The sequence below is a fragment of the Solanum dulcamara genome, chromosome 12 (genome assembly GCF_947179165.1).
Source record: "Solanum dulcamara chromosome 12, daSolDulc1.2, whole genome shotgun sequence".
In the NCBI taxonomy this organism is placed as follows: domain Eukaryota; kingdom Viridiplantae; phylum Streptophyta; class Magnoliopsida; order Solanales; family Solanaceae; genus Solanum; species Solanum dulcamara.
The window spans coordinates 9430623-9502711 of record NC_077248.1 but is presented as its reverse complement, the minus strand read 5'-3'; the positions used below and the strand labels follow the sequence as shown (position 1 = coordinate 9502711).

At 31.5% G+C, this 72089-nt stretch overlaps 4 protein-coding genes across 6 annotated transcripts; 1 reads left to right on the top strand and 3 right to left on the bottom strand.

Annotated features, from left to right (window-relative positions):
- Positions 1 to 8703: 8703 nt before the first annotated feature.
- On the bottom strand, positions 8704 to 14529 carry LOC129875993 (uncharacterized). The gene is made up of 3 exons (XM_055951269.1): positions 14004 to 14529; positions 11765 to 11809; positions 8704 to 8936 (listed from the first exon to the last, which is right to left on the bottom strand). The coding sequence occupies exons 1-3, from the start codon at positions 14477 to 14479 to the stop codon at positions 8879 to 8881; spliced, it is 579 nt and encodes a 192-aa protein (XP_055807244.1). The 5' UTR covers positions 14480 to 14529; the 3' UTR covers positions 8704 to 8878.
- A 2481-nt stretch (positions 14530 to 17010) lies between these two features.
- On the bottom strand, positions 17011 to 20100 carry LOC129875989 (actin-75). Of its 3 annotated transcripts, none has more exons than XM_055951263.1 (5): positions 20017 to 20100; positions 19041 to 19109; positions 18558 to 18951; positions 17418 to 18031; positions 17011 to 17331 (listed from the first exon to the last, which is right to left on the bottom strand). In XM_055951263.1, exons 2-5 carry the CDS (start codon positions 19098 to 19100, stop codon positions 17266 to 17268), a joined length of 1134 nt encoding a protein of 377 aa, XP_055807238.1. In that variant the 5' UTR covers positions 19101 to 19109; positions 20017 to 20100; the 3' UTR covers positions 17011 to 17265. The 3 variants fall into 3 exon arrangements, with proteins under 3 accessions (XP_055807238.1, XP_055807240.1, XP_055807241.1); XM_055951265.1 differs by lacking the exon at positions 20017 to 20100 and adding an exon at positions 19803 to 19859; XM_055951266.1 differs by lacking the exon at positions 20017 to 20100 and adding an exon at positions 19211 to 19401.
- An 8054-nt stretch (positions 20101 to 28154) lies between these two features.
- LOC129875994 (uncharacterized) lies at positions 28155 to 29085 on the bottom strand. Its single transcript, XM_055951270.1, has one exon. It carries the CDS (start codon positions 28757 to 28759, stop codon positions 28235 to 28237), a length of 525 nt encoding a protein of 174 aa, XP_055807245.1. The 5' UTR covers positions 28760 to 29085; the 3' UTR covers positions 28155 to 28234.
- Positions 29086 to 52717: 23632 nt separating this feature from the next.
- On the top strand, positions 52718 to 54415 carry LOC129875991 (dof zinc finger protein DOF2.4-like). Its single transcript, XM_055951267.1, has 2 exons — positions 52718 to 52890; positions 53052 to 54415. The coding sequence occupies exons 1-2, from the start codon at positions 52840 to 52842 to the stop codon at positions 54114 to 54116; spliced, it is 1116 nt and encodes a 371-aa protein (XP_055807242.1). The 5' UTR covers positions 52718 to 52839; the 3' UTR covers positions 54117 to 54415.
- The last annotated feature ends 17674 nt before the right edge of the window (positions 54416 to 72089 follow it).

Sequence of the window (72089 nt, the reverse complement as noted above, 5' to 3'; positions counted from 1 at the left end):
GAATTTCAACATCTTGCCTTAGGATTTGCAAGTAAGAATACTACCTTCTTGCGGATTCTAATAGATTATGTATTTTTATTTCTAATTAAGTGGTGTTTTGATTAGTTTCACCATTACATCTTTTAATTGTTTGAATTTAATTATGTCTATTTCTCTTTAATCTATCTTTCAATTTCTATTTTATTTTTTCATCTTCTTGTTTCACATCAAATTGGTATCAGAGCAAGGCTAAAGAATTGTTTCTACAATTCTTAATCCTTGAATTATTTACTTTTTGAAATATGGAAAAAAAATCTGCAAAAAATTTAAAAATTAGAATCTAGTTGATGTGATTTGAGAGTTGTTTAATATTATTCTTTGAATTACATATTATTGTTTCCTAACTGAAAATTAAAGAATAAATGGGTTAAGAAAAATCAAGAAGCCATTGTTATGATTTAAAGCTTTGAAAAAGAAACTTGAAAATGGGTGTTGTTGATTTGGTGTTTGTTTGAAGAAATTGATAGTCAAAACTTGTTGATATAGTTGTGGAGAAATAATATCTCAATTTTGAGTTCATTTAATTGAGTATTGAAGTAGATTGGTTTAAAATAAAAATAAAAAATTGAGCCTCTTCTTGGAGAAGAAGATGAATTTGAAAATTTCAAAAATAGTCAAAATCTGCTAAATTGGCCACTTTTCTCAACAATCATTTCTTCTCTATTTAAAATGTAACATTCCAATTTATTTCCTCTACTTTTGTTGTTAACTCTAGCTAGTTTACTTTGAGTATTAGTTCATGCTTAATGTTAAACTAGTTCTTGTTCGTATCAAATTATTTTCTTTTTTTTATTTCGTCGTATGATTGTTTGTTTCCTTGTCCTTTAGTTTTACTTGATTTACATAAACTCCATTCCATCCTGAAGGAGTAGTACCACTTGTGAATTATTTGGCAAAGTTGATTCTCAACCTTGTGTTATTCAAGAGTAGTAAAAGGCAAGAATGAAATGAATTCATTTGAGAGTGACCTTAAAAGCCTTTAGCCTTGGAGTGATACATGAGTGTGAGTGACAAAGAAAGGAATACATTAACTGAGGGAGTGGTGAGAAACTTTTTCTACTAACTCTTTGTTCATTTTCTTTTTGTAGGTACAATGACTCAATTGGACGGAGAACCCTCTAGCAAAATGAAAATGATGCTTGAACAACTATTGAAAGAAATGAGAGATATAAAAAGAAAATTGGAAGATGTGGATAAAAGGGTGAGAACTCAAGAAATAGCAAAAGAACCACTTTAGATTTTCAATCCTATTGATCAACATGATGAGGGATCAAGTAAGACCTTGATGCAACTTCATCACACTTAATTGTGCAAGATACTTCATCTCCTAATATGACATTACCAACTAAGGCTCGCAATCAAGCGATACTTTCAAAAGGAGGAGATCAACAAACAAATCTTCTACCACAAGCCATTAGACCTCAAATGAGACCTCAACATAATCTTGGAGAGCATGATTCTTTTGATGGTGATAATTATGGCTATGGAGTAGAGGATTAAGCTCAACAAGAAAGGTTAGGTGGAAATGGGAGAGGAAGAAGAGGAGGAAATGGAGGTTTGTACCCAGTTGATGGTAGAGAATATAATAGAAGGAATGATGATGAAGATCGAGTATTCAACAACATCAAGGTTACACTTTCATTTTTCAAAGGAAATAGTGACCCAAATGAATACCTTGATTGGATAGTGAAGCTCGAAAGGCAATATAATCTCAACAATGTGAGTGATGTTAAGAAAATAAATTATGCTATCAGTCACCTTGAGGGATTTGCTTCTACATAGTGGGAGAAAATTGAAAGAGATGCTTTGGTGAATAAAGATTTTGTTACAAGTTGGAATGAAATGAAAAGGCATATGAGAGAAAGGTTTGTGGGTCAAAATTATGAACAAGATACACTCAAGAAGTATTACAATCTTCAACAAAAAGCAAGAGCGTGGAAGAGTATTATGAGGAGATAGAACATACTAGGCTTCGAGCTAATGTCAATGATGGAGAGGTGAGTCTTGTAGCAAGTTTTGTCTCAGACTTAAATAAAGAGATAAGACAACCATTAGATTTGCATCATCTTCCTACTTTATATGAATCTTATCAAATGGCACTCAAGGTAGAGAGACATCAAAAAGAAAACAAATCAAGAATGCAATCATCTTCTTATTCTTCTTCACTGGCTAAAAATAAAGAAGTTTGAAAATCATCTTCTACTTGGGACAAATCCAAAGGTGCAAGACAAGACTCCAAATTCAATTTTGAAGAAGACAAACCAAAAGTGGACTACAAGAATTTAGTTAACAAGGCTAAACTTGAAACTCCATCTAAAATCAAATGTTTCAAATGTCAAGAATATGGACATAAAGCAAATGAATGTCCTAATAGAAGAACTATCATGGCGTTGAATGATGGTGGTTATCAAACGGAAGATGAATCTAAAGATGACCACCGAGAGGATGATAATAGTGATGAGTTTATGGGAAAAGGGGATGGAGAAGAAATTAATGATGATGGAAAACTTGTTCTTGTTGTAAGGAGAAGTATGAATGCTCTAGCAAAGGAAGATATTGATCAAAGGGAGAACTTGTTTCATAATTGGTATAGGGTTCAAAAACAATTATGTTTCTTTATCATTTATAGTGAAAGTTGTGCAAATATTGCTAATGTATCTATGGTGGAAAAATTGAAACTTCCAACAAGAAGGCATCCAAAACCTTATAGATTATAATGGCTCAATGAATGTGGTGAACTCAAGGTGACCAAGCAAGTGTTGATAAAATTCAAGATTGAAAGTTACCATGATGAAGTGCTTTGTGATGTTGTACCTATGCAAGCTTGTCATCTATTGTTGGGAAGGCCATGAGAATATGATGTAGGGGCTAAACATGATGGAAGGTCCAATAAATATGCATTTATTAAGAATGGTAAAAGGCACATTCTTAATCCTCTCTCTCCTTTCAAGAGGGAGAGGAATATAGAAAAATAGGAGAGTTGAAAAAAAATTGAGAGAGAAAAGAAAGAGGAGAGTAAGAGAGTGAAAAATGATAAATCAAGAGAGGAAAAAGGAGAGATTGAGAGCTCAAGTGAGAATGAATTATCATAAAAAAGAGAGGTGTGTAAGAAAAATAAAAGATCAAAGAAAGAGGAAAGGTGTGCATGATTTTGCAAAATCAAGAGAGCATAGAAGAGTTAAAAATTGAGGATGATACTCAAGTCATACTTATTAAACCAAAAGGTTATTCTTTGCTTTCTAATAATGACCTAACATCTTTATCTTTGCCAAGTGTTGTTTTTTTTGTTGTTGCAAGGTTATGGAGATTTATTTTCGAAAGAAATGCCTAGTGGATTGCCTCCTTTGAGAGGAATAGAGCATTAAATTGACTTTGTGCCGGGTTCTCAACTACCCAACAAAGCGTTTTATAGGAGCAATCCTCAAGATACGAAAAAATTGCAAAGACAGTTGAGGAACTTTTGAAAAAAAATTTGATAAGAGAAAGCTTAAGTTTATGTGCGGTGCCCGTAATTCTAGTGCCCAAGAAGGATGGGACATGGAGGATGTGTGTAGATTGTCGTGCCATCAATAGAATTACGGTAAAATATTGACATCCCATTTCTAGACTTGATGATATGCTAGATAAATTGTGTGGTTCTATTTTATTTTCTAAAATAGATTTGAGAAGCGAGTACCATCAAATTCGAATGAAATTCGAAATTGAATGGAAAACCATTTTCAAAACTAAATTTGAATTATATGAGTGGATGATGATGCCTTTTGAGCTAACCAATGCACCAAGCACTTTTATGCAATTAATGAATCATGTACTTAAATCATTTATTAATGATTTTTTTATGATTTATTTTGATGATATTTTGATTTATAGCAAGTGCTTGGATGATCATGTGCAACATTTGAGGTTGATTTTTGATGTGTTGAGAAATGAAAAATTGTATGTGAATTTTAAAAAGTATTTTTTTTTGTGTGTGGATCATGTTATTTTCCTTGGCTTTGTTGTAAGTTTAAGGGGAGTTGAGGTGGATGATGAGAGGGTAGAGGCTATTAGGAGTTGGCCAACCCCTAAGCCCATTAGTGATGTTAGAAGGTTTCATGCGTTGGCAAGTTTTTATAGGGGGCTTGTGATGAGTTTTAGTTCTCTAGCCACTCCTTTAACCAAAATCATCAAGAAAGATAAGCCATTCATTTGGGGTATAAAACAAGAGGAAGCCTTTAGGATCCTAAAGGAGAAACTTAGTTCCACTCCTTTACTTCAACTTTTCAACTTTGAGAAGATGTTTGAAATTGAGTATGATGCTAGTGGAGTAGGTATTGGTACGGTCTTGATGCAAGAAGGAAAACCCATAGCTTACTTTAGTGAGAAGTTAGAAGGAGATCCATTGCAATATTCTATCTATGATAAGGAACTCTATGCCCTAGTGAGAGCATTAGCAAATTGACAATTTTATTTGTGGCATAAGAAATTTGTGATTAGGACCGATCATGAGGCTTTAAAGCATATTATGGGTCAAAATAAACTTAATAAAAGACATGCCAAATGGATATAATTTATTGAGTCTTTTTTTATGTGATTAATTATAAGTAAGGCAAAGAAAATATTGTGGCGGATGCTTTATCTAAAAGATATGCATTGATGAATACCTTGACTTCTAGACTGATGGGTTTTGAGAGTTTGAAGGAGTTATATTCTAATGATGATGATTTTGGGAAAGTCTTTGGGGAGTGTCAAGTGAGCTTGAATAGGTGTGTACAAGTTGTTAAGAAGGGTAATGAAGCTAGAATTCCTAGATTTGAGTTGAAGGATGTCTATTTGTTTAGGAATGAAAAGCTTTGTGTAACTATATCTTCATGGAGAGAGTTGTTGGTGAAAGAGGCACACAATAGAGGCTTAATGGGTCATTTTGGAGTGTCAAAAACCTTAGCTATTCCTAGTGAACATTTCGTTTGGCCTAAGATGATAAGAGATGTGGAAAGAACTTGCGCTAGGTGTTTGAATTTTAAGCATGCTAAATTTTGTACCCAACCCCATGATTTGTATACCCCTTTGCCTAGTCCTAGCGGCTCTTGGCTAAATATTTTCATGGACTTTGTTATTGGTCTCCCTAGAACTAGAAATGATAAGGATAACATCTTTGTTGTTGTGGATAGATTTTCTAAAATGGCTCACTTTATTGCTTGTCATAAAAGTGATGATGCATCTCATGTTGCTATTTTATTTGTTCATAATGTGATGAAGTTGCATGGTGTTCCCCAAATAATTGTTAGTGATAGAGATTCAAAGTTTCTTAGCCATTTTTGGAGGTGTTTGTGGAGAAATTTGGGAACTAAGTTGCTATTTTCTACTTCTTGTCATCCTCAAACGGATGGTCAAACCGAGGTTGTCAATAGAACCTTAGATAACATGTTTAGGGATATGGTTAAAGGGAAGTTAACTTCTTGGGAGAATCAATTGCCATTAATTGAGTTTGCATATAATAGAACTATTCATAGATCTATTGGTATAACCATTTTTGAGTGTGTTTATGGCTTTAATCCCTTGACTCCATTAGATTTAACTCCTTTACCCAAAAATATTATTGTGAGTATAGATGCAAAAGCCAAAGCAAAAACTATGAAGAGCATTCATTAAAAAGTAAGAATGCGAATTGAAAAGGCCAAAAAAAATGCAACCAAAGCCAATAAAGAACGAAAAAGAGTCACTTTCGCACCCGATGATTTGGTATGGGTTCATTTTATGAAGGAAAGATTTGCAAGCAAAAGGAAAAACAAGCTTATGCCTAGAGGAGATGGACTTTTTCAAGTACTTGAGAAGATTGGAGATAATGTTTACAAAGTGGACTTACCAAGTGAGTGTTTGATCCATAATGTTTTCAATCTTAGTGACTTATCTCTTTTTGATGTAGGTGTGGCGAATTCTAGGACGAATTCTTTTGAAGAAGGAGAGACTGATGTAGATCAAAGTAACACTACTTCAAGGAGGCCTTTTACAAGGAGTCAGGTTAAGGACCTTAAAGCATTCCAAGCTTTATGGATGAAGATGGAACCTTTAGAAGGCTCCAACATGGAAGACTTGAAGATATTTAATATATTAAAGGAACTATTATTTTAATTACCTTGTAATTTTAGTGAGGGGCAATTGGGTATTTCTTCCCTATTTTAGTCTTTAGTATAAATTAGTATAGTACTCGCGCGATGCGCGGACTATTAATCTGAGATCAATTATGTAGTACTTAGTACAAATGAAATGCAACATGATAAGTAATACATTTTGATAATGTGTAAAAAAAAGTTCTCACTCAACATGATTAGAAAATCACATTTGATATGATAAGAAAAACACATTTACAAAATATAGAGAAAGTACCTTTTAAACATGATAAGAAATATAATTCAGATAAAAATATAAAGAAAGTACGTATTCCATATGATAAGAAAATCACTTTACAAATTGTAAACAAAGTATCTTTCAACATGATAAGAAAAATAATGTTACAAAATGTAAAGACAACATTTATTAAACGTGATAAGAAATCACTTTTAAAAAAATTAAAGAAAGTACTCTTTCAAAATGATAAGAAGAAGACTTTTATAAAATCTAAAAAAAATAATTTTAGACAACATGATAAGAAATAAAGTTTTACAAATTTTAAGAAAGTACTATTCAACAATATGCTAAGAAAAATATTTTTACAAAAATGTAAAGAAAGTAACATTTAAACATGATAAGAATAACACTGTACAAATAGTAGATATTAGAGTTTCATAATGAATTTTTTGGAGATAAGAAAAATTGTGTCTCTTGTGAGAGCTTGAAAATCCTTTGTTGAATTTCAACATCTTGCCCTAGGATTTGCAAGTGAGGTTATTACCTTCTCGAGGATTCTAATAGATTAGGTGCTTTTATTTCTCAATTAAGTGGTGCTTTAATTAGTTTCACCATTACATCTTTTAATTTTTTGAATTTAATTGTGTCTATCTCTCTTTAATCTATCTTCCAATTTCTATTTTATTGCTTCATCAACTTGTTTCACATTAAATGGGGACATCGACGATAATGTCACATATCGCATTGGAGCGGCATGGATGAAATGGAAGCTTATCTTTAGAGTCTTGTGTGATAAGAAGGAACCATTTAAACTTAAAGCTAAGTTGTACAAAGTGGCGGTTAGACCGTCCTTGTTGTATGGAGTGAAGTATGGTCAGTCAAGAACTCACATGTTCAGAAGATGCATGTTGTAGATATAAGGGTGTTGAGATGGATGTGTGAACATACTAGGAATGACAAGATTAGGAATGAGGTTACTCGAGAGAAGATGTGAGTGGAATCTATGGCGGACAAGATGAGGAAAGCAAAACTGATATGGTTTGTACATGTGCAGAGGAGGCGCGTCGACGCCCCAGTGAGGACGTGTGGAAGGCTGGCTATAAGGGGTGCACGAAGGGGTAAAGGTAGGCCGAAAAAGTATTGAAGAGAGGTGATTAGACAGTACATGGCGCAACTTCATATCACCGAGGACATGACTTTAAATAGGAAGGAGTGAAGGCTGCATATTAGGGTAGAAGGTTAGTAGGGGTAGAGTGTTGTCTTGCCTTTGTAGGTTTAAGCTTGTTAGTGTCTGTCTAGTACTAGTCGTACCCTTGTAGTTCTTGTCATAGGTTGTTTATTTTATTTCGATTATTACACTATTTTATTGTTGTTATTGGTTCTTTCTTGTAGACTTTACACTAATTTTCTTATTAACTGCTAGACTTTCTTCATTATTTTCTTGTTCTTTTACTGGGGTTTGATGTACTTGAGTCGAGGGCCTTTCGAAAATAGTCTATCTACCTCCACGAGGTAGTGATAAGGTCTGCATACACTCTATCTTCCCCGAACCCCACTTAGTGGGATTTCACTGGGTATGTTGTTGTTGTTGTTGTTGTTACTTTTAACATATCAAGAGATAAAATATATTTTTCCCCCTCATGTTTTACCCTTAACATTAATTACTTATTGTCTAAATTATTTCCCAAGACCTAAGATTAAATATCAAGTAATATGAACATTGTGATAACATATTCATGTCAATTATTTTTAAGGGGCCTGCAAAATGTAAATCGAATAAGTAAAAGTGAAAGGAGAGTATTAAATTGAGGTAAAAAAATAAGTAATATTTAGTCAAATTACCATTTTTGTTAATGTTTTCTCGGACCGGACACCGGAGGGAGTACTAGTATTACAAATATTTAACATCAGTTTGTAAACAAATAAAATAGTTAATACAACCACCTGTAAAAGCTCTCTTAGTAAAATCATCAACAAAAGAGCATAGCTATTTAGCAAAGAAAAAAGAAACAAATTTTAGGGGGGAAAAGATAATCAGACAAAAGAAACTCATTTGCCTAGGAAAAAAAGGATCATTTTCTTCCCTACTTTCACTAAAGCAAATAAGAGAAAGGGAACCCCTTTGCTTTCAAATAATTCATCATTTTGATACCCTTCCTTTTTTTAGTTAAACTGTCCATCTCTTAGACTAAGAACATGGACATAATAATATTAATATGAAAGTACCAAAGTGTTACCTGATAATAGAACCTCAAATAATGGTGTGATAGTATTTTAATTTCCAATTCCCATTTCTCACTTCAGAATACAAGATATCCTAAAGAATATTGACGCCTCTGTCGCAAGGAAGGTGGAAGAAAAATAGGTATATATACTAAAATCCTGTCAAATTTCTGCATAGACAATATACAAGTTACAACCCTATCAAAGCTTTAATGAAATGAAAGAGCGCCTGTAAATTTTGTAGGCTCAAATAAAGAATTTAACCTAAAAATAAGATTGAATGTACAGCCTATGGTCCATCTTCACCATCTTTTATCAAATTACATATATCAGAGCATTCCACCAAACTGCAAGAAAAAACAATTAAAAAGAAACAAAAAAAAAGAGTCATCAGTCGATTTTCATTAGCAAATATATCAGTCATTCAGAAAACATTATATAGCCATGTTCCTCACTAGATGTAGGCAGTGAAAGTGTCAAACTGAAAAATTAAGTGATTTCCAATTGATATTAAATGGTGAACATCCTAGCTTGCAGTGATTGTTGCAGCTTTCATCATACTGTTTGCTCCTCGTATTGAAAAATTTCAGAATTCTTTTGTTTAGGATGAGTATTTCAACTTTCTCCAAACCTTCATCATATTGTTTGCTCTTACTGTTCAAATATTTCATTCTGACCCAAGGTTCATTCAACTGTCCTAAGCGTCAATTCAACTTTCTCCAAATCTTTTGTCCAATAGAGAAATGGGTTTCAGTAAAATTTGCACTTCAGTTACTATTCAAGAATTGCACATTTTAAAGGTAACTTTTGGAGAACGAAAGCACGGAATAATAAGAAATACCAAAGATTTAGTGGAAAGTTTTGGCCTAGTTCCTTTGGCTTTAGGTTCTTTACACGCTAATCATCAATGTGTTTATCATTGTCAAATTCATCTTTCCAATATATGCAGTTCGATAACACAGTTCCAAGGAGAACCAAAATCAGCATAACTAAAGTACTGGTTGAAGGACATAGGTAAAAGAATAGATTGGTGAGCTATCATTTACATGCTACAACAGTTCAAATTTCTATTATGCTTCTATAGCAAAAGAAGTGTCACATGCAAAATGCGTCACTAAGCCATTGATTTTTTGGTTAAAGGTTTGTATAATACCATAATCACACTCCTCATGTTCTAAATGGTAGCTCAATTTCAACATTTATAAAAAAATTAGGCCGCAATGGCAATATCGAGCATTTCTTTTGTTGAAATGTGTGACCAATCTTATCTAAAAATTTAGGCGGTTATAGAGAACACACTTTTAATTACATATTACATAGTTATGTTAGTCCCAACGCACCTCCTCACGTGTGGGTTTGATTCATTCTCATGCCCAAACATGTGGACATATGTTTTGTTTTTTCGGGTGGCGGTGGTATTTGAACCCATGACCTCTTGCATGCTCAAATATTATTTTGAAGTGTGTGACCATCTTATCTAAAAACTTAAGCGGTTAGAAAAAGTATATTTTAATTACTTAGTTATATTATGTCTTAACAAGGAAAAAATGAAACTAATTTTAATTTTTTTACAAACAATATGACGCCTCGTAATCTTTTGATTAGCAAGATCAAAAGATAGAAAAAGTAAAGTTGGTCTTAAAAGTTGAAGAGGCAAGAAAAAAGATAGATAGACATCATTTTCTCTTTTTCTCTCCTTGGTTTCACTTTTCTTCTTTCTTCAAATTGTATACTCATCCCTAACTGAACAACTTCTTTAGATAGTTACCATGGTTACTGATTATACCTTCCAATGTAGTAAGGATGTAGAAGATATATGATTTTCAATAGGTGTTGGAAATAAGATGGATGGATGAAAGATAAGTCCATTCACCTTTTAGTAAGTACGATAGGAGAAATAAAGGTGGAAGCGCTTTTAGCTGTCCAGGCAAAACTCATCTGAATATTGTTTATGTAAAATTGTAGGTTTAACAACACTAAAGACCAGCATTTTACAAAGAGCACAATTAATTTTAAAATTTTCCACCTTCCATGGAAACAACAACATGCTGCCTCCTTTACTTTTTCTTTAGGTAGGTTGATGGATAGAAAAGTAGGCTTGGTCTTAAAAGCAGAAGCCATACTGCCATAAGAAGGAAAAGGATGGATCCTTTCTTTTCGTTTATGAATCTACTTTGATTAATCAATGTGTGACTCTGAATCCTCATTACTGATGGCATCCAAATGATCTCTTGATTGATCAAAAGATCCTTTCAGTAATTCAGTTCGATCTAGTCATTAGGCCCTCCTAAAACGATCTATTAAATTCGTCAAGTTGTTCCAAAGATCAATATGGCCAGTTATTAATGGAATTACTTGTTGGCTCTTTTTAAAATACTCATTTGGCCGAGGGCTTCCAGATACATCATAAGCTAAACCGATGCTGACAAATAACCAACCCACAATGAATAGGAAACGCATAGTAATGCTATGAATGACCCAGTATCGGATACTGTAATAATATCAACAAATGAACGTTTTTCTGTGCTTCCAGACATTTTGACCGTCACATATTCGTGTACAATCAAAGAAGATCAATTCCGTAAAAGATGAGATCAGTAAATGAAAATTCACTGAAATTTCATCTTTGTGAGGTCGTCAATATTGTTCAATCTCTTCTGTTTATGTTTCCTTGTTTAACTTTTCTTTTTTCTTGAGTTTGAATCAGGAACTTCCTCTTTATTTTCCTAACTTGGCTACTTATTCTACTTCCGATGGAATAAGGATGCTGAAGATGTATTATTTATGGTAGATGTTGGAACTGTACACAGATATTTATTCATCTGTTGGTAAGTAAGACAGGAGAAAGAAAGATTGAAGTAGTTGCATGAAGAGGAAAAAGACCTGGTCAATGCTTGAACAGTTCTTCCTATAAACTAGGCAGAACATTATGTTATATATTTCTTATTCTACAGACCAAGCTAAGAATACTAAAAGTTGTAATATGGTGCACATCCAAACTTGCAAGTTGCGACATACGGTCACTTGTTCAGTATTCCATATTTTAACAAGAATTTGGCAAGTGATGAGTTGCACAACTATGAGTAGAACTTAGAAAAACAAACATAATGTACTAAACGGAGGCTCAAGGAAAATGAAATATAAAGACCAATGAATTTAAAGGGAAAAAAATTACCAGTATTGGCGACTGCGAAATCCTTGCTTAAACACCACCAGAGGCCTGTAGAAAAAAGAAGTAAAAGCAAGCCTTTCAAAATGACTTTATGAACAGTGTCTCTTTGTCAATATATCTTACATCCTATCCACGTCAATTAATTATACAAAAAGGAATCGCTTAAGTAATGCTCGTTTTCCTTTCTTTTCTTTTTTCAAAAATTTTGATAGAATAGGGGGGCAGGTTGGAGGAAGAAGAAATATGGAGTTTTTAATAAGGTTATCATCTATCAATTAAGTAAACTAGAAATAGTATACCATGAAAGTAGGCATTTAATAAGTTTTTCATTTACTTGCTTATGTTTTCCTGCAAGCATTTTCAATCATTATCAAGGAGGGACGAAAGAAAAAGGAACTGCAGAAGATTAAATAATCGACTACATATTATTTATCAAACTGCACCTACCATATAAACTTCAGTTCCAATTTTAAAGCTGCAACATATCCGTCCAGATATGAGTACTTGATATCTTTTTATCCTTCTATAGAAGACATGCTTCACCAATAGTCAACAAAGACATTAGTAAACTAGGAGAGCTGTATGGTATCTAAGCGAAATAATGTCAAACATGAAAGAAATGCTAGAAATAGCTCCATATCCTTGCCCTTTTCAAACCACGAGTAGCTCATGGTTTCTATCTAGTTTTATCAGAGTATCAGTCTCACAATTTCCTGCAGCTAAGTTTAAAATGTATCTAATGTACGTTTTCCTCACCAAGTTTTTGTAATGTAATGGCTGTGTACATTCTTCTATCTAACAAGCTCATGTCTTGCTTGTTTGAAGCTTTTAACTTAACACTTTTCTACATTCAGATCTACCAGTAAATAAATGATTTCTAAAGACCATTAAGATTGAAGTATAACTGATTTTCTCCCTCTCTCTCTCCCTCCCTTTATTACCTTCCTTACCCACATTATGTCTTAGTTTCTGTCAACCTGACTGGCAACTATGGAGCTAAATTTTAGCTGTTCTAGCAGGCTTTATGCTACAACCCTCCCTATGGTCAACTACGAACACTTGCAAATAGATTTTGTAAGAAATGGTGTTCAGAATTGAGGTTAGAACTCTATATTTAGAAGGTTGCAACTACGAAATGCCACATTAATAAAATATTAGAAGGTTGTTCATTTGATTTTCAATATTCTGATTCTATTTTTCCATCCTTCCAAGCCCAAAAGAAAACAATTGTGATTGATGCCAACGTGCATTTCTGGCTAATAGTGAAACATATGATCTATACAGTCCAACTCCAAGGGGATTGGAGAAATATATCTAGGCTAATAAGATAGCTACCTAGTTAATGTAACCTAAATTTGGTAGCTTATTTTGGAATGGTATCTCATAAACAATAGGAGCAGGAAATGTACTAAATGAGTCGGCATTCTACCTAATGTACCTATAAATATATAAGGGCCAAGTGGAATTGGTCTCACCCATTCACAAACTTTTAGTTTTCGCTCTAACATACTGCTTTACACCATCATTGAACAACTCTTTGGTGGAATAAAAATCTTCCTACTTTGGTCAGAATTGCTAGGTTTATCTTGAATGTGGAATTAAGAAAATAACAACAGCAAAGAAAAGTTCCAATCCTGCATAGTGTTTATCCATCATTGCTATTCATCCTCTTATAAAAACTTCTACTTCTTGGATTTCCTAACCTAAAAGAGATTCATCATTCATGTCAATAGGAGAATAAGTCTACCTTCTTTCAGACTAGGGAGTTTGACATGAATCTCTTTCAGGTTAGAGAATTCAAGGAGGAGAAGAGATTTCTGACTAAAGTTGTATATAGTTAGATTAGCTAAGCTAATAGATTAGTTGTTCTAACTAATTTAATATGTGGTTAGCTTTTTGTATATAAGGGGCATTGCTCAAGTGTATTCTTGAAATGGAGATAATTTTACATTTCCAATTTTCTGGACAGAACTCTGGTCCTCTTTTTCTGACTCCCTTTATCTCTTAGCTAGTCTTTCTCAGCTGAATCAAGTTCATCTTCCAACAAATACAAAGGGAAAAGTCTTATCACCTCCGAAAATTAGACAGATATACAGAGAACAGTTTGTGGTCGGGGAGTCTTAATAGATAATTTGGTTGGCTATCTGAACTTTCACATTGTTGGTGAGGGTTCGATTCTTCACCTTATAAGGAATCAAAAGGAACAGTCCCTTTAGTGGAATTAATTAGATGCAAATCATACCTTCTAACGTTAAGAGGACCTTCACCAGGAGATCCACTACCACCACGAATACAAGTATTGACACATTTGACAGTGCAAGTCTCTGCTTGCCTTGACTTAGGTCGTTGAATCCTCGCTTTCTTGCAATCCTTCTGACCATCAACACAATCGCCAGACAGCGTTTGCGGCACATTCGAAAAAGTCTCTCCAAGTATTTCCTGTTGTGTTTCAATCTGCGCCGCCTCCGCCACCGCCTCCGCCCCATTCACCACCACTATCACCGCACATGCTGCAGCTGCCGCCAGTATCACCGCAGTTATTGGCTTCCGCGCCTTCGTAACAGAAACGCATTTCCGTCTTTCCTGAGAAACATCGTCACTGACAGTAGTTGTGGCAGCTGCTTGTAGTCGTTTGGGTCCATTGCCATGGCTGACCAACCACTCTGGATAATCTACTGGAAATCTACAGAGAGTTGAACACAAGCAAGAAATTCCCATTTGTCAAATTACAGAAATAACTCCGATTTTTGCAATTCGAATTGCATTTGTGGAAAGATCTCTACTTAGAATTTGGGAACTTTGCCACCTTAAGTTCAATTATATACACTTTAGTCCGCTCTTCCGATAGTGTTGACACTTCGGTCTCAATAGTTTCACACTAAAACTTTACCCTTTGTGTCAGTTTAGTGATAAAACTATTTTTCATTTCAACGAAAACGGTTCAAGGATGCCCTAAAGTTTGTGATTTGTTTATATATAGTGATATATATTTAGCTAATCCATTAGGTCATAGAAGCTCCCTCATGGTAATCTTTCATTTTAAATATTTCTCTGTCATGAACGTTTCTTTTAATTATTGGAAGTCACATAAAAGTATATTCATACTTTTTCAATTATTTAGGGATATGCTTCAAATAATTGTCACTAAATTTTTTGTTACATCTACACTTTAGAATCAATTTGTGTTTTATTTTTATTTTTTGAATTATTTTAAGTTTGTTTTATTTGATTTCGAAATACTTGTTTCAGAGAGATAATTATTTTACTGAAAAACGACCAGCTATAAAATTAATTAAAAGACAACAAAACTTACCAACACATGCTCATCTCTTTTCTTTTAAACTAATTTTCCGATCATATTGTTTTTATTTGTTGTGACAACTTAATTAAATTCATTTAGCCTATGATTTTACGCTAAATCCTACTACTTTAATCTCATTGGAACATAATTTTGTTTAGAGAAACATGATATACCAACATTATTCCCCGTTAGCCGATACTTTTTTATACTATTATTTAATGCCTTAGGTCAAATGGATAAATCATACTACCCATTGCCATATTAAATGAGTATCTTACTAAAAATGTTTGTCACATATTACTTGATCACTTACTAAATTAAGATAAAATTAATTAAAAAAAAAATTAATTTATACCTACAATTAATATGCTTTTGAATATTGAATTCATAACAATGTATAATATTGAATTCTAATTGTAATACATTTTGAATTCAATATATTATACATATTATAGAGATGTTTCAATGCACGTTGTGAATATATATAACTAAAATATTTTGAATACAATAATATATTCCGTTAATAAGAGAAAAAATAAAAAATAATTATAATAGATTTTGAATTCAATATATTATAGGCATGTTTCAATGCAGGTGGTGAATATGTAACTAAAATATTTTTAATACGATAATGTATTTCGTTAATAGGAGAAAAAATAAAAAAATAATTATAATAGATTTTGAATTTAATATATTATAGGCATGTTTCAATGCACGTGGTGAATATATAACTAAAATATTTATAATACAATAATATATTTTAGCACAATTAATAAGAGAAAAAATAAACAATAATTATAATACATTTTGAAATCAATTTATGATACATATTATATGCATCTTTCAATAAATGTGGTGAATATATAATTAAAATATTTTTAATACAAATATATTATAAGTATTATATGTGAATTTCAAACATTTTGGTACTATTTAAATTAGTTTTAAATTAGGATAATCAATTATTATTTTAAAAAAAGGGAGAAAGAGAAAGAGAAAGATAAAAAATAGATAGAAAAAAAAGCACACATAACGAGGGGGGGGGAGAGAGAAAGAGAGGGGTAATAGAGTGATTTTAGTTATTAATTAAGATAAATATGTTATAAACCATAAAAAAAAATCCTAAAAAGGGGTAATTATTAATCTAAAAGAGTTCATTTATATAAAAATGGAAAAATTACCAAATTACATACCTTATATTCTTATATTTTCAATTATTCCCTATAATTTGTAAAAATTTCAAAAATCCCACTTCTGATACATATGAATGATGTTGATACACCGCGATTTGATACATAAGACATTTTCATGATACATCACTAGTTGATACAAAACAAACACAAATTGTATCAGTAAAACATAAGTTTTACTGCTATTTTTGTTGTGTTCATGATATATTAGGTGTTATAAGCTGATTCATAAGTTTTATTTATATTACAATGTTTGATTTGTATCAACTAGCGATGTATCATGAAAATGACTTATGTATCAAATCGCGATTTATCAGCGTCATTCGTATATATCAGAAATCTGGAAAAAAGAGGGAATTCAGGTAATCGCGATTTAAATAAATTCTGAAGATCCAAAAACTTTTTTTTTCAAGAGGCTAATTAATATGAACAAAGAGCAAAATAGTAAAGTTAAATAATTTCTTAATTATCGTGTAAAATATAAAGTGTCTATCTAATATGAGACGGATGTAGTACATATTTAGTAGAAATTAAATGATTCATCGCATGCTCTTAACCCCTGCCCCCAAATATTCCCCTATTTGAGCTACAATGTAACGAATGTCATATATAAAATGAATCACAAACGTTAAAGATACGTAATAAGAGCAATTTAAAACGTAATATTGATTTCTCCAAGCAAAGAAGCCTAGGAATTCCCAGGCAAAGATTATAAAAAAGATGAAATACAACAAAACTTGCTTGATCAATGCATATAATGAAAAGCACACTTCGAGTGAGTTGAACAACTTATTACATTAGTCCTCCTGGACTTAAAAAAAAAAAATTAAGAGAAAAATGAATGAGGACATGGAAATTTGACAACATCATCGTTGACAATCAAATGAAACTAGAAACTTGAAATTAGTTCAACAGGCAATAGTAACTATCCAAAATCTGCTATCAAGAAACATAAAACAAAAAGAACATAGTCATATACGCGATATCAAAGAGACAAATTATCTTTGCTTTGATCAGAAGCACTTCCTATGCACAATTGATGGGCCAGACTCATCAAACTCTGCCTTAGCAATCCACATCTACATTTCAAACAAGACAAATATTTTAAGCATCGATCATCGACTGACTAACGAGTATATTAATTGAAAAACTAATGCTTAGTTACCTGCTGGAAGGTACTGAGGGATGCCAAGATGGAACCTCCTATCCAGACACTGTACTTCCTTTCAGGGGGCGCGACAACCTTAATCTTCATGCTGCTAGGGGCTAACGCGGTGATCTCCTTGCTCATTCTGTCAGCAATACCAGGAAACATAGTGGATCCACCACTAAGTACAATGTTCCCGTACAGATCCTTCCTTATATCAACATCGCACTTCATTATAGAGTTGTATGTTGTCTCATGGATACCAGCAGCTTCCATTCCGATTGTGGAAGGCTGGAATAGCACTTCTGGGCATCGGAAACGTTCAGCTCCAATGGTAATCACTTGACCATCTGGGAGTTCAAAGTTCTTCTCGACAGAGCTGCTTGACTTAACCATATCCAACTCCTGCTCAAAGTCAAGAGCAATGTATGCCAGCTTCTCTTTCATGTCTCTCACAATTTCCTTCTCAGCACTGGTGGTGAATGAGTATCCACGCTCGGTGAGGATCTTTGCCAAATGCTCTGTCAGGTCACGGCCAGCAAGGTCAAGACGAAGGATCGCATGAGGAAGTGCATAACCTTCATAGATAGGAACTGTGTGGCTAACACCATCTCCGGAATCCAAAACAATACCTGCAAGGAACCACACAGAATTCAGGCAGAGAAGAATCATATACTTCATCTTAACCATCGACAATCCCACAAGTGAGGTCTGGGAAGGGTAATGTGTGCGCAGACCTTATCCCTATCTTGGAAGGTAGAGAGTCTGTTTCTGATAGACCCTTAGCTCAAGAAAAGCATATCAAAGAATTTCAAAATCCACCCCAAGTCGTTTCTTCTTTAACTCTCTACCGAGATTAATTGATTTATGTTCATTCATTTATCATGCTTTTAGCTCAATAACCTAGATCGATTAATTCTTCACTTGCCACCAAGTTAGTAAAATCATTCCATAAATTTCCTCATCTTTTCTAACACTTCTCCATCCATATAATCACCAACAAAAGGGTCACTATAAGTCATATAACTCCCCTGGTTTATACGTTAAAGTACTAATATCCATGAGATCGGTTCCTAGTAAGAATGGATCTTTAATTATAAAAAATTGGAACATGAACAACATCAAAAAAAGGAAGAGCAGAATGTGAATGTGTCTTACCAGTAGTACGACCACTAGCATATAAAGACAGAACAGCTTGAATTGCAACATACATTGCAGGGCAATTGAAGGTTTCGAACATTATTTGAGTCATTTTCTCACGATTAGCCTTTGGATTGAGAGGTGCCTCAGTGAGCAGAACCGGATGCTCTTCTGGAGCAACTCGAAGTTCATTGTAGAATGTGTGATGCCAAATCTTCTCCATGTCATCCCAGTTATTCACGATACCATGTTCGATAGGATACTTCAATGTGAGAATACCACGTTTCGATTGTGCTTCGTCTCCAACATAGGCATCCTTCTGCCCCATCCCAACCATAACTCCAGTGTGACGAGGACGCCCAACAATGCTAGGAAAAACTGCCCTCGGGGCATCATCTCCAGCAAAACCAGCCTATATATGAAACATATATTACAGCTGAGAACAGAATTTTTCGAATTTCTTCGATCAAAATGGTAAAAGATGATTGTTCAATTCATTACCTTGACCATGCCAGTTCCATTGTCACAAACAAGAGGTTGAATGTCATCAACATCTGCCATTTTTTACAACTGTTGAAGTACAAATAAGTTAGCAATAAATAATATCTCAGATACAAAAATATCCTTAGACTATACGAAATAAGAGTTCTCAAGAAACATTTGATACATACATACAAATAAAAAACACTATGCAGCTCCAATCCAAGTTCTTTGTAGTTTTCCATACATGTATAGGTGGAAGGGGGAAGTGAGTATACTTATTTTCCTTCAACATTCCAAGAAATGCTCATGACTCAACTAAAATACTGTTGATTTACACAAATGTTTCTTTTCTAGGCCACTATTTAGATTTCATTCTTATTTTTTAAAAGTTGTGCAAATATAACCCTTGGAATTGACAAAATATTAAACTATGATTTAACATTTATAAAATTTTATAAGGTGGTGTGACACTATCTCATAACATTTTCAGTTTGCTTGAAAAGAATCTCTAAATCGTAATCCAAAAGGTCCATGAATTACAAGAGGAAAAAAGCCATTTACTAAATGGCCGCCCCAAGAAGGAAACTTGGAGGGGGGGGGGGGGGGGCGGAGCACAACCCAAAAAGAAAAGAGTTCTTGATCAATGCACATATATCAAATAGAATATGAAGAAAAAAAAATCAATCTCATTAACCAATCAATTAAAAATCAAGAGAAGTTAAACACACAAATTAAAAATAATGACGGAAATGGACAAACAAATATATTGTAACAGACTACCTAATGGGAAAACCAATGCATAACAAAGGACCAATAAAATTATACTCCCTTTGTCCCAATTTATTAATTGATGATTTAAATATAATATGTATGAAAAACAAAAAAAATCATTTTATTGTAGAAATTCAAAAAAGTGCAGCATAAATTGAGACGTAGCAGAATTTGAGCTCCAATTTATTGAAGAAGATATATGATTGATTATTGATATTCTCACCTTTTATTTGGTGGTAGAATTATGAAGAAAAAGAGAGAAAGTGGATTAGTGCTTTGTTAGAAAGAGGAAGAAAATGAAGAAAAAGAAGAAGGGAAACGTCAAATTCGGATCTGATGATGAAGCGTTACCTTATACGTTAAAGGGTTGAGAAAAATTAGAAACGGCCACACACAAGTGTGTATTCATTAATCCATTGATTTTCCTATTATTTCTACAATATATTATTTCCAACTCTAATAAATACTAGTATAAATATATTAATTGTTGTCTTTTTTTTTTTCATTTGAATAAATCATTTTTTGTGTGTATGGTTAATAATCAAATTAAATCAAATCAAATTGAAATCGATAACAATCAAATCGATAAATGCATATTATATTTGGTTTGATTTGATTATAATAATTTGAAAACTGATTAAATTGATTTGGTTTTGACTTTAATCAATAACCGATCCATGAACACCCAAAGACACCCAAAAAATATTACATATTTACTAGAGGGGTAAAATCAAATTCAACTCATTCAAGTTTGAATGAGTTATTGATTCGTCCATTTATTGGTTTAATCTATTAAAAAAAGAGGTTGATATGTCAAATTGACTTATGAAAAAATTTATTATTTTTTTAATTTGATATGTTATATTTAATCATAATAAAAAGTAGTAACTTTATTAAGTACTAAATATTTATATATGAACAAATAAAGTAACTAAAACTTGGTAAAAATTAGAGGGGTTGAGGTTAAGACCTGCATTTTATTCTATTTCAACCCAAGTAATTTTTGGGGTGGTTTATTAATAAGCAAACAACACAAATTTCACTAGTTTAGAGCCTAATTACGTGACTTCATTATAGTTTTTGAAATTACCTTCTGTGCCACATTCACTTCGCCAGATACATGTATTTGGCACACTTCGATACATGCAGGTCAAATTAGGTATAATTTATTTCAGATACAGTGTATCCAATTGTAGTTAGCATATATCTGGGATATACTAACTATCATGTATCTAGAATATACTAACTCTCTCGCTCGCCTGTATCTCTCTACGTATCTGTATTTCAGATTGTATCTTATATCAAAGATATATGTAGCTAGTGTGATCATACGCATGTATTTGGGATACTCTTCTCTCGCTCACCTCTCTTCCTATGTCTATGTGTTTCAGAATGTATGATCTGGTATAAAAAATACATGTATCTAGTATCAAAGTTACATGTATCCGACTTGAAATATGAAGGAGTAGTGTATCTGATTTGAAATGTGGTACGAAATTATTAATCAGTGAGACAATATGCAATTTTTCCAAACTATAGAGTGGATTAGTATTTATGATGAGAATATTTGTATAATTAATCAGTGAGACAATATGCAATTTTTCCAAACTATAGAGTGGATTAGTATTTATGATGAGAATATTTGTATAATTAGATAAAAAAAAATTATTAACTCACTCTAATTTGATCCGTCTAAATTCTGCTCAATCCATCAATTTGATACCTTTAATATTTGTCATATCATATAACTATAACTATTATTAGTAGAATGTTACAAATTTTATGTCGTCTTTTTTTATTTTTTTGAATTTTACTGGTTCTCTAAATGATCGAGTAAATTAAAAATGCACCGTTTTCTTCCATTATTAATTTATAGTTACCTTCACTTTCGATTTTGACTTTTCTTTCGGTGCGTAGTTTGTTCCTTATGCTGAATATATGAATATTTTACTTTTTAACTTCAACTCATTTTTTCTAAATTGCTTATTTCTTTATATTCTGTTTGATTGATTTGTGGATAAAATTTAAAGACATAATATAGAAATGTGTTCTTTAATTTCGCATTAATTGATATTTATATCCCTTAATTTAGGTGTACATAAATAGATATTTTTAAATTATCATAAAGTTGAACTAGTAGATATACACATCCAATATGACAAATCACGTGAGTTTTGTCATATATGACACATGTGTCTGCTTGTTCAACTTTATGATAGTTTAATTGTTCATACCAAAGTGACTACTTACTTTTGTACACCTAAAATTAAAGTGAATAAATATCAGTTGTATTTGAGTTAAGAGCAAGTTTATGTATTCTCAATTTAAAAATATGACCAAACACAATTTTAACTTTAATAATTTCAATAAAATAAAAATGATTTAATTTTTCAAACCAAACACCTACTAAAATAATTATATCCACATTCTAAATGAAGTTTCATTTGATGATTGATCTTCCTACCTACGCTTTTGATTGACTTACTACGTACGCTTTTGATTAGCATTGTTTTACACTGTAAAGTGACAAACTAAAGACTCAATCGTATCACGTACGTTTGTGATTGATTACTTATTATTCCTTCTATCTCAATTTTATGATATTTTTTACTTGACAAGATATTTAACAAAAAAAGAAGAAGATTTTTACAATTTATGGTTAAAATAATACTTAGATATTTATATAGATGGAAATCATTTTGTTAAGGATAAAAAAAATTAAAATTAAATTATTTTTAGTTATAGTAAAATAATATTTTTTTTTAAAATGAATTAAAAAAGAATGTCACAAAATAAAATGGGACGGAAAGAGTACACGAGGTCAAAAGAATCATTCAAGGCAGAAATGATTTTCTCTCATTTGCTCCAGCCACTTGTTGTTTTTTTTTGTTTTTTTTTTTTTTTGGGGGGGGGGGGGGGGGGGAAGACCCTACACGAGGCTCCCACCTCTCGTGCACAGCCAGGGGTTGAGCCGCACACCCCCAAGCCTTATTATTCATAAAGCATAACAATACAAGGAGGGGGGGCATAAACCTTACCTCCGATTTTAATTGGTTCATAAGTCGGACAACCTACTAAGGTCGGCTAACTCATCCCCTGATACTATACAGTGCTTCCTAACTAACTAGAAAAGCGTTAAACCTACGAGAGGACTCCTCTCGATACAATGCAACTACGAAAAACGTAAATGAGGGAGACTCTCCCCTTCCATGTGAATACAAGAAAGAAACCTACGCTAGTCCTATCTAAATAAGCTACATTTCATAGCTAAATTGAAGAAGAGCAAGTATACGAATCTTCCAATTTCCATGGATCGAGATCGTTCATTACATCTGTGTCTTTCTTAGTCTTGTCATACCGAGTTTGTCCAGGATGTAAAAGTATGAAGTCCCTTTTTGGTTGTTGGAGATTTAGGCGTTGTATCTTGTTTACAGACACGCCATATCAAGTTTATGCAAGTTGTAATGATCCTTTTCAGTCACTGGGAACTGCAGTTTCGCAAGTAGTTGTGAGGTGTTCGATGTTGCTGATGTTGTTCTTGGATGCTGCATCTGTGTAGTGTACCTACAACACTAATGCAGAAGTGTTGCAAATCTGCACAAATGGTTCCTGTTAAGGCTTGTTGCTGAATCTGGTGGTTGTTGTATGTTGTTGTGTACATTTCAATGTGGTTATTGCAGTTATAGTTGTTGTAGCTTGTTGCTTGATGGATGTTGTTGTAGATGTATGTTGCAGTTCTGTAGTGTGCAAAGAGTTGTAGCTTTGCACCAAGAGAGACAATGCAAGAAGCATACACTTCAATCCCTTTCAGTATTTGTTGGTGTGACTGCTGAAACTCCAAAGCAGCTCCAAAATTGAGACAGATGTGGTAGTCTTTTATCGTACCTGCATCAAGGAAACAGATTGCAGCATACATAAGGAGAATTCATGGTGGTTCTTTGATTTGCTTGAGCTTTCTTCTTCTGAATGCAGCCATCTCCAGCTTGTCTAATTTGACATATCATCTGGTTGTATGTGGAAGATGTTGGTAAGTGTAGAACTGGTGAATGATATCAATTTCATGGCTATATTTGGACAAAGTGTCAGCTGGAAAGTTGGCTTCCCTGTATACATGGTTGCATTGGAACTGATCCAGTAATCTAACAAGATCTTGGAGCTCTGTAATGTGCTGGATCATTCTCCATGGTGGTCTAAGTCTGTGCTTCAACCATCCCACTAATAGTTCTGAATCAGTCTCCAACATTACCCTGCTATATCCATATTGGACACACTATTTAATTCTCATTACTGCAGCTTGAACCTCTGCCTGGTTATTAGATCCCTCTCCTAGTGGAGTTGCATATGCATATATCAGCTCCCCTTTATGATCTCTGAGTATACCACCTGCTCCTATCTTTCCAGGGTTGTTGATGGCACTTCCATCAGTTTTAAGCTTCACAAAGTTAGGAGGGGGTTTGTTCCATTTGACTTGGATCACACTTGTATCATGTTTGCTGTGTTCCACCATGTCCACAAATTCTTTCCATTTACAAGGCATCTTCTTATTAGGGAAAGAATTAATGGCCAGCATATATAAGTCTTTGACAATGGAGCATATAACTCTAGAAGAGCTAGATTTCTTGCCTCCATACTTGGAAGCACATCTATTTTTTCAAAGGTTCCAACACACAAAGATAGGGGTAGCTTGTATAAGCAACTTATGCATGTCATTGTTAGTCTTGATCAACCACCACCTCATTAAAAGATTCTTTAGAGGGGTGTTGCTGTGTTGCAGGCCCCAGAACCCTGAGAAATGCTTCCAAATATGTTGTGCAAAATGTCCAGAGACAAAAATATGGTCTATGTCATCCATACCTTTCCTATGGCAGCAAGAGCATGCAGCAGGTTCATATCCAAATGCTACAATTCTGTCATTTGTAGGCAACTTGAATCTGAAAGCTCTCCATAGTAGAAAGGAGACTTTGAAGGGTATATTGTTGTGCCAGATGTTACTGCTAGTGAGAGTTCTGTTCTTCTTCCTCACCAAGTTCCATGCAGATGCACATGTGAACTCTCCCTGAGAGTTGGGTTTCCAATCGGCCTGGTCCTTCATGTTAGGATTGTATTTGACAGGGGTGCTTAGAATTTGATTTATACTTTGTGGAGGGGCATGTTGTCTCACTTTGGCTTCATTCCAAACCCCATTTATGAAGTATTCAGAGACAGTACCAGCCACTTGTACATACATCACATTTTGTACTTTAATTACTATTGCCTTCGTCCCATATTAGATAGATATTTTTTATTTTACACGGTGATTAAAAAAAATTAATAGATTCATCAACTTTACTATTTTGTCTTTTGTTCATATTAATTAGCCTCTTGAAAATGGAATTCTTTGGATCTTCAAAAATTATTTAAACTTCCAAAACATATTAATTGTAGGGGTAAAATGGAAAAAATTTAATTAATTCTATCCTGATTTAGTAAGTAATCAAATAATATGAGACATATTTTTAATAAGATGCCCATCTAATATGGGACAAATGGAGTAATTTATTGACATATCTTATTTTTTGGAACAATAAGGGAAATACCAGTTATATTTTTGAGTGTGTACCAGGTTTTTGTGTAAGAATTTGCAAATGATATTGGAGATTTATATTGTGTAAGAACTTGGCAAATTATATTCGGTGTAACGAATTCGACTAAGAAAATATTGACAGGAAAAATCAATTCTTAATTTTTTTTATGAAATATCACCTGTGGAACCAATTCAACCACTTCTACATGCTATTGACTTATACTATTACTGAACTTTCAAGTGTGATCAATAATTTCCCTTTCAATGCCGCTGGCATAGAAAAAACCATTACCATTTAGAGGTGGATTTAACATTTTTTATTTATGAATTTCAAATTACATTTGTTTTCTTTATTGGATTCTAGATAAAGAATTTATATATATTAAATGAAACTTTTAACATAAATACAAGGTTTGAGTCAGATCTATTCGGTTTTGCCAAATCTATAACTATAAAGGTGGCCGTCCATCCTTGATTACCAACCATCAAAAGTTACGATGGAATGAAAAAATTCCTCCACTCTTTAATGAAAGATCTAGGATTTGAATCAATATGGAATAGACAAAATTTGTATAAGGAGCATTTTTCCTAGCTTTAAAAGGTCTTATGTGATGTGAATCCAAATTAATCGAAGCTCAAAGCGAATATCAAAAAGCAAATATTTGATAGCAAATAATGAAAATAAAAAATAAAAAATTAAACATTACCATGAATCCTTTGATTATCACATTACTTTACTATCGTTATTGTTCTTGTCTTGTAAATTTGCATCGCTTTTCGTTTTTTTGCATTATGCTATATATATTATTTTTCTATCTTACTTGGGACTGTGACTTTTGAGCTGAGGGTATTTCGGAAATAGTCTCTCTATCTCCATGAGGTAGTGGTAAGGTCTGCGACTCTGCGTACATCCTACCCTCCCCACACCTCACTTGTGGGATTTCACTGGGTATGTTTTTGTTGTTCTATTACCATGAATGCTGGCCTTCATGCTAAAAACAGTACACTAGGGCAACAAATACAGCTTTATGATTGCTACCATCATTCTTGGCAGTATATATCCTCATCTCTAAATATCATTTTCATGATAAACATTGTATATAGAAAATTTTATTACGATAAAAAATTGGTAAAGTTTGTTGTCTACCTAAAGTTCAAACGACCAACCACATTACCAATGCGTGTTGTGAATTGAATGGTATTTAGATATATTAATATAGTATACCGCCAAAATATAATATTGTTAGAAATTACGCACCTAATGTATATGACCTAGAAAGTTTCCCAAGCACTGCATCTAAAATAGTACTAGGTGTTTTTCTTCTTCTTTCATTATATACTAGGGTTGAATTTCTCATATATTTTGTTAGAAAATGCTACTGAGTCGGGTTCATCTATAAAGAGTGCTAATTCTCCCACCATAATATGATAGTAAAGATTTGTATATAGAATATATTTTGCATCCTTAATAGAGGATATTTAGCTTGTGAATAGTTAATCCGTCTTGTGATGATTTCCTATGATCGATAGCTCAAATCGAAATTCATGCAAATTATTAGGATTAAAATAATCAGGTCTCATGCGGAATTTAGCAAAGCAAACTTCGAAATATCATGAGTAAGAAGACAAAAGAGAAATATACTAAAAAAAACACAAATAGTTAACGTGGTTCGGTCAATCGACCTACATTCACAGAGGAGATGAGCAATCCACTATATAAAAGAGAGTACACCATATCGAGAGAAATAACCTCACACAATTGATTCGAAATAAAAAGAGTTTCACACAAGTGTTAACGTAACACTTGTGTCTCACAAATTCTTCCTCTAAACAAAACTTTCAAAACCCCTAACACTAAATTGTGAATGCTACCAACTTAGAAGGAATGAATTTCTATTTATAGAGTCATAAACTTTTTTCCTACAAGAAAACGGACTAGCCAAATATGGAGACTTTGTGTTTTCCTTTTAGGAAAAGGAAAACCCAGTTATGTTAGGAAAGTCAGTAAAAAATCCAACACAAATTAAATCCACCTCCGCAAGGAGAAACCCATAAATTTCCTAGACTGGTATTTACTAATACACATCTATTTCAATTACTTAACACCTTGTTTGGATTGTTGTTACATATCATTTTATAATGTATCATATCGTATTGTGTTGCATTGTAATGTATTATTTTGATAAAGACAATATTTGAATAGATTTTATCATTTTTTGTCATTATATAATTTCACACGTCAGTAATTTGAAGAATAAACCTATGTATGGGGTAAAACTATTATAACAAAGTAAGCTAAAGGATGAATTAATGATACAATACAATAAAATTTAAACAAATAAGGCATAAATTGGTCATTACATAAAATGAGATTTTTTGTCTTTACATAATGATGAATTTAACAATACGATTCAATACAATAAAATTTAAATAACAACGCTATATTGTATTTAAACAAACAACACAATACAATAGTTAACCACCACCCAAAATAATCGAACATAAAGGATGCTTCCTTAGAAAACACAAGTTTTTGGAATAATATGCTTCACAGAGAATCTTCAAAAATGGAAAATACAGAAATCAAATTATATGGAGTACTTCTATATATAATCGGCAAAGGAGATGCCAATATAAAGATTTATACAATCAGATCATTTATAAGGTAATTAATTACACATAAATATTAATTTGTATCCTACTGAAAAGGGTAAATAAATACCTACAATTATAACATGTTACATTATTATAGTATCATTTTATGTAACTCAAATCCGTAGAATTATGTAACTCAAATCCTTAGAATATAAAGGTAGTAATTAATTACAAATGATAAATTTTATTTCATACCTTTAATATATAGCTATATAAATTTAGTTCATTCTTGATGATCCTTTTTTCTTAATTTCTTGATATTCTCTTCCAAATCTTCAAAGTCAACATGGAGAGTTGGATGTATGTTTGGTGAATCTGAAAATTTTCTTTTGACAGTTTTTTTGGGTGCAGGTGGGCACTTTGTCATCACTGGGATTTTGTGATCCGAAGAAGTTGGAGTTATAAATCCATCATCATCATCATCGCGATCATTTCTCGATTTGTGTGTATCATCATCTTCACACAGCGTCTGTGTTGATCTTCTCTGTATTGTTCCAAACTGTTCTGAACGTGGCCTTCCTTTATCTGGATCCTCTGAACAATCTTCCAGAAATATTTCATTTTTATCATCATGATCTGGATTATTTTCATCTAGGTTTCGGTCAACAGCACCATGTTGACCAAGTGCAATATCCTCTATGCACTTATCTTGATTTTTGGACGTGGGGAGTTGTATGTCTTCACTGGATATAATCTTTTTCTCATCATCTTCTTCTTCCTTCACTTGGAAAAGGTTTGAATTTGACATATCGAAGATTATTCTATTTTTCAGAGAAAAAAAATGATAAAAAATAGACCTGATCTGAACAAGCGTCGATTATGGTAAAAAGGATGCTCACTTAATTAATGACTGATTTGTCATGAGTTGAGTTGTGAGCATGTCAATTATCAAGATAGATCAACACTTGAGTCAAAAGAGGATGGTGTTGAGGAAGAGAGGAGGAGAAGAAAAGAGAAAGAAATATGGTTTTACTTTTAATTTTAATAAACAAAGAGAAATGAGATCTAATATTGGTTGAGGAATAAAATGCTATCTCAACATTTTTAGTCAGCCAGCTAAATACATTTTCACCTTCCTAGCTGTAACAATTTGTAGATATTGCTAGCATATATTTAGTGTATAATAAGCATATAATATATATGTATTTGTTGTACACAGATTATATTATGATTATATATTAATTATACATTACATGATATTTGTAAAAATTTAATAATTATATAATTATTTTTTATTGTGAGATTTTTATTAGTTTTTTTAAAAAAAAAATAGGAGTGGAGGAAGGAGAAATAGGGGAGGAAATTACAAGGTGGGAAATTGAACTCTCACCAAGATGGTGAAACTTTAGGTAACCAAATAACTGAGCTACTAAAATTTTTCGTTGTGAGATTTGTTAAGTTGTTGTTTAGCATAACTCAACATCAAAAATCTCATTGTTTATAGAGTTTCTTCAAATGATATTCATCTATTCAACTTTGACTTTGCACGCCCCTTAATTAAGAAACAATGATAAATATAGAATATTTTATCATTATACTCATATTAATTGACATAATCTTAGATCTTAGAATTGACATGGGAAATAAAAATTAATGTTGATGGTAATACAATTTTTTTTTGTCTTTTCTTGATATGATAATTAGGAATAGTAACAAGTAAAAGTGAATGAAGGGAGTATTTTCTTTTCATTTTCTGAGCTTAGAGAGATTTGGAATGTAATTGTTAACTCTCTCAGTCTCAAATTATTTATCATATTTTTCTTTTACACTTTCTTAAGAAAATATTAATTAGAGGATTTTTTTATTATTATTTTATTCTAATTTAAGATATAATAATTTCTCTTCATCCAATATTTATTTTATTGATGTATTTATAATCACTACTAACAATAAAATGAAAAAAAAAAGAATTGATTTTATTTTATATTTCTAATATAATAAATAATTAAAATAATTATTTTTAAAAAATCACTATAAAAATTTGAGATGGAGAAATATTAAGCTTAGCGTATAAGGTGAAGAGAAAGGTCAAATGAGAAAGAAGCTGCCGTCAGAAGAAGGAAAAGGTGTGGTAGAGACTAGAGAGCCCCACGACCAACGAATATTAATGAAGTGATAAAAAAAAATTATTTTTAATTAAAAATATTAAATACGAAACTTTTAAAATGAAAAATGTTTTTAATATAAAACCCTTTAATCTCTTAATAGAATTTTCTTAATGCAAATTCGAATTAGAGCACGTTTGGATTAGTTTATACGTTGTTTTTAATTTTTTTAAGTGTTTGACTAACTAAATTAAAATCATTTTGTGATTAAAATAAGTTTATAAGCTAAAAAAATAAATTAGAGTACCTCAACTTATATTTTTTAACTTATAAGTTATTTTTAATTGTAAACAGTTTTAAAAAAGCTTATCCCTCTTAATCTAACCTCAAAGTGATCGATCATTCACTACGTGGAACAGTAGGTAAAAAAAGGTTGAGCGCCCTTGGCGCAGGATCCAATGCACAGAAATTCTAATATTTTGCATTTCATTTTTATCCGTCTTTGCAGTGTTGGCATCAGGCCGGAGGCTGTGTGTTCTTTACGGTTCGATCCAACTCGATAATTTTAATTTATATTTTAAATTTATAGTTAAGAAAAATACTATTAAATATGTAAAATTTAATAATTTAGAATTTAATTATTTTAAAAAAAAATAATTTAAATTCAGACTCCGCATTTGATCACTTAGCATAGAATTGGAATATAGTAAGTGCAAATACTAATAACATCATTGTTCATAGTAGGTTAGAACTTGGAAATTGTAGGAGTTTAGTTATGCAACTAAGCACGTGTGGTCATCTTAGTTTTCAACTTGTCAAGACTTTTTAACAACAACTACTACTAATTCCCCTCTATAAATTAATGCTTTGTTTTGCATGACCATATATAATCTTAACTAATTTTTAGCACCCGAGGTTTATATCATGCTAATACTCTTGGTATATTATGGTTGAAATGGGAAGTCAAAGACTTTTTGTTTGGTTTTTTTTTTCTTCATTTACTTCATGATTAGGAAGATCTCATTTTCTATCTTTACATTAATAAATTGTTCTTTTATTGGACTTGTGAAGAGTTGGTGAAAAAGAGTGTGATCTCGTACTTATAAGAAATGAATTTGAAGGTAAAATTGGTTGATTTGTCTCCCCATCGCAAAATATATGTTGAGGCATAATTCAAATCTAGTTTTGAAAAAAAAAACTATTAACGCTTTTTTGATTGTTGTAGAGCTTGTTTGGCTTAGCTTATTTAAACAGCAAAAAAATAAGTTGGCTTATAAGTTGTTTTAGATAAGCTAAGTCAAACAAGCTCAATTATTTTATTGGACTTATTTGAGTACAAAGTGGCTTTAAATTGATCAATCAAGCGCTCAAAAATATAAGTCAATCAAACGGGCTCTAACTCCCTGTTAATTCTCTTCTATTTTTATTTTTATTTTGGTAACTCCCCATTAATTCTCTCTGTTTTTTTAGTCAACTTGTTTGTGCAACATAGCAATTTTCTGCTACGAGTCTATGTATTAGAAATTGTGGAACTTCATAGAGCGACTGGTCACAACAATTTGCATTCTAATCGGACTAAAATTGCTTTCAAGACAGCGGCTTGTATTACCGATATTGTTATTGTTTTATTCCTGTTAAGTTTCAATAATGTTATGATTTTTTCAATAAATAAATGTCGGACATGAATTTGTATATAACTTTTAACATCTACCTCATTAAATTGCTTAACTAAAATAAATAAAAAAATTCATAAATAGCTATATGTATGTAAATTATGCTCTTTAGCTACCGTTTGCTTAATTACACTCCATAGCTATAGTTTCACTTGCTATGGGTATTTCCGTTTGAATATTTCGTTTGTCAATATACAAACATGATAAGTATATACAAATTATGTATTTATACATTTAGGAATTTTTTAGAACTCCGTTTGTATATTTCGCTTGTCAATATACAAATAGGGTAATTATATACATTTAAGAATTTTTCAGAATTTATGCAAATCAAATGTATCAACAAATCATATACAAACATGATAATTACATACAAATTCTGAATTTATATAGTTATGAATTTTTGATAACTTATACAAATCAAATGTATCAACAAATCATATACAAATAGATAGCGTAACATATACAAATTGTGGATTTATATAATTAGGGATCGAATTATACAAATTCTGAATTTATATAATTTGGAATCGATTATACAAATTAAATAACAAAATTAATTAAACTATAGCCTCGTTTAATGATTTACCGAAATTATAAATTAAGTACATAATAACTATTAAGCATTTAATGATTTGCCGAAACTATAAATTAAGAACAAGATAACTATTAAATGTTTGCCATTCGCGTAACTTCCTCTAAAATAAATTGGCATGGTTTAATGTCAACGCCCTTTTTGGGAAAATATTCCTCCAACTTTTAAAGTCGAAACTCAGTATATTTGTCTCTTGATTCATTTCCTTGGGGTCTATTTGGAAAGCCACCTGATAATTAAATATTTTATAATTATTAGGGTAGTAATTATCAGCCTAGTAATTACACAATCTAGTAATTACGATGACATGTTTGTTTGCCATAATGTAATTATAGTGTAATTATAAGTGTATTATTTGGTTGCACAAGTGGAATTACGAGGTTATATTAAATTTTAAAAATAAAAGTTAATTATCTAAACTTAAAATTCATATTAGACAAATAAGATTTTTTAATAATGATATTAAATTAAATATTTAAGATATATTGTCTTTTGAAAATATATTAATTAATAAACATACGTTCTTACTAATATTATAAAAAATAATTGATTTATATTTTTTAAAGTTAGTATGTTTTTATTAAATTAATCATAAAAATTAAAAATATAAGATTTTTTTGAGCATCATGAAATGCATGTTTGACAAAAATATTAATATAATAAATATAAGTCATAAAATTATTAAAACATTTGACAAAAAGATAATCTATCAAATCTAACTAAAATATAATTGACTTGCAATGTGAAATATGAAACCAATAATATTAAAATAAATTAAACTGAAAATATAACATAAGTTCTAAATTCAAAATAAATTTTATAACATAATACTACTCTTATGTCAAGTTTCAACATAATGTACATAAATATGATTTAAGAGAAAAGAAAAACGTGCGTCTATAACTTTATTCAACAATGACTTCTACTTTAATATAAAAATTAGAACACTGACAAAATTATGCTCATGAAAAAAATAAACATAGAATTAAAAAAAGGGTAATAAGAAAAATTAAATGGAATCACATAAAGTAAAGGTTGCGAATGAGAAGGAAATTGTAACGACCCGTTAGGTCATTTTGAGCACTAAAACTATTTTGGCTCTTTCAGTAAAATTTTAAATAAAAATTTGAGCTATTCATTTAATTATGGTTATTTAGTTGAAGGGTATCCTTTTAAATAATTAATTTATGTGGTGATTTGTTTTTTTATAATTAATTATTAATGAAAGACAATAGTTTTTTTTAAAAAAAAAAAGTGGGCCATTCCCACTATTCTTTAAGTCCATATAACTAGGTTAGATAAAATAGAAATAGTTATTTTATAATCTAGAATTTGAGAAAGTAAAGTAAAAGAAGTAAAAGAGAACAAGAGGACGAGAGACTCACTGCGGCGGAAATAAAAATGAGAAAAAAGTTGAGTGAACCAGATAAGGTAATTCTATGCAAGTTTTATATAGGAGCATAGGGTACTATTGTTATCGATGCATAATGAAAAAATTGGTACAAGAATAATAATAAAAAATATAATGTCATCATGTGTTTAACAGAAAGAAGGAAAATTGAATTGAAAGATGCTATTCACGTGGGTCCTTTGTGCATTTTTTTTTTTTACCTTATGGGTGATTAGTTTTAATACTGACTAACTACTAATGAAGTGCCAAATAAGAGTGCGTATAGTTCTGTCGAGTTAATAATTTCCTAATCAACATTAGAATGTTGTTATTAAGAATGAAACAAGGGTTACTGTTTTATCTTTTTTTTTTCTTAATTGTTAGCAAAGCTACAGGGCACTAGTCAAACAATTAAACAAAGTATGTAGACAAAACTGTTCCAACTAATAGAATGTTTTATTATATGTGATAATTGTTATGAGTGGGTAAGGATTAGAATGGATACAGGGATATAGGGCGTAGGATTTTGAGGTTTTTAGATTTTGTTTTTTCGTGAGGGCTTCGTAATTTGTTTTTTTTATTTTATTATTATCACATTATAATTTAAGTTTGATATATTAAGATATGAAATTAAATGTTAGGTGTATTTTATTATATGAATATCACCATATCTATAGTATTGGAGGGATTTAGAGTTAACCCTAGGCTTGAGATTTAGGTAATTAATTCATTATAGATTTAGGGTGAGTTTTTGGGTCTAGGCTAGACATATAGTAATATGGTGTCTACGGATTCGTTTACTTATGAATAATACATTTTTGATAGATTTGGAACGTTCTGAGGCCTTACGAAAAGAAAATGCAAAATCTTAAGAATTTGTGACACGTGTTCGACATTCAAGGTATGTTAAGACTTTTAGACTTCGTTGAAGGATGTTTTTCTAATTAGAGATTAAAAATTAAAATAGATAACGGGTAAGGGCGAAAGATGGGGGTCTCGTATCAATGGTGTGATGGGCATAATACGAGTACCGGTGTTATAAAGGGAAAGTTTATTACTATAGAATGAAGGATTGTAATTTGAGAATGTCAAAGCATATAGGCATTAGCTAATGTATTATTGATTGATTTCTTTTGTGTGATTGTGCTTCTTATTTGAACCCATGTAATTGTGATAGTTGAGGTGATTATATGTCATACTGATATTTGATTTATTGAGATGCATCATCATTCATCCCCTATGTTGTTGAAATTATATTGTGCACATGCATTGACATGAGATTGAGAATATAAGTAAAGGTCTGACAGAAGAAAAATCATTCGTGAGAGAACATTTTGTGGTTATAAGTTGGGCACATAGAGATTGTCCGTGCTGGGGATGATTTGATTTTATGATAGTGGGTTGAGATCGTCCGCACAGACACGTGGAGATTATCTGTGTCGGTATATGGACCTCGCGAGTTTCCCATGTGTCACAAACTCTCGAAGTATATTCCGAGAAGTATTGTGTATATACGATTGTGAGGTTACTTGGTATTTGAGGTATATCATCTCATGGTGTTGCATTGCATCTCATTATCTTCTTCATTTTTACTTGATTATGTGTTAAATATTTTGTGACGTTTGATTACCCCTATTTTGGTGAGACTTGATTGATATATGTAATGTAGAATTATAAATTTGAGAATGAATTTTATATATACTCCTGTCACTACTTCTTTGTTGCCGGTCAATGAGATATAATGGGTACATGTAGTTTTATGCTCATACTACATTTGTTGCACTCTTTTGTGGTGCAGATTCGATTCTAAATACGAGCGCATCTAATGGAGTTTTTTGAGTCCGAGCTTGGGTTATCTTGGAGTTGTGCTGAGCTGCTTGACTGTTCTGCGGCCCATACCTCCCTCTATCTTTCATTTATTCTATTATTTTAGTATTCAGACAGAATATTTATTACGTCTAAACTGGTTATTTTAGTTTCATATTTGAATCCTATTTTCGATACTCTTGTACTTATGACACCAAATCTTTGGTGGTATTTTAGTTTTCTGCATTTCATACTTATGAAAGACTTAACGTATGGGATATTCTGATTGTCGCTTATTCTTTACTTTATTTAATTAATTAAATTGATAAAATGGTTAGGTTGGCTTACCTATCAGTTGGGGACATAGGTGTCATCACGACTTGTGATTTGGGTCATGACATAAATGAAATATAAATAATAAAAAATAAAAAATATATTTTTAGAAAATATTAGAATAATAAGAATTTAAATAGTAATAAAAATAAATTAAAATAAAAACATAAGCATAGAAATAAAAGGAAAAAATTTAAAACTAATCAGCTTGTAATTACACCAATTTACAGCCTTCCCCTGAAAATTGGAGAATGTAATTACCCCCTGCCAATTACACTAAATTATCTGTTGACCATGTAATTAAATAGCCGACTAAACATGCCAAACAGCGTATACACCTAATTACACCAAATTCAATTATTAGAGTGATTTTCCAATCAGACCCTTAATAAAATTGAATAGTGCAATTGTGTAAATTTTCCTTCTGAAAGGACAATTGCCTTTGACTCATTTACTTAAATAATATAGTACATAGTATTAATTAAAAATTTTAGTACATGTTCATCTTTATAAAAAATGACAATACTTTTCTAACCCGAAATAGCAAAAAAAATAAAAATACTAAAAATGTTTTCTCTCCCTCTCTTCCGTTTTTACCCTTTCTTTTTCTCTTTCTCTTTCTCTTTTCTCTCTCCTTCTTCTCTTCTTTTTTGTCCGATTTTCCTACTTTTTTTAATTCCATTTTTTTCTCTTTCTCCCCTTTTCAAAATAACTAGTTTAGAATACGTGTTTTGCACGTGTGTCTCACGTCAATAAATAAAACTATATATAAAATTAATAAAATTATTTTAAAAATAGTAATTGATGTTAAAATATATAATAATTTTATATACGAAGGTTAAAAAGTTATTTTAAAAAAAGTCAATCTCTTGCTTTAATATTTTTATTCTTTTATTTATTTATTTACCATAATTTTAATAAGATCTATATAAAGTCAAAATATTGATTTTAAAGTCTAAATGTTAGAATTTTTAATATAGTTCAAAAAACGAAAAATTTGTCACTTTTTGTATATTAAGAAAAAAGAAGATATTTTTTTTATGTTTTACTTTTAGCCTTTGACTATTTATTTTTCAAGTCTGCAATAAACTTTAATTTATATGGATATTACCATAAAGAACCGAAGGAGTATAAAGAATGAATAATGACCACATCTTGCTATGGCAGAAAAAAAAACCAGCACGTATATATAGTTCATCAACTTGTATTGCATTATAAGTCTCTTGCAACATGGCCTACATATTTATTATTGTAAACTTCAAAACATACTAAAATTTTAAAAAACTTATCTCAAATTACAGAAAAATTATTTTTGCATATATACTATCAATGATTTAATTGGTAAAAAAAATTCTAAACCTAAATCTAATTTCCCACACCCCCTATGGAAATTTTGAAAGAATGATCTAAAACCTAAATAAAGAGAGACATAAGTAAGTAATATTCCTTAATTATTTAAAGGAATCCTGATTCTAAAGTGATTCCTAAAGATAAATAAATTAAATTCTTATAAATTAATTTAAATAATTTAGTGTATAATAAAAGTCGATATATGTATATATGTAGAGAGATACAGAAGGAGTGGTCAAACTCGATTTACAACGAGTAACGTGTTGATCTGCCTTCGAACTTAATTAGTAAGCTCCAACTTGAAAGGATCAGCTAAAACCTTAAATTTATAGGTTCATCATAAAAATAAAAGGTAACAAATAAGTTTAATAAAAGATTCAACTATAATACTAACGAATAATATAACAAAATATAGTTAATAACATAATCAAAACTAAGTCACAATTAAACAAAGAAAGAAAAAAAAATATATAAACCTTTGATTTTTTTGGTTACTTCATTAACGACAACATGCTTGTTTCGTCCAATTTTTCTTTAGTAAGCCCCAAATTGAAATGATGGACTAAAACCCTAAATTTATAGGTTCATCATTAAAATAAAAGTTAATAAATAAATTTAATTAAAGATTCAATTATAATAATAATGAAAAATATATCAAATTATAATTAATAAAATAATCAAAATTAAGTCACAATTAAACAGAGAAAGAAAGAAAAAAAGGAAAGAAATAACCTTTGATTTTTATTTGGTTACTTCATTCAACGGCAACGTGCTTGTTTCGGCCAATTTTTCGATCAGAATTTTTCAACTGAAAAAGAAATACGAGAAATTATCAAAAAGGAAAATTCACTGTCAATTGTTAATTATGTATAATTCCTAAGAATAAAAATAATCAAAACAAAAGAATAATTTAAAAATAATAATCGAAAAAGTCATACTTGTATGAAATCTAGACGCTATAAAAATAAAAAGAAAAAAATTATTTAAAATCAATTAGATTTCTCTAACACAAAAATTGAAACAGGTAAATCTTCTACCATACAAAAAGAGAGAATTTTACAATTTGATTTCACAACAGAGAGATGTTAGCTGAAAATGTTGGCAAAGTTTATATTTTGAGAAAAAGTTAAGTATTTTGAGACAGAAATTTAGTTGAATACAATTTGTATTAGGGACCTTCTGTTATACCCACATAAGGAGTTTTATGATCGTGGTAATGTTACTTTGTCCAGTGTTTTGTTTTTATGTATAATTACAATTTTATTGCCAAATATAATAGTAGAGTCGGACACTTTAAATATATAGCAAAGTTAGAATACCTTTCAGTATTTTAATATCATTGAAACTTGACTATTTTCAACTTTTATTTTTTTGATACATTGTTTTTTCGTTGGAAAACTTGCGCTTTTAATGTTAGATTTTCTTGCATGTGCTTATGTTTACATATTGTGCCGAGAAAGTCTTTTAACAATAGGATACTTACTACTAATTTAATATTTCTATTAAAGAAGAAGTTTAAAAATTGAATCATAATTAAGGAACAATATCGTCTGAATTTTTTAATAAAGGGTTAAAAGTTCAATCAACATTTTAAGAGTTTTCATGCTTTTAATATAGTATAGATAATTAATTATTCTAATTTAAAAATTGATTTTGAATTGGATATTATAGAAATGATATTTTTACTACTTTTTAAATTAAATAATTCTTTTTATATAAATACATATATAATGCATTTCTAACACAATAAAAGAAATATATATATAAACAATAAGTGTAATACATTTTAAATTTAATATATTATACATATTATAGGCATGTTTCAATGCACATGGTGAATAATTAATTATTCTAATTTAAAACTTGATTTTGAATTGGATATTATAGAAATGATATTTTTACTACTTTTTAAATTAAATAATTTTTTTTATATAAATACATATATAATGCATTTCTAACACAATAAAAGAAATATATATAAACAATAAGTGTAATACATTTTAAATTTAATATATTATACATATTATAGGCATGTTTCAATGCACATGGTGAATATATAACTAAAACATTTTTAATACAAATATATTATAAGTATTATGTGTGAATTTCAAACATTCTAGTACTATTCAAATTAATTTACGCTCTTAAAATGTATTATATTTGTTGAAATAACAATAATTGAATTCATAACAATGTATAATATTGAATTCTAATTGTAATACATTTTGAATTCAATATATTATACATATTATAGAGATGTTTCAATGCACGTTGTGAATATATAACTAAAATATTTTGAATACAATAATATATTCCGTTAATAAGAAAAAAAATAAAGGGCCCCTCTTCTTTGCAAAAAAGCTGGCTTGAACCTTTGGGTAGACTCTGCAGGATCAACAACCATAGCTGCACGGAGTGCGGTAGAATTCCTCGGTACGGTTGGACCCATCAGATCAGTTAACTAAAAAACGGATTACTTTTGGTCAAAATATAAATAGGGGTTAGATGCTCTCTCCGCCCATGCCGAATACCCCCGGCTGCTCCAGAGCGACTACTCCGCCTAGCCTATCTTCCTGCCCGCCCCCGGTTCTCTATGCTCGGTTCCACAATCAATCCCAGATCCATCTATTTGAGGGAGGTCCAATTCCGCGCTGGAAAAAAATTATAATACATTTTGAATTCAATATATTATAGGCATGTTTCAATGCAGGTGGTAAATATATAACTAAAATATTTTTAATACGATAATGTATTCCGTTAATAGGAGAAAAAAATAAAAAATAATTATAATAGATTTTGAATTTAATATATTATAGGCATGTTTCAATGCACGTGGTGAATATATAACTAAAATATTTATAATACAATAATATATTTTAGCACAATTAATAAGAGAAAAAATAAACAATAATTATAATACATTTTGAAATCAATTTATGATACATATTATATGCATCTTTCAATAAATGTGGTGAATATATAATTAAAATATTTTTAATACAAATATATTATAAGTATTATATGTGAATTTCAAACATTTTGGTACTATTTAAATTAGTTTTAAATTAGGATAATCAATTATTATTTTAAAAAAAAGGGAGAAAGAGAAAGAGAAAGAGAAAGAGAAAAAATAGATAGAAAAAAAAAGCACGCAAAAAGGGGGGGGGGGAGAAAGAGAGGGGTAATAGAGTAATTTTAGTTATTAATTAAGATAAATATGTTGTAAACCATAAAAAAAATATCCTAAAAAGGGGTAATTATTAATCTAAAAGAGTTCATTTATATATAAATGGAAAAATTACCAAATTACATACCTTATATTCTTATATTTTCAATTATTCCCTACCATTTGTAAAAATTTCAAAAATCCCACTTCTGATACATAAGAATGATGCTGATACACCGCGATTTGATACATAAGACATTTTCATGATACATCGCTAGTTGATACAAAACAAACACAAAATGCCTCAGTAAAACATAAGTTTTACTGCTATTTTTGTTGTGTTCATGATATATTAGGTGTTATAAACTGATTCATAAGTTTTATTTATATTACAATGTTTGGTATCAACTAGCGATGTACCATGAAAAGAACTTATGTATCAAATCGCGATTTATCAGCGTCATTCGTATGTATCAAAAATCTGAAAAAAAGAGGAAATTCAGATAATTACCAAAAAAATCAGGATAAATTATAATTGGGTTTTTTCACTATGAAATTTAAGTAAAATACCCTATAAAAATTCCATTGCCTTTTTCCTATCGGGCCCCAAATGTCTAATTGGCCTATTCTGTCAAAGCCTGTAGGACTAACTTGTCCGAAGGCCCAAATTTAGCTACCCCCATGGATTGGAATGATAGTCCATCTAAAAAATTGCAAGGGTCATTTTCACTTTCGCCCTTATTTTGTGTTGGTATTTAATTTATGTTCCTCATAATTTAAAAAAATCGCCGATATAAGATTATATTTTGTATTATAATATTCCAATAGTTATGTCATGATTTTAATTCTGTTTCTAAAGAACTTATATCCCATTAGGTGTAAATTAGTTGTTAATATTCCAAGTTTGTAGTGACTTCCCAAAATCATTAGGATCTTGTGGTTAATTTCTGGCTATCTTTAGTATTTACAACAAAAATAACTTCATGAATTTTATGGCTATCTGCTAAAATAGTCAAGATTCGGTGACCAACTTTTACGATTTTTGGCCAAGAATCTTTTTTTTTTTGGTAAAACTTTTTTTAAACGAAACCAAAATTTAAATGATGGTGGTGAAAAATCCTATTTGTGCAAATTATCCTAGCTTGATAGGGCTTATTCCCTAACGAAAATCTTCTTCTGGAGTGTTTAACAATAAAAATGCACGATTAGTAAACTTTTGTTTTTTCAAATACATTTACAAAAATAGCCTTCATTTGCTCCAAGCGGGAAGGATTATCGAAAAGCTATTCACAATGAAGGAAATCACTATATAATTGTAAAAATACTCTCTTGGTGGGTGTGATGTAGGCAACGGACAGGGGTGGATTCACCGTGTGAATTAGTTGTTGATTTTTGAGTTCGTTGAAGTTATTTAAGTTTGAGTTACCACTATTCTTTTAATAAATATATATATATTTTGGTCCTGGGAGGAAATGATCCATCACCTAGGATATAATGAGGAGGTTAAATTTCTTAAGTATACGCATTGAATTCTGTAGTCTTGAATATTTTTCTTTTCGTCTTAATATTTCTAACTTTCTGTTTCACAATTTACTTATATATTTTGGTTTACTATTAAACACAGACTAATTAATAATATTGTATACATAGATGAAGTGATGGGAGATTGCGTTTAGTCTGTCTAGCATAGACTCCTAGTCAAATACTCTTATATTTCCCCTATTCTAATCATGTACCTAGCTGAAAAAGACGCAAAAAACCTATTCAAAGTCAATATCAAAATTATAAAGATCATAACAGTCCTTGATTCAATAGAGAATTGAATTAGACAAAAAGCTCGAGCCCTCAAAAATCCGCATATCACCATGAAAGAGTATTCTATGATTAGACTGACTTCAGACTGATCGTATTCACATAGATAACTTTAGCCTCATAGATTTTTGTAATACTAACTATTTAGACAGAATGTCGGATTCTATTCACTTTAGAATGTGAGGTCCAGACTCCCGATTCCCCAGGAAGAATTATCCTTCTCTTTAATTTCTCTTCTACTAATAATTACTCCCAAGTTCACTTTTACTTGGTCATTTATTTCTAAAATAGATTTTCATTTTACTTATCAATATTGACATATTAAGAAAAGATAATTTTTTATATATATTTTATCCTTAACATTAAATACTATTCTCTAAATCATTTTTTAAAATCTAATGCTAAACATCAATTAATAGAGATAATCGGTAAAATACCTATATCAATATTTTTTTCTTAATTGATGCGACAATTCAAATAGTGACAAATAAAAATGAACGGATTGCGTATCATATAAACCTGTTAAGTGGGTCGGGTTGGATCAGACCGACCGACTTATTTTTTGGCCCACCGGTTACCGGACCGGGGCCGGGCCTGATTACACCCCTTGCTGGGCTGGGCAGGGCCGAGCCTAACAGTGAAACAAATCGTAAACAGCCCCGGCCCATGACCCATAGTGTATAGTATCCGAGTCTAATGGGCCAGACCGGGTTGGATCCGTTGGGCTTGGTTTTTTTGCTGCATTTATGTATTCAAAAATTTGAGTCAATCATCAATATAGTGTATCGTTATCTATTTAATTTAGAAGGAATTATAATAATTTATATACTCATAATATACTATCTATTATAGTGATATACTTAATTATATATTATATATACCTACAATGTATATCTAATATACTCACAATATACTATCTATTATAATAATATACTTACATTATATTATATATACTTACAATGTATATCTAATATACACACAATATACTATCTATTACTTACATTATATATTATATATACTTACAATGTATATCTAATATACACACAATATACTATCTATTACTTACATTATATATTATATATATTTACAATGCATAACAAATATACTCATAATATACTATCTATTATAATAATATTTTTTCAAGTATTAAAATCTTATAGTGACTATAAATTTAATTTTTCTTAGATGATTATGTAAAGTAAAAATAATTATTTAATTGAATCATACAAAATTTATAAGAAAAAAATTAAGAAATGCGAAGACTCAATGAGTCTTTGACTTTATTAATATATTGATAAAATTCAAAACATACAAGTTACAAACTTACAATTAGTTGTATATAATAAATTGTAACTTCTACATATTTCGAATTATTTTCTCTAATTCATTTGTATTAACATTAATAGGAATTGACTCATAATTTTCAAAATCAACAAATCCGTAATTCGGACTAGCTTGTGCTGAAGGATATCCAATTGATATTATTTCTTCAAGTTCTTTGTCTTCTCCCGTATCTTTGTCTTCTCCGGTATCTTCTGCTCTTCCTTTATTTCTACACTCTAATCTAATCCAATCTCTGAGGCAAACAAAAACATTCATGGCATTGCTCTCAAAAGAGTGTCGATTGTCTCCGATCTGCTGCCTTTCTTGACTAAATGTCCTCTCCGATGCAACAGTTGACATTGGAACATTTAGCACATCCCTAGCCATGATTGATAATACTAGATATTGTTTTTGAGTGACACTATTTTCATCATAGGTCTCTGGAGTCTGTCTCAAATAATAATTAAACTCTTCTCGATTTATGCTCCGTTGTGATGTAGGCTGTATTCTATTTCAAATAGATAAATTAGAAAAATCATGGGCAAGCATACCACGTGCCTGTCTTTTAGAAGATGATGGCTCGTCAGAAGGATGAGATAGAGGAACAGTATGACTAGGGATAACATTATCAAGTAAATAAATATAATGATTATATAGTGTTTAAATATAATCATTTGTATCACTCATCGCCTTAAACATACTAGGATCTTCATCTTTTTCAATTTCTATAGGAGTATATATAAGGTGAATACATCCAGACATAGTATTAAAATTTTATATACGGATTTAACATAACACTAATTAAATAAATAGGAGGAATAGAAAAAAATATTTTTCTATCATTTCAGCAACAACTTCTCTGTAATCATCTTTCTTTTTATATTCCATAAGCAATACAAAATTTTTGGCTAAATAAGCTAAAATATTAGAAAGTGTAAGATAATAAGCACCAGAAAATTCAAGAGTAGCCAAATAATTTTTTTAAAAAAACATATCAACATCATTAATTTTAGTCCAATTAGATTCTTCCAACATGACTTCGAAAAATTTATATGCATATTGATTAAAAATTTATATGCGCTCTCCTCTATTTGCTGTCCGCTCTCTTCTCTCTCCTCTCATCTTCCACAACGGTAAGTGACTCCCCACCCCCGACCCCCCTGACCCCCCACCTCTGTCCCACCTACACCCAGGCCAACACCTCCCCAAGCGGCTACCGACGAAGACTATTTCCGGCCAGATCTCTCCCCCTTCTGTTCTCTCTCTTCATCTCTTCTTTCCTTCTTCTTTGTGTTTTTTTTCTTTTCTTTTTTCCTCTTTGACTGCGATCGAAAATCCTCCACCAGTAGATTTTTGGGCAATTTTTGCACAGGTATTTCGGTATTTCCGGCGAGTGAACAGTGTTTCCGGCGTATGAACAGTATTTCCAGCGCATGAACAGTGTTTCCGGCGCGTGAACAGTGTTTCCGGCACGTGAACAGTGTTTCGAGGTGAACAGTATTTTCAGCGCGCGAACAATATTTCCGGCGTGAACCAGGTTCTTTTCAACTGGAGTTGGTACCTCCGGTTTCCAAATATTCTTTGTTCATACACTTGTCGTTATATTTTGCTGACTTTAGACCATTGAATACTTTAGTAGTTCATACGCGTTTTCGTGGCTTTGGATAGTGATGGTAGATTAGGGTCATATTCTCATTTAGGGTCAGGGACGAGGGTAAGGAGGGGTAAATGGGTTAAAGGAGAGTCTAGACTAAGAGTAGGTTCTTGGAACATTGGGACGTTAACGGGAAAGTCAATAGAGCTAGTTAAGATTCTTAAGAAAAGGAAAATTAATATAGCTTGTGTCCAAGAGACCAAATGGGTAGGTACTAAAGCTAAGGAGGTAGACGGGTATAAGCTTTGGTTCTCTAGTAGATCAAAGTATAGGAATGGGGTAGGCATTTTAGTAGACAGTGATCTAAGGGATTAGGTGGTGGAGGTTAGGAGAATCACTGATAGGATGATGTCGATTAAGGTGGTCGTTGAAGGGACCACTTTGAACATTATTAGTGCTTATGCGCCGCAAGCGGGCTTAGAAGAGGAGGAGAAGAGGCGCTTTTGGGAGGATTTGGACGAGTTAGTGGGAAGCATACCGCCTACTGAGAAGCTTTTCGTGGGAGGGGACTTCAATGGGCACATCGGGTCTATTTCGGAAGGGTATGACGATGTGCATGGAGGCTTTGGCTTCGGGGACAGAAATGGAGGAAGAGTTTTACTTTTGGAGTTCGCAAGAGCTTTTGGGTTGGTGATAGTTAATTCGAATTTCCCAAAAAGGAGGACCACTTGGTAACCTTTAGTAGTTCGGTGGCTAAGACTCAGATAGACTTTTTACTCTTTAGGAAGGATGATAAAGGTCTGTGCAAAGACTGCAAGGTCATTCCGATAGACAACCTTACAACCCGACATAAGCTCTTGGTAATGGAGTTAGGGATCAAGATGACGAGGAAGAAGAGGGTCGGGAATGATCGACCTAGGATCAGATGGGGGAGTTTGACCACGGCTAGTGCCCTGAAGATGGGAGAGAAATTGAAGGACATGGGGGCCTAGAATAGTAGTGGGGATGCGAACAGTATGTGGGATAGGACGACTAGTTGTATTAAGGTTGTAGCAAGGGAAGTGTTGGGAGTCTCGACAGGTAGTCGTAGTCGACATCAAGGGGACTGGTGGTGGAATGTAGAAGTGCAAGGAAAGGTGGAAGCAAAGAAAATGGCGTACGCGAAGTTGATAGAAAGCACGGATGAGGTGGAGAATTGGACGAATAAGGAACTTTATAAGATAGCGAAGAAGGAGGCGAAGTCGGCTGTTTCGACGGCAAAAAAGATAGCTTTTGAACGCCTTTATGCTGAACTAGAAGAAAAAGGTGGGGATAGGAAATTGTTCAAGCTAGCCAGGGCGCGGGAGAGAACGGAACGCGATGCGGATCAAGTGAAGTGCATTAAGGACGAGCATGGAAAAGTATTGGTAGAAGAGACTCTCGTTAAACAGAGGTGGCAGTCATACTTCCATAAACTCTTGAATGACGTAGGGGACATAGACTTTGTGTTGGGAGATTTGGAACATACAGAGAGGCGTCGCAATTTTGGATATTGCAGGAGTATTAAGGTCGAAGAGGTTAAGGGTGCTGTTCGTAGGATGCGTTGAGGAAGAGCAACCGGACCTGACGAGATTCTTGGGGAATTTTGGAAGAGCGCCAGCTTGGTAGGTTTGGAGTGGCTGACTAGGTTATTTAATGTCATCTTTAAAACGGCAACGATGCCCGAAGAATGGAGGTCGAGCGTAATGATCCCTCTATAAAAAAACAAAGGGGATATCCAGAGTTGCAACAACTATAGAGGTATCAAGTTACTAAGCCACACTATGAAAGTGTGGGAAAGAGTGGTGGAGATGAGGGTGAGGAGAGGCGTGTCTATTTCAGAGAACCAGTTCGGATTTATGCCGGGACTCTCAACTACAGAAGCCATCCATCTTATGAGGAGACTGGTGGAGCAATATAGGGAGAGGAAGAGGGACTTGCATATGGTATTCATCGACTTAGAAAAGGCATACGATAAAGTTCCAAGAGAGATACTATGGAAATGTTTGGAGGCTAAAGATGTACCTGTGGCATACATTAGGGTGATCAAGGACATGTATGAGGGAGCCAAAACCAGGGTAAGGACAGTAGGAGGGGACTCAGAGCATTTCCCAGTTGGGATGGGGTTGCATCAAGGATCGGCTCTAAGTCCATTTTTATTTGCCTTGGTAATGGATGCATTGACGCGACAAATTCAAGGTGAGGTGCCATGGTGTATGCTTTTCGCGGATGACATAGTCCTGATTGATGAGACTCGTAGTGGAGTTAATGCTAAGCTGGAGGATTGGAGACATACCTTGGAGTCTAAAGGGTTTAAGCTGAGTATGACCAAGACAGAGTACTTAGAGTGCAAGTTTAGTGAGACACCTCAGGAGGTTGACATGGAAGTTAAGCTTGGTGCCCAAGCCATTCAAAAGAGAAGTAGTTTTAAGTATCTTGGATCTATCATGCAAGGCAGCGGGGAGATTGACGATGATGTCACACATCGTATTGGGGCAGCGTGGATGAAATGGAGGCTCGCTTCCGGAGTGCTATGCGACAAGAAAGTGCCACCACAACTTAAGGGCAAGTTCTACAAAGTGGTGGTTAGACCGGCTATGTTGTATGAGGCAGAGTGTTGGCCAGTTAAGATCTCTCATATTCAAAAGATGAAAGTTGCCGAGATGAGAATGTTGAGATGGATGTGTGGTCACACCAGGAGCGATAGGATTAGAAATGAGGCTATTCGGGACAAGGTAAGAGTGGCCTCGGTGGAAGACAAGATGCGGGAAATGCGACTGAGATGGTTTGGGCATGTGAAGAGGAGAGACACAGATGACCCAGTGAGGAGGTGTGAGAGGTTGGACATGGATGGTTACAGAAGAGGTAGGGGTAGGCCGAAGAAGTATTGGGGAGAGGTGATTAGACAGGACATGGCTCAGTTACAGCTTACCGAGGACATGACCTTAGATAGGAGGCTGTGGAGGACCCACATTAGGGTAGAAGGCTAGTACATAGTCTCGTTATTCTTCCCTATTCATAGGCGCACTAGCACATTACAATTCCTTATACTCTCATTTCTGCTATTTCTGTTACTATTTATTGCTTTCAGTACTTTTGATTACTCTATTTTATCTCTGATGCCTTCGTTATTTATTTTCCTATATCGCTTTGAATTTCTTAACCTTATCTGACCCCCTTTTATGCCTTTTTTTGAGCCGAGGGTCTCTCGGAAACAGCCGTCCTACCTTGGTAGGAGTAAGGTCTGCGTACACTCTACCCTCCCCAGACCCCACGTTGTGGGATTTCACTGGGTTGTTGTTGTTGTTGTTGTTTAAAAAATCATAAGTCGAATTCCACCTAGTCTCAATTTTTTCGGGCATTAATCTAGGTCTAAGATTATTTTTCTCGCATTTTTTTTAAATTCTTTAATTCTAGCTTTTCTATTATTTCATTGAATAAAACCAACTGCAAGCCTAATTTTTTCAATTATTGGTTCAAAAAAATAAAGTCTATCTTTTACAATTAAATTATATATATGACAAGCACATCTACTATGAAAAATATCTTCTAAAGAGGGAGAAAGCTCAATTTTAAAAGAATTAATAACAGCGGAGTTGTTAGATTCATTATCAAAAGAAATACATAAAACTTTCTGTTCAAGACCATAATATTTTGCAACTATTGATATAGAATCAGAAATAAATTGTGCATTCTGTCTTCGGTCTTCATCATATTTAAATGCTAAAATACGTTTTTGCATAATAAAATCACTATCTATCCAATGACAAATAACAGTTAAATAATCATTTTAATTTATAGCACGACCAAGATCAGAAGTAATTGAAACTCTACATGAAAGATTTGTTAAAAACCAACGTAAATAATATGCATATTGTCCATGAAGTCTAAAAATATCTGATCTACAAGTACTTCTAGGAATACCGTTAAACATGAAATTCTAAATTGATTATATATAATGAATAAAAGCATCAGAAGAAGCAAATGAAAAAGGTAGACAACCCACAACTATCATTTTCGCTATCTCTTCACGGTCCCTCATTTTATTATACGTTCTCGTTAATTTTTTGGTCTGTGCGTTTATTCTACCTTGAACTGGCTCAGTAGCATCCCTATTCGTTCTTTCCAACCAGGATGCTCATTGTCTAGATGTCTAGTCAATTGACCCGTTCCACCTCTATTACCCTCGGTCTTATGCTCAATTTTTTTTGACATTCTTTATATTGAACTTTAGTTGTTCCGGCTATGCATTCAAAATAATGTCATACTAAACTAGTTTTTTTTCTTTCTTTTACAGGTCGTAGAGGAAGATTAAAAGTTTTAGATTGAGCATTACCTATATCTACATTAGCAATAATTGGTGTAACATCCATATCATCATTATTATCTTATTCTATTTCTACTTCAAATTCATTTGATTATTCTATACCATAAGTTTCTTGATATTCATTTTCATTCATATCATGTGCAGCTACACTTATTTCTCCAAATTCACTAGGTGGTGCTTCAGGTATACGAGAATAATTTCTACTTGTACTATTTCTACCGGAAACACTTTTTTTCTTACTATCACTACCTCTGTCGGAACACAAATTTTTAATATTTTTACGTATATTTTTTAATCTATCCATTATAGGGCAGCTCGGTGCAGTAAAGCTCCCGCTATGCGCAAGGTTCGGGAAAGGGCCCTACTACAAGGGTCTATTGTACGCAGCCTTACTTTGCATTTCTGCCAAAGACTGTTTTCAAGGCTTGAACCCATGACCTCCTATTAATCTATCCATTATGCAAATTAAACTAATAGAAATTATAAACACAAAAATTAAATATTAAAATATACTAGAATTAATTTACTAAATAAAAGCAACAAAAGGAATGATTATACCAAATTGCCGGAATCAAACAAAGAATCGTAAAATTGATGAAATGTTGAACACTTGAAAGTTGAAAACTTCCACTTGATGTTGTTAATTGCAAAAAATAATAAAATATTGATATCACTTTAAGAGAGAATTAAGAAATTGAGAGAATTAGATGATTGTTGGTGGAAAAAAATATTAAATGTTGTAGGTATTTATAGAAAAAAATTGATTAATAATTATTTTTTTTTAAAAAAAGGCCATTTTTGGCCAATTTTCAGAAATGGTCGTTGGGCCAACAACCAAATTTAAAAATTAAAAAAAAAAAATTTAACGGGCCGACTACCGTTCTCTTACCGGGCCGGTCTTATCGGTCCAGGCCTAAAAATAAACCGACCGGCCAAAACTTTTTTTGGGGTGGGCCGGTACCGGTCCGGTCCCTACCGTAGCGGGCCCTTAATGGGCCGGTCTTGGTGGGCCGAAAACCGGGCCACCCGGCCCGGTTGACACACATAGTATAATATATATCACATAACTTTTCATTTTCACAAACTATTATATCCACAACCCTTCCCCCCTTTTGAGATGATAGATAAGGGAACTACTCCATGTAACCTGACTATCTATCTAATGTATAACTTTGCATAATCCTCGGTTGAATTCGTAGTTTTAACGGGCAAGACGTGGGCTGATTTGGTATCCTATTCACAATCACCCAAATTGAATCATGCTGTCTGCGAGACCGCGGTAAACCTGTAATGAAATCTATATTGATCATCTCCTACTTCCACTTTGGCAACTCTATATTCTAAGTCACACCACAAGACCTTTGATGCTCAACTTTGACTTGTTGGCAATTTGGGCACTTGAAAACAAACTCTTGTATATCTCTTTTCATACCATTCCACCAATAGACTTTTCTCAAGTCATGATACATCTTTGTAGAGCCCAGATGAATTGAGTATCTGAAGCTAGGGACCTCCGCCATTACGAAAGTCCAAAGTCTTATGGCCCATAGGGTCGTTTGTAGACTTAGGTATCACATTCCAATAGCTACTGAAATGTGCACAAATTCCCACAAATGAACGAGCTGTAGAAGGGGTCCCTGTAACTTTTCATTTTCACAAATTATTATATCCACAACCCTCCCGCCTCCTCTTTTCTGGTGGGCTATAGGGGCAGGTCTTAATGAGGGGTTTGGTGGGGAGGGGGGAGGGGGGACGTAGAAAAGTTACATTTGATTTGGTCCCCGACAAAATTGAGAATGTTTGTCCAAAGCACCTAAGACTGGGCTTTTTGCTCAAATTAATTAATTCATCACACATAGTTTAATCATTTCTCTTGCACTAACATATTATATCCTATGTATTATTTTATTGTATTGGTTTCCTCGCTACATAGAATGTTAACAAACTAGTAGCCTTAACTTCAATTTTAAGATGCACATATATAATACCAGCTAAATATTTGAGCCATGTAAAATTACATGCAAATAAATTATTGCAATTGGATTACATTATGATGTTGCAGGTAATTACTAATTAGATTAGTGCTTATTGCATAAACCTCAGAAATTATGTGTAGTTAATTATAAAGTATGTCTACGGAATAATGGAAGCACTCTTAATTACCCCTGTATAATCTCTAAAGGGCCATTAGTTTGGTACTTAAATTTATGTACAAGTTAGGTCCCCCCATTGATTTTACCCCATAGTCTAACAATAGACAATAACTTCCCTTGAACAATTTGGTTAGTTGCATAAGAAAAATAATTACTATTTCAACATAGTTAATACGGAAGTCGGGTAATTGGTTGCTTTAGTAATAACCTTGGCTTAACTAACACATTGTTTGGTTGGAGGTATTAAGCTTAATATTTATCTATAGACGATATGCTATATGAAAGAATTTATATATAATTTTATATAGGACAAAATGTGATTGAATAAGAAAGGGTATATTTGCAATACGTGAATAAGACTACATCTAAAGGCTAAAATGCTCTTAAATAAGGCAATGCATAGCATATAACTTATAAGCATTCAACTATTAACTTTTATTGTATTATGTATTATTATGATAGTCACATTATTATTCGTTGCATTACAACTCGATCCAACATTATGAATCAGTGCATAAATATTTTTCTATATTACTATAATTATTGTATAAACATGAACCAAATGACTCTTAATATATATTGCCTCTGATCAATTTTAGTTGTTGTATTTATTGAAGATAGCTGGTACAAAATAGATTTTATTTAGGAAAATTAAGATATAATTAATAATTTATATTCACTTTTACCCTTAATGAATGAGGAAATAAATTAATATAATGAAAAAAAGAATAATATATACTAGATTAAGATCAAAGAGTAAATAAGAAAAATTTAATCAATCTACTCGATCTTTTAATTAATATTATTTTTTTAAGGGTGCGTAAAAAGACACTACGACAAGTAAAATAGATAGAAGGGAGTAATTAGCAATGTAAGATGAGTGCTAAGTCAAGAAGTTTAATAATTAAGAAGCTTAAAGACTAAGTAAGCAAAGATCCTCTTGAACTCTTAAAAAGCAAATAAACAAAACAAAAATAGATCACAAGTTAGAGTAAACCAAGTACCTAGTTAATTGTATGTATGTACATAAATGCAATTGCATGCATGATATATATAAAGCCCTTTAGCCACTTTATTCTACCTCCTTACTACTTATATATATTCTCAATTCTCTTTAGCTTTATTCTCTCTTGCTTTCTCTCTTGCTTTCTTCCTCCACATTTTGATGTGATATTCTCCACTAACAATATCCCATTACAAACTTTTACAAAAGTGAATTTTACATTATTCAAGAAATTAAACTATGGTTTTTTCCTCTATTTCTGCCTATCTTGATCCATCCAATTGGCAACAGGTATGATTTTTTTTCCCAACAATAATATGATATATGCTTCTAAATTCTAATGTCAATGGCTTCTTCAACAAAAAAGTGAAAGAAATAAATATTCCTCTCATCTTTAATTTGTAGCATACACTAAACAAAGTTTTTTGTTTTTTTTTTAATTCATTTTTCAGCAAGTTGGATATAACATCCCAAATCCTCAACTTCCATCAGCACCATCACAACCTACACCGCCGCGGCCACTAGTGAGTAGTACTCCACCACCAACACTACCTCAGCCTCATCATGTGGTTGGTGGGGGAGGTACAATCCGACTGGGCTCGATGGCAGATCGAGCCCGGTTAGCCAACATACCAATGTCAGAGGCAACTCAAAAATGCCCTCGTTGTGAGTCAACAAACACAAAGTTTTGCTACTTCAACAACTACAGCCTCTCCCAGCCTCGTCACTTCTGCAAGACTTGTAGAAGGTACTGGACGAGAGGGGGCGCTCTGAGGAGCGTCCCCGTGGGTGGAGGTTGTCGCAGGAACAAAAGAAGTAGCACTAGTAGTACAACTACTACTAGTGCTAAATCCAGCAACAATAATAATACTTCCAAATCTCAAGCTTCTAGTCAAGCTACTAATTCTGGTTCGACAAGCAATAACAACAGTACTTTTTCAAGTCCATCAGCAGCAGCTAGTTTATTAGGTCTTATAAACCCTCAAATTCATTCTCTCCGCTTTATGTCCCCTTTAGGACAATTGACTGATCAACACTTCACCCCGAACGAAAATGTTAACATGAATTACACCTCAATTTCTTCGTCATCACCAGCTCCAGTCGTCGCGGGAACCAATGAAAACATGAATTTTCAGCTCGGAATGGGTAACAACTTAGAGCAATGGCGGCTACATCAACAACTGGCGAACCAATTCCCTTATAATTTATATGGGGGATTGGATTTGTCTTCTGCTTCTGCCTCTGGCTCTGGCTCTGGGCTTTACCCTTTCCACCCGACTCATTACACAAGTAATGATGCGGGTGGAGGTGGTGTCATAAGTCAAATTAGGCCAAAAGTTTCAAACCCTATGTTGACTCAACTGGCATTGATGAAAATGGAAGACAATCAAGATCATGTTGCAACTATGCCACATCAGTTTTTAGGAAACGAAAACTGGCTGAGTAATGGTGGTAATGCTAATTGGAATGAGCTCTCCGCGAGTTTTAGCTCTTCTTCCACTAGTAATTTACTATAATTACTAGTCGATGAAATTTTCAGAAGAAAGAGCCAAAATAGTCGTGGATGCAGAGTTAGCACTATCTTGTTTCCATTTCAGTTTTTCACCTTCTTTTACTATGTCGATGTTTGTCATTTTGAAGCTGACAATTTTGTCAGCAAAAGTTTTAACTGTAGAGGGAATTCATATGCTAGGAAGAAAAATTGTCTCAAAATTAAACCCTAGAGTTTTTTTTTATGGGGTTATCTTTCCATTTATTTGTTGTTTGCTTTGTTTTAATTTATGCTGATATGAGAATGGATGTACTTTTTAGTAGCTTTATGTTAAACATCAAATCGAAATTTTAGTTTCTTAGTAAGAAATCTATTGAAGAGTTGGTGCTGGATTAGCCGAAAATCAAAGTTTATCCGGTCCCTGAAAAATTCGTGATCTTTAACGACAATTAATTAATTGCCACTAAAAATATTTTTTTAGAGGCAATTAACACTCTTTGTAAATGTCGCTAAAGCCTATAGCGACATTGGATCTAATGACAATTAATTAATGCCAGTAAAATTTTTAGCACTCTTTGTTAATGTGCATATTTATTGCTGCTAAAAGTTGTTTTTGTTGTAGTGTTCGTTCATGGATTTTTGTAATGCATGCATTTATCTAGCAAACATTTCCAAGAGTAATTATATATATAATATTGCTCATTTGATCAGTAATGTTCATTGTCCATTGCATGATTATGATCATATAATTAATGCATATACATTTTTTTTTAAAAAAAAATATAGTCAGTATATATTAGTTGAAGTCAGAGGTTGAACGACCAGATTTTATATGGGAGAATAAAAGGATTGATAAATTGAAGTTAGTCTAAGTTTGTAGAGATAGAAACAATTCTAGGAAGCAACTTTCAAGACTGAGTAGCATTGTTTAATATTTGTGTAGTATTTTACTACATCAAAAATAATTTTTAAAGGCAATTAATTAATATTAAAAGCTGAATTGCCACTAAATATATTTTTTTATATCTAGGCAACTATTAGTGTCAATTATATTTTAGTGCTTTTTTGTAAATGTCCTTAAATTAAGTCTATACCAACATTGAATTCAATGACAAGTAACTAATGCCGGTGAGATTGTAGCACTCTTTGTTAATGTGTACACATTTATTGCTTTAATCATTTTCTTGTTTAAATTAAGCTTGCTTTCATCAACTTTAAGCGATTTTTGTTCGATTTCTCATTCGATGTTTGATACTGCTACCAAAAAAATAATTCACTCCCTATCAAGTATCAAAGACAACATTATTTTTAAAGCTTGGGTATGATACCTCACTCTGGTTAACAGTAATTAACGCCCAACCACAATCTTTGGTGGTGGTATTATCTTGGTGATTATTAATGTCATACATTTTTTTTTCAAACTCTTCCTGTTTCAATAAAGATATTCTTTTTAAATATTTTCAATTAATATTAACTATTATAGCTTAACTAGTAGCCTATTACTTGAAAATTTTCAATTTGTAACTTTTGTCCAATTCTAGCTAGGAATTATTCTCAGTAAATCTACCCTAGATCTAGCTGGTATAATATATAATATTCATGTCCCCAAGAAATTCGAAGTCGTTGCCCAATGTTTGATTCTAATAATTGCAATAATTTCAACAATGATTTCTTAAACAATTTAGTACTACTAATGATTCTAAAATGATAAATCTGATCATATGATTGGGTACTCCCTTCATCAATTTTTAGTCGTGTTGTGTATTTGACTCAACATATTTCTTAAAAAATAAATAAATGAATTTACTATGTCACTCTTTAAATATATTAAATTTAATATTTTAGAAAAATCATTGGGAAATAGTTATTTCCAATTTATATGTCAATAACTACATAAAGCATAGTAGTTAGTCAATTTTGAAACTCCATAACATCATACATATTAATTAATTTAGTAAAATATACTTCTAATTAAACTTTTCTTAAAAAGTACTCCTTCCGTCTCATTTTATATAATACTATTTGACTTCGCACAATATTTAAGAAAAAAAATTCTTTAAAATTATAACCTAAAATAATTCTTAAATATTTGTGTGACTCTAAATTATTTCATTAAGAACAAAAAAATAATTTTTTAAGAATTCACTAATTTTTAATTATAATAAGATAACATTCGTTTTTAGATAAATTAAAAATAAGAAGATGTAAATAGATGAATTACTATGTTTTAGGTTAATAAGAAGGAAGAACAGAATAAGAATATGGGGACAACATTCTTAAAAGACACCAAAATATGCCTACCCATTTCCATACAAAAAAATGTAGACCACCCTCTTACATTCCCAAACTCCGAGGTTTCTGTGTTTACTGTACTTTAACACCTCACACAAAATATTCTAGGATTCCCTACCCAATCTAAACCCAACAATCACGCTAAATTTTGAACTATTTTATTATTGGGCCCTTCCCCAAATTCTGTATATAACAGGAATTTAAGTGCACCGGACTGTTCTTTTATTGTTTTTACTATTACATACTCATTTCATTTAAATTTCTTTATTTAATATTTTCTTAATTTCATATTAGTTGGATTTTTAAGGCAATGCACACATATTAAGAAAAAACATTCAACGATAAAATTTGAATTATATTTTTCTCTATTACGCTTTTGTTTAATCAACTTCATAAAGAAGATTAAATGTGAAATCATAAATACAAGGAGTCCTTTATTGAAGTATAACTTCATAAGTAGTGTAGTTTAACTTCTAGAAAATTATAAAATTTCACTAATGAAAAGGGTAAACATGAAAAAAGTTTCAAAAATTTCTCTTGAACTTTGAATAATTCAACTATTTTGAACAATAAAAAAAACTCTAGAAATTTAGTTAATATGAAATAGAGGGAGTACTAGTTATTAAAAGATAAAACAATCATTGATTGGTTATATTTCCTCCGTCCAACAATACTTATTCACGATTGATTTTGCACAATTCTTAAAAAACTATAAATAAAAATATAATTTTATCGTATCACCATTTGAATATAATAAATACAATGTCTTAAAAATGTAATTGAAAAATGACTACTAACTAATGATAAGGGTAAATTAGGAACTAAATTAAAATTATCTCTTGATTTCATAAATTGGACAAGTATTGTTGGACATCAACTTTTAATATAGTGGACAGTAAAAATAGACCGAGGAAATATGTGTAAAACTCCAGCATATTTGGTTGAAAATAAGTTATTTCGGAATCAGTTATCTCAGAATTGTTATTCATCCCCAAATTTGAGATAAAATCATTACTACAATCTCGAGATAACTAATTCGAAAATAAGTCATCCTGCTATCTCAATCAAATACGAAATAGCTCATTCTAAAATTAATTGGACAATAAAAATAGACTGAGGAAATATGTGTAAAACTCCAGCATATTTGATTGAAAATAAGTTATTTCGGAATCAGTTATCTCAGAATTGTTATCCATCCCCAAATTTGAGATAAAATCATTACTACAATATCGAGATAACTAATTCAAAAATAAGTCATCCTGCTATCTCAATCAAATACGAAATAACTCATTTTAAAATTAATTTCGAAATTAATTATTTCTTATCCCTTTAAAGAATAAAGATGAGGTAAGCAGTCAAATAACAATGCATGACAAGGTGGAAGACTGACAGTATTATATTGTTGTTCTGATTTGTTGGCACGAAATTCGAGGAGAATAGAAGAGTCTTTAAATTCTTCTTCTACATTCTGTCTTATAGAGATCCTTCTTTCTAGATTTTGATGAATCTGACTGCATTATATTATATTGTTGCCTTTTGTATGTATTCTGCTTCATGCTTCTGACAAAGAAAAATATCCTGTTTTGAGTCTGGTCCAGTACTATAGTCAAAGTTGATCACTTGTTTAATTTATTTACCCTAAAATAAAAGAGAATATAATGCATTGTGCAGATTTAATTAATTTATTCATTAATTTGCTTTGATTATAGTAATTTGAATAATTAATTAATAGGTCTTATTATTGGAGGTAATAGGAGACCAACATCCCATGTTTGTGGCAAGTGCTTACAACCTAATTTACACATGTGATCAACTTCAAAGGTAATGATAGTTAGTGAGTCTTTTCGTTCGATAGGAGGATCGATTTCTATTTACTTAATTATATTTTCAATAATATTTTTTTGAGTATGAGAGTTTGATTTTTTTTTAAGGGTAAAGCATGTCAAATTTTTCTTTGATAATAAATAGCAACGAGATTTAATCCTAAAATCTCTACTTATTTCTGATAACAAATTAAAGTATGTGATCATTTTATCTAAAAAATTTAATCTAAATTGTTGAAACAAAATATTAGAAAATAAAGAATGATACATAAATTGAAATAGAGGGAATACTTAGTATGTATTTATTTGTCAAGCAGAAAGTCATCGAAAACATTTTCTCTACCCTCACAAAAATAAAAGAAAAATCAGGATACATCATATATTCTCCAAACTCTGACCACATATAGAATATTTACAATAAATATATTGTTGTTATTGTATTTTCAACAAGAATCAATCTCCTCATTAAATTCATTATAACTTATATGTCTTTTTTTCCCCCAACTTATATGTCATCCAATTGCAATTTTACATCATTTTATAAATAACACTCACATAAGTTATAAGCGAATTGATATATTAATTTATGTAAAATAAAATATAAAATAAAATACGTGTATTAGCGATACATAAATTAAATTATGCATAGACGAAAAATGCCCTTAAAGTAAGCAGTTCTGAAATACCAATAATCCTTTCAATATTAATCAAAACATAATGATCTGTGCATTACTAATCACCCCATATAACAATTGCGTTACTGATTACCGTTTTAATAATCTTATACTCATTTATCCTTATTACAAATAAATATTATTAATCTCATCATAACTTATTCACCACCAAATGATAGTTTCCTCTCTTCTTTATACTCAGTTTCTTTAATTTATTATTTTTTCCATTTATTTTTACTTGTTCATTTTAGATTTTGCACGTATCTTAAGAAATAATAATTGATATAAATATTTTATCATAAAATTCATATAATTGATATTAATATTAAGTCTTAGAAGATTATTTGAGAAATAAGTAATTGTTAACGGTAAAATATGAAAAAATAACTATTTTTTCTTGATATATTAAAAATGATAAATAAAAATAAAAATTTATTTTTGAAATAATAGAGAAATATAATTAATCAACGGAAGGAGTAATAAGTGGTGACAAATGAAAGAATAAATGCCCTTTTAAAAATAGGCATGCATATATGTACACATGACTGTAATCTAAAATAGTACTCCCAAATCCCAATTAAGGGAGTTCTAATTAACATATATGTAACAAAAATCCTAATTAACTCTAAATTGTGTAAAATGAACAAAGCCGGAGGATATATGGATCGATGCATCTAGAAAATGATTTGACCTTGGCTCCCTGAACGCATATAATATATATTCCTTCCGATTCATTTTTTTTTTTTTTTTTTTTTTTTAATGAAATTTTCCTTATTATATATAAAATAAAAGTACAAGTACAAGGAGGGGACATGAAAACCTTACCTCCAAACTTAAGATGAATGATAACTTATGAGAGGACTCCTCTCGATACAATGTGACTAAGGAAAACGAAAATGAGGGAGACTCTCCCCTTCCATGTAAATACGAGAAAGAAACATACACTAGTCCTATTCAACTAAGCTACATTCAAATAGCTAAACTGAAGAAGAACAAGTATACGAAACTTCCCATTCGCATGGATCGAGATCGTTCATGTCATCTTTGTCCTTCTTAATCTTTTCATACCGAGTTTGTCCATGAGTCGTGTGATCATCATGCAAAGGTAGTGCATGGTGCTGCTGATTTGGATATGTAGACAGTATACCTCATTGATGAAACTTAAGTCGGCTAACTTTTTCAGGGTCTCTCGACTAACGTTTCCAAGTATCCGTTCGAGCTGCAACTTCTTGGGTTTTGCAGATGCTGGTTCAAGAAATCCAAGATCAGCTGTAACTCCAATACAAGGCTCAAGGTAGCAGGACACCTGTACCAAGTTCCGATTCATTTTAATTATCATATAAATGAAATATATATGAGAAGCAAAATGAATCGAAAGAAATATAAATAGTCCAAGCATTTGAACTAATCATTTTGATGGAAAATTTTCAATTTGATACACGAATTATTCCAAAAACACAAAAATTTAAAGAAAAGTCACACTTGAAAAATTATTACTACTATATAATCAGTTTATATGATGCTTTTCACGTAACTTATTGGTGCTTCAAAACTCCCTCTATTGATGGAGAAGGAATAGAAGATCTATTAGTTTATGTAATTTGGAGCTTTAATTTTGTGAGGATCGAGGCAAATTCTAGGGTTGCATACAGTGGCAGCTCTAGAAGCCTAAAAAAAGTCAATTCCTTGGCCCCTTAATTTGAGGGCCTCATTTTTTTTTAATTCTTTTTTACATAAAATAATTCTTTTACGTTAATTATCATCCTTTCTATGATACTTTTTTTTATTATCATTTATAACATAATTACCTTTAATTTTAAATTATCCAATTGCTTTACTCATTTCTTTTCTTCTTCTCTGTCCAACCTTTCCTTCTCCATCCAACCTCGCCGGAGATGACTTCTCCGACGAACAAAACAACAACCAACCATCACCCAACTCCCATTTTCCAATCTCACTTCCACAACACCACCAAATAGACCAACAACAACAAACAACACAAGAATCTAATCGGAAACTCATAATATTAACTCCAACCAAAAGTTACGAGCTCCGGTGAGCTCCATGAAAACCTGTGATGGTCCCTGTTTTTCTTTTTCTTTAATCTCTTTATTTATGTTAGAACTCCATTGACATTTAGATCTGGCCGGAAAAACTCTCTCTGGCGATGATTTATTTTCAGTGAAGTCAAGGAGAGACAATTTGGGTGATATGAATTATTGTGGCGTTGTTTGTTGATCCCTTCGGCATGTTTATTTGTCGGAGAAGACAAGGAGGACAGTAAGGGGTGGAGTATGGTGGTGTGCTCACCGAATTGAGAAAAAGGAAGTTTGGTGGGTGTTTTGTGGGCCTGTGTGGTGGTTATTTTTTGGTTGGTTGGAGTTACTAGTAGTCCGACGACGGTCCGGTGGTGATGATTTACCGGAGAAGAAGAGGTGAAGCTTTGTATTACAGTTTTATTAAAATTGTATAAATTATAAACGATAGTTGTAATACAATTTGAATTCAATATTATACATTGTTATGAATTCAATTGTTGTTATTCCAACAAATATAATGTATTTCTAACAACGTAAATTAATTTAAATAGTACGGAATGTTTGAAATTCACACATAATACTTATAAGACATTTGTATTAAAAATATTCTAGTTATATATTCACCATGAGCATTGAAACATGCCTATAATATGTAATAATATATTGCATTCAAAATGTATTATAATTAGCTAATTGTTATAAAACTAACTAACTTAGCAAATTAATAAGAAAAACAATACAATAAGAGAAAGATAGAGTTGATAGAATCTGTGTATTAATTTCATAACACATAAGGCTATTTATAGTCGAATGTGTTAAGAAGAAAGCTATAATAATGAAACACAATGATGACCATTAAGTGGCAACATCATTGTGTAGGAAAAAAGTAGAAGAAACATTAGTGGGTAGGGGAAAGTGATAATGGACAGCCACAAACCCACAAACTATTTCACAACACTCCCCCTTAGATGTCCACATATAATGTACCTCATTAAATTTTTTACAAGAAATAATATACATAGTTATCCTGAACACCCATAGATGTTGTGCCTTGTTAAAACCTTACTAGAAAAAATTCAGTGGGAAAAATCCAGTGAAGAAAAAAGAGTACACACATCTGGTAATACACCTTGATTGACGCCTTATTAAAAACCTTACCAGGAAAACCAGTGGGACAAAACCTTGGTTAAGGGAAAAAGAGTACAACGCGTATTTTACTCCTCCTGATGAGAACATCACTTAATATCTCGAAGACGACGCATTTTAATTTTGTATCTCATTTTCTCAAAGGTTGAAGTCGGCAATGTCTTGGTAAACATATCTGCTAAATTGTCACTTGAACGAACTTGTTGGACACCTATTTCACTCTTCTTTTGAAGATCATGAGTAAAAAAAAAAATTTGGTGAAATATATTTTGTTATGTCTCATTTGATATATCCTTCCTTCAGTTGAGCTATATATGCAACATTGTTTTCATATAATATTGTTGGAAGGTCTCTTTTCAGAGAAAGACCACATGTTTCTTGAATGTGTTAAGCTATTGATCTTAACCAAACGCATTCTCGACTTGTTTCATGAATGGCTATTATCTCTACATAATTTGAAGAAGTGGCAATCATAGTTTACTTTGTTGAATGTCATGATATAATTGTACCACCACATATAAATAATAGTCTGTCTACGATCGATCTTTATGGGGATCAGACAAATATCTTGCATCTGCGTAACCAATCAATTGTGACGTGAATTCATTTGAGTAAAACAATCCCATATCAATGGTCCCTCGGAGGTATCTGAATATATGCATAATTTCATTCCAGTGTCTTCGTATAGGAGAAGAACTAAATCTTGCTAGCAAGCTTACAGAGAAACTTATATCTGTTCTAGAATTGTTGGCAAGATACATTAATGCACTAATTGCACTAAGATATGGTATTTCAGCACTAATAAGCTCTTCATCATTTTCATGAGATCGAAACAGATCTTTATTAATATCAAGAGATCTCACAACCATTGGGTACTCAATGGATGTGTTTTATCCATATAAAACCTCTTTAAAATATTTTGAGTATATGTTGATTGATGGATAAATAGCCCATTTGCAAAATGGTCAATTTATAGAGCAAGATAAAAATTTATCTTTCCGAGGTCTTTCATTTCAAACTCCTTTTCAGACATTTTATTGCCTTTGAAAGTTCTTCAGGAGTTCTAATAATATTCAAATCATCTATATATACTGCTATTATGACAAATTCAGATCCAAGCCATTTCATAAAGACACAATGGCAAATTGGATCATTTCTGAATTCTTCTTGTAGCAAATATTCGCTAAGACGGTTGTACCACATTCACCCTAATTGTTTCAATCCATATAAGGATTTCTGAAGCTTTATTGAACAAGTTTTTCAAGAATCCTTGTATGCTTCAGGCAATTAGAATCCTTCAAAAAAATTCAAAAAAATATCGTGGTCCAATGAGCAATATAAATAGGCAGTGACCATGTCCATTAGGTGCATTTCAAGCTTTTCATGAACTGGCAAATTCATTAGATACCTGAAGGTAATTGTATCCACCACAGGGAAATATGTTTCCATATAGTCAATGACAGGCCTTTGCAAAAATTCTTGGGCTACAATTCGTGTTTTATATCTTACGACTTTACCTTTTTATTTCGTTTACGAACAAAAATCCATTTGTACCCTATTGGCTTGACACCTTCAGGTGTTTGAATTATTGATCCGAAAACTTTACGTTTTTCAAGTGAAGTTAATTCTGCTTGAATTGTATCCTTCCATTTTGACCAATCATTTCTCTGTCGATATTCATCGATATATTTTGATTCAAGATCCTCATCTTGTTGCATTATTTCAATGGCAACATTATAAGCAAAAATATTATCGACCACAATATCATTTTTGTTCTACCTTTTTTCTGTCGAGACATAACTTATTGAGATTTTTTAATTCTCATTATTTTCAGGTACTTGGACCTCCTCGGTGGTATCTCCATTTGTTATGTCTCTGGGCTCTTCTCGAGCAATTTCCTCCAAATTATTATCATCTTGATCATTTATTCTTTTCTTTTTTCGAGAATTTTTATCTTTGAAACCAATTGGACTTCCACGTTTTAAGCGTACCATAAACTCATTTGCCTGAACAAATTGTCCTACTGAGACATCAACTCGAACTTGAGAATTAGCAGCTGGAATATGCAATTTAGTAATCGTGGAAGGTTAGTAAATGCATCCGGGAGTTGATTTGCAATATTCTGCAAATAAATCAACTTTTGAACTTCTTGCTCACATTGATTTGTTCGAGGATCTAAATGAGATAGTGACAATGAATTCCAATCTATCTCATTTTTTAATTGCTTATGTTCTCCCTCTAATATTGGGTATATTAATTTATCAAAATGGCAATCAGCGAATATTGCCGTAAATAAATCTCCAGTCATAGCTTCCAAATATTTTATAATAGAAAGAGATTCATACCCAACATATATTCTCAACCTTATTTGGGGACCCCTGTTTGTGCGATACGGTGGAGCAATTGGAACATATACCTTACACTCAAAAATTCTAAGATGGGAAATGTTTGATTGCTTCCCAAAAGCCAACTGTAATGGGGAGAATTCATGAAAATTGGTTGACCTTAGGCGCACAAGTGCTGCCGCATGCAAAATAGCATGGCCGCATACTAAAAGAGAGTTTTGTCCTAATTAGAAATGGTCTAGCTATCAGTTGGATGCGTTTAATCAATGATTCTGCTAGACCATTTTGAGTATGAATATGAGCGACCGGATGCTCAACTTTTATTCCAACCGACATACAATAATCATTAAAGGACTGAGATATAATTTCACTAGCGTTATCAAGACGAATTGTCTTTATTGCATAATCTGAAAATTGTGCCCTTAACCTTATAATTTGAGCTAACAATCTCGCAAAAGTTATGTTGCAAGTTGATAATAAGCACACATGTGACCATCTTATAGATGCATCTATCAAAACCATAAAATATTTAAATGGTTCACATGAAGGGTGAATTGGCCCACATATATTATCCTGTATACGTTCCAGAAATGTAGGGGATTCAATCCCAACTGTAGTTGCTGATGGTTTAATAATCAGTTTTCCTTGAGAACAAGCAACACAAGAGAATTCTTTAGATTGAAGAATTTTTTGATTCTTCAAACTGTGCCCATGTGAATTCTCAATAATTCTGTGCATCATATTATAATCGGGATGGCCCAACCGGTCATGCCAAATTATAAAATCATTATGGTCAATAAATTTTTTATTTATCATGGCATGTGATTCAACCATGTCAATACTTGTATGGTATAACCCGAAAGAAAGTACAGGTAATTTTTCATGCACAAATCTTTTTTCCACTTTTATTATAGTAATATAAAGGTACTCAACCTTTCCTTCTTTAGCAGTTGTTGACACTCAATTTTGACCCTCCACAAACATATATTAGTTATTGAACTTTTTCAATTTTAAACAATCTGAAGTAATTGCTTTTATAAAATACCAAAATATTTTTAATTGTATTTTTAATTTTTTTTATCATTTCTTATAATTCTTAATGATATATATAATTATCTATATAATTATTAATTTCTATAAATATTCAAAACTGATAAAAATACCTTTATTATTTCGTAAATTAGTAGCTTATATTTTTGAATTAATTAACTTATAACTAAGTCTATTAATTCATTTTGTTATAATTAAGAAGTTTATTAATTAATTATTGTCGATTCGTCTTATCTAATTTTTAGTTGAATTCATAATTAAATCAGTTTGACTATTTTGGTAAGCTTAATTGGCTAAGTTATCAATTTTCGTGTGGCCATTTTCCTTACAAATCCAACCATTTTTGCACTCCACTCTTAAACTAATTTTAAGTTATTTTTAAGCCCAAATTCGGGCCCAAAGCCATTCTAACCCAATGTTGTCATTCCACTATCTACAAACCCAATAACAACAACAATCTACACTACAACATACTAACACCTATACACCTAACGCCCAATTCTTATAATAATTTTGGCCCAACGTCAACTCATTTATAATGTATAGGTTAATTCCATGTTCTTTAGTTACTTGAATATATTTCTCTCTATATATATATATATATTTTTTTTTCTACATGTATGTATATTGTTAATCATTATGTTATCTTATTATGTTCATATGTGATTCTTTTAAGTGTTATGCATATATACATATGTGTGTTTTGATATTTCATTCTTATTCCTCAATTACTCACCATACCAAGTTGAATTTAGTGGTAATTGGATCATGAGTTATGTTTTCCTTATTCATTTACTGTGAAGTTATAATGCATAAGCCATATATATATATATATATATATATATATATATGTTTGTTTGTTAATATACAGTAGCTCATATTTGTATTATTAAATGTTATGCATGAATTGGTTTCTTAGTACAACACATGATTAATTAGAATTAATGAGGTATCTCTTCCTTAGATGCAAGTTTCATAATGGTTTTCTTCAGATCCTAGTGATTGCACTTAAAATGATATGTCTAATTATCCTTTATTCAATTAATAGGAATCATATCTCAAATGCTTTCTCTATTCATTTACTAATTTTATCCTTTTTGTTTATTATATGAACCATCATCCGAGTCCAATATGAATTTTCTCCATTATTTGCATTTCGACGTTGAGCCACGGAGGTCCAAATACCTTTTTTTTGAGTCATCCTTTTAAAAAAATTTAGAAAGGGATGCTGATTTACAGTTTGTTGGGTTGAAAATAGACTGTATACGATGTATATACAGTCCGATATACATTAAAATAGTATTGTATACGCTGATATACAGTGTATATACATCCGCAATATATAGTGGAATTGGGCCTAAGGCCCAAAACGAAGGTGACCCAATAACTTGGTCCAGGCGTACAGAAACGAAGTGTTGGGCCAAATTTTCATACTTTATTCATTTATATTTAATTTGGGTTATAATAATTTATTTATTTACATTTATTTATACTTATGTAGAAGTTGATTTAGTTTGGTTTAACTTAATTGAACTCCCCTAAAAGAGAAACTATTTTTTTTGTTAATTTATTCTTTAAAAATGATTTCATTTAAGTATTTTCTTTTTACTTAGACATTTCAACAAATATAATTTTCTTCCAAATTATTTTAAAGGTTTTAAGTTGATGTTCTTTCAAATCAATTGAGTTTAAAGTGTCTTTCTCTAAATTGATTTTTTCCTAAATAGCTCAAGTGATTTTTTTTTATTTAATCAAAGTTTTAATCGCTTTTAATTTAGTTAAAATACATTAGATCTACTACTTCTGTTTAAAAATATTTAAAATTCATTTACTTAGAGCCCGTTTGGATGGGCTTTAAGTTGGTCAAAACCAACTTAAAGCCCCTTTTTAGCTTTTGGACGTGTTTGCCTAATGCTAACTTTAAGCCATAAAGTTCTTAAAGTCAGTCAAAAATGAAAAGTTAGGATTTCTAACTTTTTTTTCTAAGTGTTTAAAGTCATTTTGTTTGACCATGGAAATTACTTTTATATCTCTTATATTTTAACTAAATTTTCAAACTACCCTTTTTATTCTTTTAACTCTAAAATTCAAACATTTATTTTCAACATAAGCACTTTTATTCAAACACTCAACTTCTTATTTATAAAAATAACTTTCAGCACTTCAAAGTTCTAAAAATACTTCATACATAAAAGTTATTTTTTTAAGCCCATCCAAATGGGCTCTTAGTCATTTAATAGAGTATATTTTTTGATAAATTATCTCAAGTATTTTAAGTTGATTTATTGCTCAAATAAATATATTTATCTTTACTACTTACAAGTAATTTTTCCAAAGTTAGTCAAATAATTTTTAAATAGTCCGATAACCACACATTAGCGGTCATTTTGAGTGTTAACACCTTCTCAAAGTAGAAATTTGAACCTTTACCCATTTTCTCTAATTTTTTAGACTTAATCTATTAAGATCTTTTAAATTAAGTTTTCTTAATTTCTTTAAAAAATTAAGTGGCGACTCTTTTTTTTTCTAAAATTAATTTTTTCTCTAAAAGTTGAAATTAATTTTAAACCGTTTTTTTCCGACATAACGACAGTCCCAATATGATAGTCATTTTGGCGAATAACCTTGAAACTTAATAAGTTTCTTTGAGACTTACTACAATAAAAAGTATTATTAATAGCCAATATTGTTCCCCCAAATAGTGATAAGGCTGCTCTTCCAGAGCCCTCAATTATTTTTGTACTACCGGATATTATATTAACATTGGCCCATTTCATAACCAAATGATAGAAATATTTCTTTTCTCTTAATATAGTGCACGTTGTAGCACTATCAAAAAGGCACATATCTCCATTACTTATCTTGAATCCAATTGAAGACTGAGTAATTTATTTATCTTTATAAGATAAAAATACATTATAAGACATAAAATAAGTAACAATATTGCTAGAAAACATAAGTCCTCTTTTTTTTCTTTTCTTTTTATATAGATAAAAGTAAAACATGATAATCAAAAGTACATAAAAATGACAACATACTATAAATCATACAATAAAATTAAACATCAATTATTTTCTCCAAAGAAGTCTTCAACCTCCAAATGAGTAATATCATTGAGGTCATTAAAATCGTCATCCTTCAAAGCCAAATTCGCTTCAATATTATCATTGTATACTTGCGAAGGTCTTGCCTTAACATTAGTTTCAAATGTCAACTGTAACTGTATCCGAGGATTAGAAGAAGAGGCACCACCTTTATTTGGTTTTCTTTTGAAGGAATTTTGATAAAGCCTGACAAAATGCTCAGGCGTCCGACATTCATTTTTCTAATGGTCTTTCATACCACAACGATGACAGTTACTTCTTGAAGGACCACTTTGAGAACTTATATTGTTCTCCCTTTTATGTTGACCACCACCACGATGATTATTATGTCATCTTCTGTCATTGCCATGTTCACGCACATTATTGTAGCCTTGATTTTTATTTTGTCTTCTTTCAGACTGGCCATATGCTTCTACCACATTTGCTTCCGATAACGAAGCAGTTCCAGTGGAACGAGTTTCATGATTTTTCATTAAAAGAGCATTATGTTGCTCAGTCACCAGAAGGCATGAAATCAATTTAGAGTATTTCTGGAAAAACTTTTTTCACGTTATTGTTGCTGTAATATCACATTACAGGCATGGAAAGTACTTAGTGTCTTTTTCAATATGTCCTCATTATTTACAGTTTTCCTGCATAATTTCAATTGGAAAGTTATTCTAAATACAATAGAATTATACTCAATTACAGTTTTAAAATTTTGAAAATGTAAGTGCATCCACTTATAACGTGCCCTTGACAATACCGTTGCCCTAAGGTGGTCATACCTTCCTTTGAAACCTTTCCACAATTCAAGTGGATCTTTCATTGTCAAGTATTCAACCTTCAGGCTTTCATCCAGATGATGATGAAGGAAAATCATAGCCTTCGCTTTATCCTGACTTAATGCTTCATTTTCTTCAATTATAGCATTACCAAGACCCTTAGCGGTAAGGTGAATTTCAGCATCAAGTACCCATGACAAATAATTTTTTTTCAGAAATATCAAGTGCCACGAACTCCAATTTTGACAAGTTTGACATAATGAAAATTTATAGGAGAATTCATGCTGATAACGTATTATAAAAGAAACTAACTTAGCAAATTAATAAGAAAGAGAGTCAATAAGAGAAAGAGAGAGTTGATAGAATCTGTTTATTAATTCTATAACACATAAGGCTATTTATAGTCGAATGTGTTAAGGAGAAAGCTATAATAATAGAAACACAATGATGGCCATTAAGTGGAAACATCATTGTGTAGGGAAAAAATAGAAGAAACATTAGTGGGTAGGGGAAAGTGATAATGAACAGCCACAAACCCACAAACTATTTCACAACACTAATATGCTTTCTAAAAATATAGTCCAAAACATACAATACAAACTTTTAGCCCAAAATAGAATTCGGTATACAATATTATACATACTGTATAAATAATATACAAAACTTGCATATATTTTTTTACAAAAATATTTTAAAATTTTGATATACAATATTATACAGACCATATAAAACATTACATAAAATTATAAGTGATATTCATACGATAATATACAATAATATACACTATTTACAAAAAATGAACTTCGTCTTTTTTCTTGAATCCAAGAACAAATTCATCCAAAAACACTTAAAAAATTATGCAAAATAAACAAAAAAAAATTATTTAGGCTCTTCACTACGTAATCGGTCTTTTGCAACAATACCCATTCGAAATGAAGTTTATTTGCAGAAATTCAATTTTCAAGTTTTTGAAGCTTCGAACTTCTACAATGACTACCTATGACAACGAAATATCAATAGTACTTCATATTAGCGTCAATAATGGAGATATAATAATGACTAAATATGTAAATTTATTCAAAATCGTGGGTCATTACCAATCACTCAACTAATATACATAGGACCATTATTTCACTTTGAACAAGAAAAGCAAAGAAATTAGTTGATGATGGAAGCTAACCACCTTCTTCGGAGAGACCGTCGACACATTTGAGAATTTCAAAGAAGGATAGAAAATAGAATGTGTGAGGAGAGAAGAAGTGTTTTCGAGGTGTAGGAAAGAGAGAGGAAAGAGAAATATCAATAGGTTAGTGGCTAAATTTGGTAAAGTTTAAAAATCTTGCCCTATTTTGATAATGTACTTGAGTCAATTGTACTTTTATAATTATCTCTATATAAAATGGTTTCTTACGTAATTGTACATGTGACAAAAAGAATTTTAATAAATTGACTGTATGTATATATAATGTATCGATGTAATCTAAATGATCATGTAATGTATCGATATTGTATTAACTATGTATTAGAAATGTATTTAAATCGATACACATTGTTTATACAATATTTACATTGATATATGATGTATAAATATGTATAAGAAATGTGTATAGATTCATATACGTTGTTTGTGCAATATTTTAAATATATTTGTTTTGCAATTCTGTCTAACTTAAATCTCTTTTAAAACAGTCCCAAATTTTAAATATGAGCTCTTCTCGATGTTAAAGTCTTTCGATATAATATTTACTCAAAATGATTCACATTTGCAACACATCAAATTTTAAAGCTCTTCAATAGCGAATTAATATAAGGAAAAATTATGGAACAAGGCGAAAATACCAACATATTTATGGAACAAAACTATAGTTTAAAAAAATTACAATAAACCATTATATGTTGTTTTTATATCAAATTTCTCTCTCCTTTCTCCCTCTATCCCTCACCTCTCCTCCCAATCCCCCCCCCCCCTTCCCCTTCTCTCTCGCCCCTGCCAATAAGAAGAAACACATTCAAATGTACTATGTATCAATTGTATTCAATCAAATGTAGATGAGAGATTTATATTTTTTTTAATTAAGCCATCATCTTAGGTTGTGGGCCTAAGGTGTGGGAGATTTGTATTTTATATCAATTGTATTCGAAAAACTACATTTGTATTTTGTATCAACTATATTGTATTCATACGAATACAATATGCATTCATCCTCTCTGTCAAATATATTATGTATCAATTGTATTCAATCAAATATAGGTGAGAGATTTATATTTTATATTAATTATATTCGAAAAAACTAAATTTGTATTTAACTGAATTTGTATTCATGATACAATGAATACAACATGTATTCATCCTCTCTCCTCTCTCTCTAGATCTCGCTCGCCTGCTTCTCTCCTCCTCTCTTGATCTCGCTCGCCTTTCTCCTCCTAATATATATTCATTTTGATGCAAATCAGTTTGTTTTTGTATTTTTTTCTCTGAAATCTGCAAAAAAAAATAATACAAAAATACAAATGCATAGCAAACCAAAGTGTACCTGCAAATTATAATTAGTGAAACTGTAGCTAAGAAATCCTATTTAACGCTTTGTTGTTTTTAAAAATTTCCCTTAATATAATCATTATTTTTTTCTCGACGCTTTAAGTTAAGACAGAAACACCAAAATTTTTAAATAAATAGGAGTACCATGTAACCATTCAAAATCAAAAAATTTAAAAGTCAAACTCCCAAAGGTTTCACATAAATGATCACTAGCTTCATTGT

Bases quoted from the DNA above. Each gene is read 5' to 3' on its own strand.
- LOC129875993 (XM_055951269.1), bottom strand. From the start codon at position 14,479: ATGGGAATTTCTTGCTTGTGTTCAACTCTCTGTAGATTTCCAGTAGAT. The intron at 11,810-14,003 runs GTATGATTTGCA...TTTTTTCTACAG, and splicing joins GGTCCTCTTAACGTTAGAAG to GCCTCTGGTGGTGTTTAAGC. The intron at 8,937-11,764 runs GTAATTTTTTTC...TTTTTCTTGCAG, and splicing joins TTTCGCAGTCGCCAATACTG to TTTGGTGGAATGCTCTGATA.
- LOC129875989 (XM_055951263.1), bottom strand. From the start codon at position 19,100: ATGGCAGATGTTGATGACATTCAACCTCTTGTTTGTGACAATGGAACT. The intron at 18,952-19,040 runs GTAATGAATTGA...TTTCATATATAG, and splicing joins ATGGAACTGGCATGGTCAAG to GCTGGTTTTGCTGGAGATGA. The intron at 18,032-18,557 runs GTAAGACACATT...GGTTCCTTGCAG, and splicing joins TGCTAGTGGTCGTACTACTG to GTATTGTTTTGGATTCCGGA.
- LOC129875994 (XM_055951270.1), bottom strand. From the start codon at position 28,759: ATGTCAAATTCAAACCTTTTCCAAGTGAAGGAAGAAGAAGATGATGAG.
- LOC129875991 (XM_055951267.1), top strand. From the start codon at position 52,840: ATGGTTTTTTCCTCTATTTCTGCCTATCTTGATCCATCCAATTGGCAA. The intron at 52,891-53,051 runs GTATGATTTTTT...TTCATTTTTCAG, and splicing joins ATCCATCCAATTGGCAACAG to CAAGTTGGATATAACATCCC.